The 72089-nt window shown below is 37.3% G+C and overlaps 1 protein-coding gene and 1 long non-coding RNA gene across 2 annotated transcripts; both read right to left on the bottom strand.

Annotated features, from left to right (window-relative positions):
• Positions 1-23694: 23694 nt before the first annotated feature.
• On the bottom strand, positions 23695-24335 carry LOC129780216 (uncharacterized). The gene is made up of 3 exons (XR_008743869.1): positions 24298-24335; positions 23974-24232; positions 23695-23909 (listed from the first exon to the last, which is right to left on the bottom strand). It is a non-coding gene; the product is annotated as an uncharacterized LOC129780216 (long non-coding RNA).
• Positions 24336-59320: 34985 nt separating this feature from the next.
• Positions 59321-61554, bottom strand: LOC129776383 (protein PTCD3 homolog, mitochondrial). Its single transcript, XM_055781983.1, has 2 exons — positions 61087-61554; positions 59321-61025 (listed from the first exon to the last, which is right to left on the bottom strand). Exons 1-2 carry the CDS (start codon positions 61441-61443, stop codon positions 59367-59369), a joined length of 2016 nt encoding a protein of 671 aa, XP_055637958.1. The 5' UTR covers positions 61444-61554; the 3' UTR covers positions 59321-59366.
• Between the last annotated feature and the right edge of the window lie 10535 nt (positions 61555-72089).

Raw genomic sequence — 72089 nt, 5'->3', positions numbered from 1 at the left:
ATGTCGATCATCTGAATCGGTCTAGTAGTTCAAAAGTTATGGATTTTTGAAAAAAGTCATTTTTGGAATAAAGAGGAAAAAGTAGACTTTTCGGACAACCCTAAAATGGAAATTGGTCACCCTACTGAGAAAAAAAAAACAATACGGGTCTAAAGTTTTGCGATAAAGAACAAAACTACCACTTTAAACCAAAATCTGAGAACCACTATACCGGTTTGGCATGAAATGGCTGTATAATTACTACTCAAAGCTCCGAAGGGATTCTATTTCTCAAGCATTAAAATGAGTTGGAAAATAATTTTAGATAAATCAAAGCCGATTATCTTAAAATAAAGCGATTTTAGAAGATCCAGTTGTCTTCCAGTTTTCAAAGGCATTTTCCGAGTTTATTGAAAAATATTATTGGTAACCCAGTTTGTGGCCATCTAATGCTTCAAAACTTTGTGATCATATACTCCAGTAGCCGTTTGGCAAGATGCTACAGACTCCAAATATTTCAACTTTTAGTTTTCCAATACTTTGCTCACTTCGTCTGCCCGCGAAACATCACCTTTCTGGCCTTTTTTTCATTGACCAGAATGAAACAACGGTAAAAAAAATAAGAGAAGTCTATAAAAAACTACTATCGAATTCCGAATCCTTATTCTCAAACTTAAAATAATGTGACTTCTCACCATTCGCCATGATCGATCATTGATTCGGAATGAATTTATGCTGTATCGCATGCTATTTGAAACATTTACAAAGTCTGATAACTATAGCTGGCCGTATTTTTTTTCAAATTTGATCCATAATCCGCTCTTACTAAAATCTTTCATTCTCTATTATTATCAGCCATTCCATGCGCCAAACCGGTATAGTGGTTCTCAGTTTTTAGTGAAAAGTGGTAATTTTCTTCTCATTAAAAAAAAACACTTGCATAAAAAATATATTTCACATGTTTCTATTTTCTGTTAATGGGGCTATTGACGAATTTCATGCCAACTCGTCTTAGGAGTTGGCAGCACCATCTCAGATAGTAATGAAACATTGTGGGTGCAAATACATGGGTCATTTAAGCAACTTTGCATACTTGAAATATTCGAAAAACAATAAGACTACTTTTTGGAAAAAGCCAAATTTTTTTTCTTGATTTTTCACAAAAATTTATAACTTCAAAACTATGATACCTACAAAATTGTTGTCAAATGATGAAATGTAGGGTAATTGTTTAAAGTTTCACAAAAAATTACCAAAAAAATTTCGCTGCCGAAAAAGTTATTTTAAAAATTTAAATTCATTTTTCTCAAAAACTTTTTTTTTTAAGGGGGGTCTCTTAGCCACATTGGTTGCGCGTTCGCTTAGTAAGCGATCGATCATGAGTTCAAAACTCAGGGCCCTCATTGACCATCTTCGTGTTGTTGCAGAATAGCTACGTCCACGCAACAATCATCAGCGATGGAGATCGATCCACGGTCGAAATAAGATCGATTCATCCATACAACTGCTCTGCTCTGCCAGACACATACTGTTCTATAAATAACTCAACAATGATCAAACAACTGTCTCCGCTGTCCGGTGGTCCAACTGTTTTTTTGAGTTCCCAATATATATATATATACGCATCGGAAGATAGGCACTTTTAAGGGAAAAAGTTTTTCAAACAACTTTTTCATGTTTTCTTTGAAAAAAATACAACTTATCCTAATTTTGTTTAAAGTCAATATAGCGATGTAGTGTATTCGACAAAGTTTCAGATCTTGTTGAAATATAAACTTTTGTCGAATACATCAACTTTCTATCTTTTATAGTTTTTGGAATATATGTAATTTTTGTATGAAGAATCGCTCGTTTGCTCGTAACATTTTTGTGTGTAAACTCTCACGTTTGACATGTTTCTAAATAGAGAAAAGTTATCAGAGCATTTGAAATGCGATAATTTATACAAAAAAATGTTACGAATTGAACATTAATGGCATTTTTTCAAAGGAAAACATGAAAAAGTTGTTCTTCGAAAAACTTTTTTTATGTAAATTTGCCCATCGTCCGATGTATGGAAAACTTGTTGGAAATTTTAAGGGCTATTTATATCTATTTCTTTCAGAATTTTGAAAGCATATGTTTTCGAGAAAAATGAATTTTAATTCTCAAAATATTTTTTTTCAATGATTTTTTATTCCAAAAAATGTTTTGAAAATTTTTAATGAAAACCAAAATAATTTCCTACATTCAATTCTTTGACTAAAATTTTGTAGGCCTAATATTTTTTTTCAATTTTTTTTTTTAAATTTGAGTTTTTTCAACTTTTTTTTGAAAAATCTTTATTAAAAAACTATAACATCTACAAAAAGATGGTCAGAGAAAGAAAAGTAGGAAATTACTTAGATTTTCACGGAAACATATGCCTTTAAAATTTTGAAAAAAAAATTATATAAATAGCCCTTAGAATTTCCAACAAGTTTACGTTACATCGGACGAGGGCACATTTATATGGAAAAAAAATTCTAACAACGACATTTTCATTTTTTTTTCTTTGAAAAAATACTGGTTATGTTTAATTCGTAACATTTTTATGTATAAACTAGCTGAACCGGCAAACTTCGTCCCGCCCAAAATTTTATCAATACCTTCAAACATTCACGTTTTCTTGCTATGAGCAAGTTCATGGGTCCAATCGCAGAACTGCTCATTGATTGATCTTCTATTCGACCCTGTTGTAATTTACCTTTTACTATAAAATTACTAGTATTTCTAACAAAACTCAACATTATAATATCAGACTATTTTCAGACACAATTCTCGTTCAAGATTTTTCAAACACTTGCAAATAACATGTTTCTCCGTTACATGGAATAAATGTTTTATACAGAAAATATGATAGAATAAAGACAGCCCTAAATCGGACAATTTCTTCCTCAAGTTCTGGTATAGATAGTAGAAGATAATAGGAGTGCGTTTCATCACATTAAAATCCATTTCCAGTTTCGAACAAAGATCAATTTCGCAAGCGCGAATATCAAATGGACTAATAGCACTTGTCACTATGTAATTGTAGAACATATGGGAATTTAATTTTCTAAATTTTCCCTTTTTCCTTCATAGTTTTCCGAAAATTTCCAATTTTCATGTTTGGTTGGAATATTTTTGGTTGAAATATGTGTAATATTTTTATGGGAATACCATTATAGAAACTTTTCTCATACCCAAAAACCCTTACATCCCAAATTGTGCTTGATTAGTTCTCGAGTTATGCAGAACTTGTGTTTCATTTCTATACCTAATTTGGTTTCATTTACTTGATTAATTCTCGAATAATGCAGAAATTTATGTTTCATTTGGCATGGAATGGCTGTATATTCTTTAAGTGCCCAATCAAGGTCACGAATTCATACAATAGGTAAATAAGGTCCCAATCACATCCCAAATGTTCGCCAACTCAACTCAAATGTTCGCAAACGTTGGTTGAATAAACAGATTTAAACAAATATAGCGTTGAAATCAATCGAAACAAACAATCAATCTGACACATTTTCCAAAAGCTTATTTGAAAGTGACGTCGACTACATTTATTGGATCTGCTGCCGATATTCGAAGGTTCGGGATAGTTCCAGCATCATCGGTCGTAGCGCTAAAAGGTACTGGAATTGATTGGCGATCTAACGCAAAACGTAAACGATCGGTGAGACATTTGGATTTTGTTTTTGAACTAAGAAAATGATGCTAATGTAACCTAAAACTCAAAAAACAAATCACGTATATTTTACTTCCGAGCTTTCCAAGGTAGTTCTCACATGCAGGAATCGTGCATTTTTCTACTTGTATTTGATTGTGCTCTCGAATTTCCTTCTTTAATTCAACCATTGTCAACATTTTTATAGTTTTCACTAATGAAAGAGGTAAATAAATAACATGTTATATATAAAATTGCGCAGAATTAAGTTTCTTACAAACTCATCGCAATCAAATAATCTTTTATGATTATAACATTGTAATTTATGGAAAGAACAACAAACCTTCCATAAGCTCAGATGGCAAAATTTAAATACATCATCACTTTCACCGCAGCGCCGCCTAGTTGTTGATTTGTACGTTAGATCGCCAATCCCCTTCCACAGGTTCACAGGTAGTACTTTGTATAGTTCTAACGTATCTATAACACAAATAGCCGAACTGATCGTAATGACATATTGGGAGGCTACCTGCCATTGTTCTGGTTAACACCAGTCATAAAGGTACAGTGTGAAGAATATCTAATTCCTGTTTCATAACTCTTAGAATTCATAAACAAAAGATTATATCTTCGTGTGAAAGTAATGAAAATTATTCGATAGTGTTATGCAACAAGATAGCATATAGCCTTGTTCAACCATAAGTGTTTTTTTTTTCTTGAATATAATTTATTGATTTTTCTTATTATCATTTATTATAAGATAAAATCATTGTTAGACACAATTTTCGTACAAGATATTTAACATGAGCAGATCGCTTAATATTCTTTTACATGGAGTATTCATTTCATGCGGAAAATTCATATTTTTATTCTTGGAATGCATTTATTTTCCCTGCAAATCTATCGCCATATTCGCTTCATGTATTCTGGCTATTTTGACACAGTAAGGTAATTTTCATTGATGATTTTTATGTTAAAGGTGTGTTAATTCCACTTGAAAATCGATTATATTATACGCTTCACATCACAAAACATGAAGCTCAGTGTCGTCAACGTGAATGATTCAGGAGAATCAACGTCAACAACTCACATCAAGGGTGGATGTTTACTTCAAGTATTGAACTGGTGTGCATTGCAGTGATAGGAACAGTTTTTGACGTCAGCGATTAGGTCTCGAGGGGAGGACAGGTCATGTTGGTTCTTGTGACGGTGCTCAAATAGATGCAACAAACGAATAATTTTTCATAATTGTTTCTATTATGATATTTATTTTTTTATTAAAGAACAAATAATATTTCTATCAATACTTCTTCATTTCATTTTGAACCACTATTCTCCTACACAAATTGGCTATATATATAGCTATATAGCTATTCTCTTGCCAAATACAAGTTTGAACAATACTACAAGGGCTACGATAAAATTACGAACAAGCTTCATTGGGTTTTGCAATACCGGAGAACAGTTCTAAACTTTTGAAAACAAACCCAAGAGCTGAATCAATTAAATTGATACATTCCACTTTGTTTTATTTTCTTCTAACATAAATTCGTTCACAACATCGAATAATGAACTGTAATGTACAATCCCTTGTGTATATTTGACCTATAAGATACATCCGAAAAAAAAGTGCCAAAAAATCACTATCTCTTGCTTATCCGTTAGAGTGTTAACATAAAACACAGTTCGTTAAACTCAATTGAAACTAAGTTATTCCTTCAGGATGGCATTGATAAAACCAAACGGTTGCTTCGCAGAATCGACTGATGCATTTCGATTTTCCTGCTCTCTCGTTTCTGTTGCTGCCTGTACAGTTGATAAGGAGACAGTTTAGCTACCGGTTTTTCTGCCATTTTGTAAGCTTTGCTAAATAGCATAATCGGTAGCAAAAACATTTTGAAATGTATCTGTGGACCACGCCAATTTTGCTCAGCGATCCTCTTATCGATGTCTTCCTTCTTGCCCAGCGTTTGCGCTGGAAACCAGCTTGGAGTTATGCCACCAGACACAGCTTCCGGAACTCCTGGGAAGTGCCCCTTTCGAACATCGTCGTTCTCCAAATGGTACTTCCACTGGGCGTAATTGTTCATATCAGCTACACTATCTCCGATGTATAAACAGCACCGTTTTGCATGTCCATGCATACAGTGAAAGCAGGCGCTTCTGATCGGGCTTGAACTCCGTCCCATCGGAACTTCCATGTTTTTCGTGTACAAAAACATTTCAACTTTCAGGTCTTCCGCTAGCTGCTCAATAACACCCAGTTCACCGTCAGTAATTTTGGAGAGATCCTCACAAGAATTATGAAGTTTGTTGCTGTCGCTGCCCGATTTTTTTGAACCACGTGAACTTCGTCTTGAGGGCCGCGAGAAATGCTGCCGCGGGAATTGGCACTGATCGTCAACGTCGCCATCCGCAGAGACATTGCTGATTGGCATAACACTTGCGATCGTCTTCTGCTGTTGTCTAATATCACTTCCTAATGGACACATGATTATTCCGAAATAGACTTTGACTATTTAGTACGAATTACTTCTAACTGCTTTGAAAGCACTGTGTGTTTGACCGGCGTAGAAAGCCTTTTATATGGTGTTAATGTTGCCTGGCTCAGGCTCAGGCATACCCATGGCTGAAACGATCGTAAATATAGATTCTGCTACCCACTGCCCTTCGTCGTACAAATACTGCTTCACGACAAACATTCTAATCGTGCGCTCTGTACACAAATATTTTTCTGTGAATCATTAATTTACTTGGAAGAGCCTGCGTATCATCCATGCGGGGTATCACTTTGTACAGCTCCTATAATTAGGTAGCGTAACGAGCATCAAGGTGCAAAGGGCCGGTCGATGTAAAGCAAACATATGTGATCATTGAATGAGCCCCAAACCAACTTCAATTGACAAGACATCATTATAAACATAAAGGCACATCATGATATAATAATAAAATATATTATTATCATCACAAATCCAATTTATTAGACGTGCATATGCCTTTATTGTGTCGTTGAATTACAAAAACGCAACGATTAAAAAATCAACAAATGCCTGTGTCATGAGTGTATCAAAATAATGTCATAAATCAAACACATTTATAGATAGTCGTAAAGATGCATATTGAAATTCGTTTGCAAACAACTGTACTGTTTGAGAAACTACCTGCGCGCTACAGAAGCGTTGAACTCGCAGCCCTGCCTCTTACCAGCCCTGTTGAAGTCTGTAGCCGGACTGTCAAGATGGCGTTTGAGTCCAGTATTTATATTGGATCACATCCCTAACTGTTTTCCGCTAGAGGGCGGACGGCAGGGAAATGCTTACCCAAATCACGAATCAAAACGAGTAGAGACAACACTCTTTAGCTTGCCACCTAGCGGCATTTGTGGAAAATGTAATAATGAGATTCAATTTTATTTTGTCTCCCTGTTTGTTCAACTCAGGTTTAACCCCTGAAATAACAGTTTACAATACGTGTAGACATTATCAAATTCTATAACAAAATCAAATTTGAGGAGAGATAAGAATCAATGAATTTCTATATTATTCCTCTTCAGTTCGTGCATTGGAAGCTCTCCTTTGATACATATTAATACTACACTCAGAAAAAATAATTAGTTAATTAATTAGGGTATTCTAGGGTATAGACACGAATTTCGGACGGTTTTTTCGAGCTCCGTAGAAATAAAACAAAGAATATCTTTACTATCTGTTATATCATTATTTGTTCATCTATCTTTTAACAATAAAACAAAAAATGAACAGGGAAAAAACGTTCATAACTAGAATAATTAAGAGCTGATAAAGTGAGAGGGTTCAAAAAAAAGTTGTGTCATGGGGTACACGATTCCAGTCCTTCAGGTTATCCGAAACAAAACAAAAATCGAACAGATTCTGAATCAGTAAAGATGCCGCTATCGCATGAACCTCGGACAAGTCAAAAACATATTTTTTTACAAAATGGTGGCGGTGTTAAACTTTTTTCATACGTTTCCCGATTATTTAAAAATAGTAAAATTTGAAAAATATCGTTTTTTAGAGATTCATGCAGATTTTACTCATATAAATTTGAAATGAATCGGTTCAGTAGAACTTGAGATATCGTGTACGCCAGTTTGAAAAATTATGAGTTTCGAGAAAAACGCGTTCGAAGTTCTTTGTTATGGCCGTACCAGGTTAAATACCTCATCACTAAAATGGCTCTAACTCGATAATATAATAGAATTTCCTATAAGCCCTTTCTAAGATATATTCTTGTATGTTTAAACTTCAGAAATATGAAGGAAAAATGTTTTAATTTTTTTCAAATTTCTAGACTAGAATACTTCCTTAAACAAAACACAATTTAATTTAAGTCAAATGAATTCAAAATATATTCAGGGTCTGTTCGTCAAACCTGTCGACACAAGATTAGATAACCTTGAATATTTCAGTCAATTTTTTTCCATGTTAGATATTTGACATTGTTTGCCAATGATGATAATTGAAGATTGACAAACAAAATTGTGTTTGTACAAATTCAAATAATTTCAAATACTTAACACTTTTTGAATTCAAAAGAGAATTATAGAATTGTCTTTGTGCTTATTAAAAATGCAACACTCATGATCATAATTTTGCCTTTCTTCGAATTTTAATTCTTGATCGTAATTTTTGAGATATGATTTCCAGCATATTCAGCCTGATGAAATAGTTCATGATTGAAAACGATAAACGTTAGCCAAAAAAAAAAATATACTAATTGATCCGGCGAACTTCGTCCCGTCTAAACTTGTTTTTTTTTCATATGAAAACATTTGAACGTTGAACATTTCTTACTAAACGACCGTTCGTCGGTTTGTTCCCAGAACTATTCAATGATTGATCATCTAACTGATCTTTTTCAAGGCTAGAGGAGAATGAACTTCGTAGTTTGAAGTCTCTATAATAATAAATGCAAATAAAGGTGTTATTCCACTTAAGGATGCATTACTATTTTCGATTCATAGCAACGGAACACGAATTAAAATTCTGCCAACGCGAATTTCAATTGAACTGAAAACATCACTGTATAACATGAGAATTATTTTTTCAAAATTTTCCTTCAATATATTCTAATCTTCTCGCCTTAGCATCTACGGGCAGAGACGAACACGACAAAATGAAGAAAATAGATCGTTACTTTTTTATTGAATCGTTACTTTTTCGAAAAAATGTTCACATAGTGTTCATCATAGAAAAATTTCTTTCGACTGGTGCGGAATTACCATGCAGACACAAAATATAATTAATCATCTTCACGAATTCTTTACACTCTAGAAATTTGTTTTCCATTTCTGAAAATATTTACGTCTGATGACTCATAATAGCCACGGAATCTTTGCTCCAGCTGTTCATCTAATTAGTTTCAATTCCTTTAATCATTTTTCACTCACCAAACGAAATGTTTTCCTTTAAAAAATTGAAAAAAAAATAGTTTGCATCTCACTGGTCCAAAATACTTCATCCTCTCTATGTTTAGAATACTGATAAATCAATTAAAATTAACAGCCACTCCAGCAACATTGTCTCTCTCAACAAGGCTAATAAATATTCAAATGGTGACTAATCGGTTTTTTTTCAATCAAATCGATTCTTCCGCCCGGGTCCAAAAGCTTTACTAGACGCCACTGAGTATACTGCTGATGATCAGTATTAACTACAAAAACAGACTCGCGAATAAATCCCAGGTTTCCTGAATAAAAAGCATTGTATTCATCAAAAGAAACAGTGATTAATCCTATAGCTGCATTTGTCTTGAACTAAGTGTGAATATCGACAAGTATCAGAAAGAATGCATTTTTTTACCATTACTAAAAAAAATCCTATAGTTAAAAAAACACCAATAATATATTCCGAACATCCCAACAAATTGCTTTGCGATCAAACCAATTTTTACCTGTTTTACTCTCTATTTGATCGAAAAACTACAGGTAATTATCACCATTAGGATCTCCGTTACAGAATTTACCTGTAACTATTTCCATTTGATCGAAACAATTAGAAGAGTGGTGTTCACTACAGGACCGCATTTTTAACGTAGACGAAATACGAAATTATTGCCCTTGAGAACAAACATTAAGGAGATTTAGGAATAGGCCTTTATAGAAAATATTTAATAGTACTGAAAAGAGCTGATGATATCGACATTTTCAAATTAACACATTAAAAGAAATATTCGGTGGCCCTGAAAAGACACCCCACTTTCGCGATCTTGTAGATTTTGTAGATTTAGGAATAGGCCTTTATAGAAAATATTTAATAGTACTGAAAAGAGCTGATGATATCGACATTTTCAAATTAACACATTAAAAGAAATATTCGGTGTGTTACGGACAGCTGAGGCTTATCGCGGATCGAGTTACAGATCCATAAGATAAGCAATATTTGAGATTATATTTAGAAAAGACCTCCAAGCGAGGTATAGAAACGTTTAGAAAGGACCAATGTAAGGCAATTAAAAGATGTAAGAGCTCAAGTGTTTTGTTAGGCTAGAAAACGCTTGTAGTTCGAAATTATTGCCGGTCATAAATTCAGAATGGACGAATATTTAAATAGCGTCCGGTAAACAATTTAATGCATGCATCATTTAGGATGCATTTTTATTACCCTTTTCCATCCCTAGCTGCGCTCAGCCAGATACACCAGCAGGGTGTAATAAAATAAAAGGATGTTATTTAGAGCGAAGGATGGAAAGGGGAAATCCAAGAATAAGATAGGCGCACCGACGAGGTGCTATAAACTTAAGGTATTTTCTTAGGGTAGTGCAGCCGTCTCAGACTGCACGTTACCATACGCTAGAAGAAGGGACAAGGAAGGTAGATGATCTAAACGAAACCGATATGTTATCGGTTTTCAAGAGAGAGAGAGGAGATGTTCCTCGTCAATCTTAGTTTAAGGAACCATGTATATATTGTGAAACTTTTGAATAAATTTTTTAGTATTGTAACAGAACTCACGCGAAAGCGTTAAAATTTTTCTTTCAATAGAGAAATTTTTCATGGTGGCTCCAGAGAGGAGCAGTGAAGATTTCCAAAGTGGAAAAAAGTGAAACTCGCGAACTCTTCTCGACAGTGGATGCGAGAAGTGATAATTCGCGAAAATTTATCGGCAGTGGATGCCAACAGTGTTAATCGCGAATAAAAAGTCTTTTTCAAAGTTAACTCGCGAACTCTTCTCAGCAGTGGATGCGAGAAGTGATAATTCGCGAATATTCATCGGCAGTGGATGCCAACAGTGTTAATCGCGAATAAAAAGTCTTTTTCAAAGTTAATTCGCGAACTCTTCAAATAGCAGTGGATGCCAAAAGTGAAACTCTTCTCGGCAGTGGATGCGAGAAGTGATAATTCGCGAAAATTTATCGGCAGTGGATGCCAACAGTGTTAATCGCGAATAAAAAGTCTTTTTCAAAGTTAACTCGCGAACTCTTCTCAGCAGTGGATGCGAGAAGTGATAATTCGCGAAAATTTATCGGCAGTGGATGCCAACAGTGTTAATCGCGAATAAAAAGTCTTTTTCAAAGATAATTTGCGAACTTTTCAATCGGCAGTGGATGCCAAAAGTGTTTCTTTCAACCGAAATAAACATTGTGAATTGATTAAGAAACCGGCAGTGGATGCCAAAAGTGTTCCTTTCAAACGGAGACAAATATAAGTGAATTAACCAGCAAAAACCTTAAGCAGCAGTAGACGCAGCAGCACCAGCAGTAGCACCACCAGAGGTGACAACAACATCCGAGCCAGAAGGCCTCCCAGGACAAGGAGAGAATCGCCCAAGCACCAACACGGAAAGACGGAGATAGGACCGGATCAACAAAAAAGGTGTGATTTTTCCATTTTAGTTTAGTCATGTCTTATCAATTCATTAGGAATAAGAATGGCAATTGCCGCTTGTGCAATGAGCCTGATTCTAGGGACGATTTAGTCGCGTGCGATGAATGTGACCGATGGTTCCATTTGACATGCGCAGGCCTAAATAAAAAACCTAAACAAACAGAAAGATGGATATGCCCCAAATGCAAGACCATAGAGAACGAATTGTTAAGACTTCAAAAAACACAACCAACACCAATAGAAGAGATGATGAATATCCATAGAGAATCTATGCGGGCTCTAGTAGAAACTCTTAAAATTAAGAACGAGGGTAGAGAAGAAACCCCTGATTCAAATAGACTGTTACACCGGCAATCTCTCTTAGACCTCCCCTATTTTGATGGGTCATATAAGATATGGCCTAGATTTAAAATAACGTTCGAAGAAACTACCCTTCAAGGAAACTTTTCCGATTTAGAAAATATAAATCGTTTACAGAAATATCTCAAAGGAGACGCGCTGAAATTAGTGAGCGCTCTTTTAATCGATAAAGCTAATGTTCCAAAAATAATGGAAAAACTAAATCTACGGTTCGGAAATCCCGAAACCATTTATTCGAATTTATTGAAGGAAATGCTAAATGCGAGGAATCCACATTTTGGATCACCCCAAACAATGATTGATTTTGTAACATCGCTTGATTGTTTCGTGACAAATATAAAAATACTAAAACACGATGAATATCTCAATGATCCTAGATTGATTCGTGATTTAGTTTTAAAACTTCCAAACGACTTGCATCATCAATGGATCAAGTTTGTAGCTGATACAAAGAAAACAAGAGATATAATTGATCCATTTATACCGACGCTAGAGGACCTTTATAATTGGTTAAAACCTCAAGAAGAGTTGGCCACGATGCTACAGTCGGAGAGGAAAGAAAAACCTCATAAGAGCGGATATTTGAATACACATGCTGTAAAGGAACAAAAATATAGGCCGAAGCGCCTACCAAAGTGTTTCGCATGCCGAAACGAGCATAAGACATCAGAATGTTCAATTTTTAAAAATATGAACGTTCAACAAAGGAGTGATTTTATTTTTAAACACAGGCTATGTTTAGCATGTTGTAATTATACAAACCACATGGCAAAAGATTGCAGGATCGCAAAGCCTTGTGGAATCGATGGATGCAAACTTAGACACCACGCATTACTGCATAGAGCAACTCAGAGAGATGCTAACCTTAATAATACAGAAAGCGTTAATTGTCATGTAAATAAAGAGAACAAAATACTGTATCAAATCCTTCCAGTTACATTGGGCTGCGGAAAAAAGGAAATTAAAACTTTCGCATTTTTAGACCCTGGGTCATCAGTAAGTTTGATTCACGCTGATATTAAAAATAAACTTGGAACACAAGGGCGTAACAACCCCTTAACGCTGGTTTGGACTAATGGCGAAACTCAGCAAGAACTAGATAGTGAAGAAATTTCCCTAAGTATACAAGGATGCAATAATCAACGTTATAACATACATAATTTGAGGACTGTGTCGGAATTATCTCTTCCCTCACAGTCAATGAATATTCATGAATTACGACGAGAATACAATCACTTAGAAGATATAACTCTCGAAGGATATGAAAATGCTATGCCAAAAATACTGTTAGGTTTACCGCATTCGTTTTTGATAAGCGGTAGGGAGACGCGATCAGGTAAATTTAATGAACCAGTCGCACAGAACACTAAACTCGGATGGGTTTTGTTCGGGCAAACTAACGAACATAAAAAATTGAAAGGACACGTGCTGATGAACGACGAAATTGATTCATCAGATTATTTCAATAAAATGATGGAAAATTATTTTAGCCTAGAAGATTTCGGGATAAAAGTACCTGTAAAAACCTTGATGTCTAACGATGAAAAAAGATCGATTGATATCATGAATTCCACTTTGAAATATGAAGAAGGAAGTTATGAAATTGGGCTGCTTTGGAAACAGGAGGATGTACAATTTCCGCATAGCTATCAATCAGCCATGAACAGACTACGTGGTCAAGAATCAAAAATGCGTAAAAATCAATGTCTACGTAAATGGTATGTTGAGAAAATAAAGGAATATGAAACCAAGGGATACGCTAGAAAACTCACTCCCACAGAACAGCAGCAACGTGATCCAAAAATATTTTACTTACCGCACTTTACAGTTGTGAACCTAAATAAACAGCCCATAAAGCCACGGCTTGTTTTTGATGCCGCTGCTAAGGTTAAGGGAGAGTCCCTAAACACGAATTTATTACAAGGCCCGGATGCAACGACGTCGCTATTTGGAGTGTTAATACGATTTAGAGAAGGAAAATTTGCGATAACTGGAGACATCAAAGAAATGTTTCATCAAGTTAAAATAAGAAAGGAAGATCAAAATGCCCAAAGGTTTTTATTTAGGGAAAACTTTGACGAAGATCCCGACGTGTATGTGATGCAAGTGATGACCTTTGGAGCTACCTGCTCGCCCGCATGCGCACAGTTTGTTAAAAACACAAATGCTGAGAAATTCAGAGAAAGTCATCTTCAGGCAGTAGAGGCCATTCAAAACAACCATTACGTGGATGACTACCTAGATAGTTTCGACGATTTAGAAAATGCCTCAAAAATTGTGAACGAAGTTATTACCATTCACAAATATGGGCACTTCAATATCAGAAATTTTATATCCAACAGTAATGAGCTATTGGGACAAATCCCGGAAGAAAATAGAACGGAAGTTAAAGAAGACTTATTAGGAAAATTTGAGGAATCATATGAAAAAGTACTCGGAGTGTATTGGGATACAAAAAAGGATTTTATTCGCTACAAGGTGGATATTCCTGTTACACAGGAGTTTACGAAACGAAAACTGCTTTCACAAAGCATGAGTGTTTACGATCCACTTGGTTTATTATCACATATAACAATTCAATCTCGAATTCTAATGCAGGAGCTCTGGAAAAGTGGAATAACATGGGATGAACAATTAAACCCAGCACTAAAGAAAAAATGGGAGAACTGGCACACAAAACTGGAAGAAGCAAGAGCAATAAGAATACCACGTTCATATGCCAATTCTTCTCACCCAAAAGAACGAGAACTACATGTCTTCGTTGATGCATCTGAGAATGCTTATGCAGCAGCAGTATACTTAAGGAGTGTATATGAGTCACACATTGATGTCAATATCGTGGCTGCCAAGGCAAGAGTCGCACCAACTAAAATGCTTTCCATACCACGACTCGAATTACAAGCCGCTGTATTAGGAAGCAGATTGGCTAAGACAGTAAAAAACGAGCTACGTCTATCAATAGATAGAGTAGTATTTTGGTCAGATTCCAAAACTGTATTAGCATGGATTCGTTCAGAACCACGCAAGTACAAACAGTTTGTTGCCTTACGGATAGGAGAAATATTAGAAACCACATACGTAAACCAGTGGAAATGGGTGAATAGTAGGAATAATCCAGCGGATGAAGCTACGAAATTATCAAATAGTAATTCAATCTGGTTTACAGGCCCACAGTTCTTATATGATAATGAAGAAAACTGGCCAAATGAAGTTCAGAGAAGCGACACTGACGAAGAATTAAGACCACTGCACAAGATATGAGCTCAGACTCTTTTATTATATGTTTCCGAAATTTACAATATCGTAGAGGTAAAGTGCAAGAGTTGTTCAGCGACAATGGAACTAATTTCATTGGAGCAAGAAACGAATTTGAGAAAATTCTTAGAAGGCTATCAGACGACGGAGTCAAATGGCATTTTAATCCTCCCGCTTCACCGCATTTCGGTGGAGTATGGGAAAGAATGGTGAGAGAAGTTAAAAGCCTTTTACCTCAAAAACAAGAAACCATACCAGAGTATGAACTTAGAACCATACTAACCGAAGTTGAATTCCTCATTAACAATCGCCCGTTAACGCATATTCCTTTAGATACAGAAGACGATGAGGTTTTAACTCCTAATCACTTTCTGTTAGGTTGCGCTGGTGAAGCTGTCATTACGATCGACGACGTTTCCAAAGCAGAAGCAACTCGTCAACACTGGAAAAGAGCGCAATCAATTGTTAAGGGATATTGGAATCGGTGGATAAAAGAATACCTCCCAACCCTAACTAAAAGAAATAAATGGTTGGAGAAGACTAAACCTATAAAGGTAGGGGATATCGTGGTTTTTGCCGATGAAGAAAAGAAAGGTAAATGGCATAAGGGCAAGGTGATAAGAACAACAACTAATATGGATGGGCAAGTTAGATCCGCTACCGTGGAAACAATTAAAGGTAAAATAAGACCATATACCGGCACGATACAAAAGGCTATCGTAACCGCAATGGCAATTCTAGTACTGGTAAATTTGACAAATGCCGTCAACATCCAGCCTATTGAGGAAGGGGGTTTAATGTTTGATCATGTTGGGTCATGTATAGTAAAGCGAGGAATTCGGAGGACAAATATTGTATCCAACTTAATTCCTAACGACGATATTTCTATGCTAGACTCTATTCATTCGAACTTAGAAAGAACCTTGAAGTTCATGGGGAATGTAACTCAAGACAGCGCTTTGACAGAACTTGTAATGTCGATAGAACGACAATGTAACAATGCAAAACAAGAAATAAATTTTTTATCACGATCAAAAAGGAGTCGTGGAATACTTGGGTTTTTGAAAGACCTGTTATTTGGGAGTAATGATGTGGAAGACGAAGTACAGTCTTTGCGTATTCACGAAGAGCAAAAACTTCATGATATCTCACAAACCATGAGACTATTGAATCAAAGAAGCAAAAATATGGGAGATGAATTAAGCGTAAGAATTCGTAGACTAAATGAAGGAATGTTATCTTTGAAGGGAAAGTATTCCGAAGAAAGAACTAATATATTCGCAAGAAAATGTTTTGAGACCACAACGTTAGCTTTGCAATTGATTGATGGCATAACTCGAAAATACAGGATAATTAAGACTCACCCTTTAGCCGAAAATGAAATGCAAAAGGCAATTCAAAATATAAAGAAGCAATTACCAGAAGGATACTCAATCCTTAGAGACCCACTTGCAGTTAAATACAACATTAAAATTGAAAATGGAACAGTAAATATAATAATGGAAAATGTAATTATTAATAAGGAAAACTTCGAAGTATTCAATGTAATCCCTATTCCTGAAAATGGAAGTGTTATAAAAATAGATCACCATGTAATAGCAATTAATAATAAACATGAATTTTTTTACCCAGATGGAAATTTAATAAAGCTTAATGAAAGTCATTATGTGGTAAATCAGCCAGAATTAACCAGAGTTCCAGATTGCATAGCTGGAGCATTACTTCATGAAACGATAAAACAAAAATGCTCAACAAAGATGATGGAAGAACCATACACCATGTTAACAAAATTGAATAAGATCAACTCTATATTGTACACAACGAGCGACCCTAGCAAGATAATAATCCATTGTAATAATGTAGCCATGTCACCGCCTTATAAGAACGCGATCATAGAACTGTTCCCAGATTGTAAGATCCTAACAGAAAAAACTATTCGTTATGCCCAAATATCTGGACATAACGGGGAAGCTAGAATATTTTTTAAACCTATTCAGAAACTACCATATGTACTAGAAAAACCAAACATAAATGAAAATTTGAATACAACTATCTCGAGTAGAAATCCATATGAAAAGGTAGATATAAAGGATACAGTAATACCTGAAGACGATTTTATAAAAAAGAAACACGTATATACATTTGGAGGTACCATAACTGTTATTTCAATGATTATAATAGTAGGAATTTACGTATACATAAAATTAAAGAGAAGAAGTAATAGACAAAATAATAGAAGAAATGATGATCCGCCTTCGTTATTAGACATGATACGGCTAAATAGAGTTCAGGAAGAATCAAGAAATATTCCTATTATTTTAAACCGTGATAGTTGTCTATAATTGAGTAAATCTATGTAGTAGATTTACGGAGTCCGGAATGTTACGGACAGCTGAGGCTTATCGCGGATCGAGTTACAGATCCATAAGATAAGCAATATTTGAGATTATATTTAGAAAAGACCTCCAAGCGAGGTATAGAAACGTTTAGAAAGGACCAATGTAAGGCAATTAAAAGATGTAAGAGCTCAAGTGTTTTGTTAGGCTAGAAAACGCTTGTAGTTCGAAATTATTGCCGGTCATAAATTCAGAATGGACGAATATTTAAATAGCGTCCGGTAAACAATTTAATGCATGCATCATTTAGGATGCATTTTTATTACCCTTTTCCATCCCTAGCTGCGCTCAGCCAGATACACCAGCAGGGTGTAATAAAATAAAAGGATGTTATTTAGAGCGAAGGATGGAAAGGGGAAATCCAAGAATAAGATAGGCGCACCGACGAGGTGCTATAAACTTAAGGTATTTTCTTAGGGTAGTGCAGCCGTCTCAGACTGCACGTTACCATACGCTAGAAGAAGGGACAAGGAAGGTAGATGATCTAAACGAAACCGATATGTTATCGGTTTTCAAGAGAGAGAGAGGAGATGTTCCTCGTCAATCTTAGTTTAAGGAACCATGTATATATTGTGAAACTTTTGAATAAATTTTTTAGTATTGTAACAGAACTCACGCGAAAGCGTTAAAATTTTTCTTTCAATAGAGAAATTTTTCACGGTGGCCCTGAAAAGACACCCCACTTTCGCGATCTTGTAGAAACAGCAGGTTGATTCATAGTTCATTGTTGTCCTCTCGTAAACAATACACTAAATCTTCAATATTGGTCACTATACATTTTTCTCTTTCTATAAATTTTTTAATACTTCTAGCCAATCTGGTCATTATAATATCTGATTATTATCAGATACAATTCTCGTTCAAGATTCATTAATCATTTGCAAAGAAAACATGTTCGTTCAATACATGGAATACATATACAAAGTGCATTATTCCACCTCAGAATTCATGACCATTCACGCTTCACACAAACGTAGCACGAAGATCGATTTCGTTAGCGCAAACATCGAATGGACTGACAACCCTTATCAAGATGTACCGTTTTGACTCATATTTGGAACAGACTCAAATTCCGAACACTTCACTTTAAGAATTACATTTTCTGAACATCAATGTTATAAATAATTGAATAATGAAAACCCCGATATACTTGAGGGGATACCCATCCGCATAACAACATTTATAGGAATCAAACAATATAGATGTTTCAATTTTCCGAATTTGTCTGACCTTCCTGCGAGGTTTTCCAATTTTTTTCCCCGATTTTTCTCTCCGCAATATTGATCTACGGGCAGAGACGAATATAACAAAATAAAGATGACTCAAATCGGACGATTCCTTCCTCGGGTTTCGCGCATAGCAACAGATTTGGCTTTCATTTTTATGTATATAGATGTAAAAGAAAAATATTATTCTTCTTTCTGCAGAGCAAAATCAACAACTATCGCAGCGGTCTCTTTCACTACTGCACACCCTGTGACGACAGGCGATAATACATTTGTCCCATTACCACCAACCAAAACACAGTGGGCTGTCGCCTGCTCGCTGGCTAAAGCGGGAAAATAATACAAATCGCGAGTGAAATTACTTTTAAACTACACAGTGCAAAGGCGGAACTTACGCTGTTATATTTTCCTTCTCCTGCATTGCATTTGCAATTCGAGCGACAGATTTGAACTGCGGGCTTCGTAATGGTAGTGGATAGTGGAAACGACAGCAGCACAACAATCTATTCGATATTGTTGGCGCTCAAAAATATCGTAACAACCGTTATCATAATTTTAAGTAATATTGTTGTTTTTTGGTTCGACGACGAAATAAGTGTTACGAAATTACATTATAGAAATGAAAGAATCTTGAGTATCTTAAGAACTCTTTAAGTATGTGGTAGCCCAGTCTGAAAATATATATGTACAAAAAAAAATTACATTCTACTAATGTATGCATTACCAAATGTATTTTGTAGTTTTCAACCGAGGATTTTCTAAGTTATATCTGTCAAATATTTCTCCGATCAAAGGAACACACGTTTTCGTGACTTTGTTTATTCACGTTTTGGCCGAAGAATTTCATTTATGAAAGATTATCCTTCTGCGGAAATCTTGAATTACTTTGTGAAGTTAAATGAGAGATGAAGGTAACGAAAATTCAGGGAACGTTTATTAGAAATAGACGAATTTCATGCCAACTCGGCTGGCCATTGGTAGCAATATCTCAGATTACAGTAAAACTATGTGGGTGTGAAGACATTGGTCTTTAACAACTTTACAACTTTGTATACCTGAAATATTCGAAAAAGAATTAGACCAACGTTTTTTTTTCCTAATTTTTTACAAAAATATAATACCTACAAAATGTTGGTCAAACAATTAAATGTAAGAAATTGTTTAAATTACCATCAAAAATACTAAATCAACTTGACAAAATACTTTTAAAATTGGAATTCATTTTTCTCAAAAACATTAATACAAATTCTCAAAAAATATATGGGCTTTCTCACAGGGAAAAAGGTTTTTTAACAGCAACTTTTATGTAAATTCTCGCATTCGACATGTTCACATGACGTGTGGCTGAATAGAAGAAAGTTTGCAGAATATGTCAATTGCGATAACTTACAGACTAAAATGTTACGAGTTTGATATAAAAAGTAATTTAAAAAAAAAAATTTTTTGTCAGGAAAACTTTTTCCCTGTAACAATTTCCTTCTTATGATGTATGGGCGACATGTTTTTTTGTCTGGACTATTCATGTGTATTTTACTCAGAGCTTAAATAACACATTTTTAAGAAAAATTGATATTAACATTCAAAATGTATTTTTTTTCAATGTATTTATTTTTAAATGGTTTGTTATGTTTTAATGAAAACATGAATAATATCCTACATTTCATTCTTTAACCAACATTTTGTAGTTATTTGTTTTAAGTAGGAAATTTTCTAAATGTTGTGTTTTTTTAAAAAATTTTCGAAAAACCTAAACTTAAATACTGTAAGACCTGATAAAGACCCTGTCAAAACAGAGCTCTGCAAAGTCATATTCAATTGAGGATAGTCAGCAAACAATGAACAAATTCGCCTTCGTATTCAATTGGAAATGAGTTTCGGGTTCTTTCAGCAGTTTCTTCGTTAACATGACTCAACAGTAATTCTGGCGCTTAGTTGCTGTCTCACTCTACGACTCGACTATCAATTCATTCAAATAGACTTCAATGCATATTATGCAATGCAGATTCCCCCCAAAATGAATTCGTTTCTCATGTATCACGTATGCATGTATCGATGTTTGAGTTCAACGTAGTTTGACATATGCTACATACTCGAACATATAAAATAGTGTGCAGTGTTGTGTTCAGAAACTCGTTTTTCTGTATGTTTTTTCACAAAATTGAACTCGGAGACCAAGGGGCTAAAAATTTCGGCCTCTCAAATGCCTCCCAAACTGCACGCCATTTACTAATACTTACGCGAGGACCTTTATAGAATACTTGGTAACTGTCTAAGTTCGTTGGTTTGCGTTCACGGTGGGTAAACAATTAATGATGTAACTACTTTTTTACATCAGAAATCAAGTTTTCGTTTCACTTTATATGGACGTTAAAATAAAATTATGTATGCGAGTAACAAGATTCGTCTCAGGGGGAGTAGAAGTGTGGATTGAAGCCAGGTTGAATTAAGAGACAGATTTTTAATCAATAGTCGCGTCAATTAGAATAACCATTTGCCTACATTTCATTGTTTGATCAATATCATAGTTTATGAGTAATGATTCTTAAAAGTTGTAAAAAATAAATAAAAAAAACTTTGGTCCTTTTCTTATTCTATTTTGAATATTTCAAGTAAGCAAAGTTGCTTAAATGACCAATGTAACATACCCCCATAACGTTGCACTGCTATCAGAGATGATGCTACCAACTCCTATGATGAGTTGACATGAATTTCGTTTATATTGAAATTCTTTGCCGGTTTCAATATACGTAACTGTCACGATTTGAAGCGTTATTTCTATTAAAATATTGATCCAGCACAGATTGAATAGGAAAAAAAAACTTTGGAGAATGAGAAAAACAAAGTCTGGGGTATTGTTTAGTTGTTTTGATGGAAGAAAAAAGTTCGAAAAATATAATTCAGCGTTCAAGTTCATAGGAACTTAGCAATTGGTGAAAAATAAAATTGGACTGTTATTAAATTTAGAACATATCAACAATACTGAAATTTTAGTTCTTGCCAAAAACTCAATTGGACCCTTAGACTTTTGAACATTAGCATTAATTGATAAAAAAAAGTAGTTCGTTCACTTTTATTGATTCGATTATTTTTGTCTTTAATAACAACCCACTCTACATTGTTGTGTCGAATTGGTCCCAACAAACGGTATCGACAACGAAACCGATATCGTGCCATTTTGCAACGATTTTGTCGACCTACCCTTCGTATTCGACAACCAATTTCGAGCCAAACCTGTGCCAATCTGGCACCGCGTCGACCGATTGCAGTACTGCTCAACCGTTTTAATGGCTGTGTGTTTTCAAAAAGTTTAATGTTAAGCAAAAAACAGGAAGTGGGTTATATCTATGGTATAACCGCAAGGGTGACGTAGGACTATCGTTGATTTAGAGATCATTCGTTTGAAGTTGAATCTGAATTCATTCTGAATGAATGAATATTTGGGGGACTTCGAAAACGTTCGAGCGTTACGTTGGAGGCACAAGGTTTTATGCATCCAATATTGGATACGGAAATATCCTACTGATGGGGAAGAATAATCTTCAGAAGCTATTCTGTTAATTACGATTGATTGAAAAATCACAAAATCAAATGTATTTGGTCACAGTGTTACATGGATAGAAAACATTCAAATAAACTCTTTCACATGAATGTATTTTTAAATTCCCAGAGGAACTGGCAGATTATTTTCGGGATCTTTCTCGATGCTGAATGGCATCCAAACGGAAAGAATTCCGTGCGTGTATATGTGTGTGTAGCGGCTGCTTCGATGGTCACCTTCTCTTCTCCTGAAGGATCGGCTTCTCTGTGCTCCCTCACAGGTTCAAACAAACTGCCTGCGTTTCAGGGCAGATTTCGATCCTTCGCCGTCCAGCACCCTCAGCAACGATGTTGTCTTGTCGATGTCCTCACGAAAAATGAATGCGTCTCACCACCAGAATATCGCTTAAGTATGCTTTTTGTGCGTGATTGAATCGAGAGAAGGTGTGGTTTACGATGGCAATTTGGAAGGCAAACTAGAGGGGAATGAACTCTCTGAGCTCAGAACTTTCGGCGACTGAGCAATAATCGATTGCGGGCGCATACAATATTGGATACGGAAATATCCTACTGATGGGGAAGAATAATCTTCAGAAGCTATTCTGTTAATTGCGATTGATTGAAAAATCACAAAATCAAATGTATTTGGTCACAGTGTTACATGGATAGAAAACATTAAGAGAAACTCTTTCACATGAATGTATTTTTAAATTCCCAGAGGAATTGGCAGATTATTTTCAGTAACGATTAGATATTTCCACATTTTCCTCGATACTGGAAGCCCACCAGTGGTTAATGCTAACTCGATAACCATCTGTTAATAGCACTTGATTGAAACATATTTGGTCACAGTGTTACATGGATAGAAAACATTAAAATAAACTCTTTCACGTGAATGTATTTTTAAATTCCCAGAGGAACTGGCAGATTATTTTCCGGATCTTTCTCGATGTTGAATGGCATCCAAACGGAAAAAATTCCGCGCGTGTATATGTGTGTGTGTGTGTAGTGGCTGCTTCGAGATCTTGCCGGGGAACCGTTCTGGCCTAAAGTGCACAAACAGGCTCTTGGTGACACCGTTCATTCGCACTTTCATGATAAACGAAGAGCTTCACCACAACAGCGGCAACATGCTCCAATCGCTGTTCAATTGGAACTGAGTAGATTTCCGAGCGGCGCTCGCTTATATACCGATTGGTGATTTCAATAGCCTGTTTTGAAAGCAATTTTAAGACTATTGAAACAAGCATTTTATCTTTCGAATGAAGTGTTTATCATACCATTTCGTTCAGTTGTTTAGGAGCTATTAACGCTCAAAATCTCGGTCTCCGGCGTAACGCTTTCGTTTTCGAAACTTTGATTTTACACCCCGGTATAGAAATGAAAGACGTAGTCCTACGTTAAAAAACAAAAAATTGCGTTGTTTACAAATATTTATTTATAATAAATTCATACAATTGTGTCCTGTTGATGTATACTATTCGCAGCGATTATACCGTCATCAGTAAACTCCCGTCAGCTACAAATTTCTTCATCGGAATCGCAGTCGGCTCAATTATTTTTGTCCCTTTCGTTCCCTCTAGCAGACACACCTAACTTCGTGGGCAATCATGACTGTTGAGATGGATGAATTTTTTATTCTGAAATGAAATAAAGAGAACAAAATTCATATCATAAGTACAAATTAAAACCAGTCATACTTACGGGTATTCAAATTGGTTACGTTCGTGTTGAAGTTGTTGTTGGTGATTATGGTGAGATGAGCGCTTTGGTCTGATCCCAAAAACAATACTTTACCGAAGCTGCAAACTCCGTTTTCATTCCATTCAGATCACCGCTATTCTTTCATTTTCATTTATACATTTCTGCTGTTGCTGCTACTTTCCTTCCTTTGACGCGATATATCAACAAAGACTAGCTGCGTTCACCACAAATTCGCCTGTATTTAGTCTTCGTGTTGTTACTGAAATTAATCAAGGAAACATCATTTATATTTTATAATTAAATATCAAAATTATCCTTACTTACAAAATTTAGTTCTCGAGTCATTCTCTGTTATGTTTTGAATGACAATTTAGAGAGAAAGAGAAAAAGCAATCTCTACAGTGATGCCGTTTCGCTCAGTACCAAAAAATTGCATACAATTATAGTTCAACTATAGTCAGTGCTGCCTGCGGGGGGTAAAGCGGAGGTAGATTCCAGCACTTTTGTAGCATGTTACTTCGTTTCGGTCGACATCGGGCCAATGACTACTCGATTATGTTTGGAACTGGGAATACATTATCTATGTAGTGGATTATTGTAAGAATATCAACACTTTTCCCCTCCTGATTATTGAAGATCTTTTTTGGCATTTCTATTGGACTGTTTTTGCTAACCAATTTGTATCTATCCAAATAACCCAGGTGTAAGGCAGGTGCTGTCAAAATTTACTGACTTTCGTTTTGTAGAATGACATTTTACAAATATTATCTCAATAGTGGTTCGCATACCGCATTTTGTGTCTGCAAGATTTGATTTAACGAAATTTAGTTCAAATATGCTCCACGACAACTGCCATTGACTATAAGTTATACCAAATTTTACCAATTCTCAACTAAAAATCTGTTTTTCCATTTGTACACTTGACAATCGAACAACGTGTAGACATGTTAAACTTCTTTTTTGACGTAGTACTACGTCTTTCATTAAGGGTGTCAAATCAGAAAACAGGTCACGTTTTTATGAAATAAAGTTAACGTTAATAACTATTTTTGCCGCGAACGGATTTTGGCGATTTACATACTAAACGAATCGGAAATTCCGTAAGATTAGTTTAATATGACATACATTAGAATCCCCTGGTTAGTAAATGGTTAAAATTCATAAAAACTTTAAGTGTTTCTATTTTCCCATACATTTGTTCTGTCCATTTGAGTGGTTTCCCGAACAGAGCCATCAATAACGAGCAACTTATCGACGACCAACGGAGGGGAAATCGTTGGATTTAAAGTCTCCGTGAACAAAGGAAAAGAAGAAGAATGAAGGGGAATACTTGCCTAGATTATAAACAGTGAATCTCGCTGAGGCAAACTTTCATTCGGCATCGGACTGTTGAGTAATTCAGTTCACTTTGCGTTCGCTGCGCTTCGTTCTGAGATTGGACCCGCTCCGGTGGTAATCCAACTTGGAAATCGTCGTTTGATTTTTCTGTTCGTTTTTCGCGTTATTCGTATCGTGTGTTCTTCTTTCCGCGTCATAAATTGGACGCTTCGCGTAGTGTGCGATAAGCAAAAAGAAGAGGAAGGCAGGCTCGAGCCCTGCAAAAAACGAACGCATTGCCAGGGGCAATAAAATTTCGAGGTAAGCGTCATCTAATGATGCACGCGATGTTGGTGCAGTGAAAAGCGCTCGCACTGAACCGAGCCTTCGCGAATGTGACACCGCATCGAACAACAGCGGAGTAGGCGATTTCGGCGCGTCGGTCGAAAATGTAAACGCCCAGGCAGCAACCAAAATCAAGCTCCCCCCGCTGGTGGTGAAGGCGGTCGCTCTTGACAAACTCATCAGCGAATTCGCATCGATGGGTGTTACAGCAGAGTACAAGTTGTGTGGCATAATTCAGTCTTTTTCCAAGCAGTTAACATTGTTTATTTTGACGTAGGACTACGTCTAACCGGAAGATATAGGGGGTGAAATGGAAATCTAGGCACTGAACAAGTAAGAAAAAATGCAAGATTTGGAACGCTTATAACTCGAGCATTTCTCAATAGACTGCAAAGATTTTTGCATCAATTGATAGGAAATATATCTACGCATCTATCATAACGAATAACATTTCATTTTTCATGAGATAAATAATTGAATAATTGTGAAATATCAAGCATTGTCAAAATGCCCTATGTGCCCATTTTTGATTGGTCCATTTTGTGCTCCTCAAATCGTACCGACCAAAACGGGCAACCAGAGCAGCAGCGAAATAGAATGAAGCACGATTGGAAAGGAAAAAGAAAAAAAATGAACGAAACATTGGTCGCAGTCTCACACATGCGTAATTCTCGAGCCAGCCAGTCAGCTTAAAAATCCCCGCTCCGCTGCCGTAACGATCATTCTCATCCGAACCGTACACCACATCGTTTCGCATCACCTCACATCAACAAACCAACACAAGCAGCCATGGTTGAATATGGCAAAGGAGGAAAAGTGAAGGGAACGGCAAAATCCCGCTCGAACCTTGATCTGGAGTTCCCGCTCGTGTTGATCTGGAGTTCCCCGCAAGGGTAGCTAGGCCGAGCGCGTTAGTACCAGTGCACCAGTCCACCTAGCCGGTTTTATATAGTTTCGGCCGCCGAAGTGATCGAGTTAGCTGGTAAAGCTGCTCGCGACTATAAGAAAACCCGCATTCGGAACAGAACACATTCGGTTCGGTGGACATGAAGACAACAGGCAGTTGCAGCGAGTGGCGAGTGGCAAACGCAATCGCAAAACGGCAGGTAGCAGAAGAAAAAAGTTTGTTCTTTATACAAACTGCTATGGTGGCAAATCCAGAACAAGGCGGCATCGAGGGCGTTCGAAATGGTTTTTTTCAAAACCACGAGTACAAAGTTTTCTAAATTGGAACCATTCCATAAAACAAGGCGCTTTTCAGGGCCATTAAACCTTCCAAAAAAGAGTTTAGGAAATACAGTTCAATGCTTTCTAAAACATTATCCAAAATAATAATAAAACACAAATTGATTTTTTCATAATTTGTTTGCCAGGATCTGATGAGTATGTGAATTTGGCAGCTGTTCTGAGCTTATTGATAGTTGGGGAATTTCCTGATTATTCAATTTTCACCAATTCTTAAATTGTTTCCAGATTGAAAGTACAGTAATTTACAATTAGTTCGACATTTAGCTAATTGGACGGACATGTAATGCGACTTATTTAGTTGGACATTTTTGTAAACATAGAGATCAAAATTATGACCCCACATTGAAAGTCGACACTGTACCACTGTCATCGCAAATGTTCAATTACAGGTTAAAATCGCCTCCAATGTGACACTGAGTGGCGCTTCGGCACGTCGCATTGAATGTAATTTACTGTACAACATGTCACAAAGCTGGATGGGAAGAAATTTTCCAACTGTGAAAGCTGTGGCGAGTGGCAAAAAACCGCTAAACAGGAAGGTTTAGCCGAACAAGATGGAGATATCGAGTGATAACAAAACAATAAACTCTTTAGATTAAAGATAATTTTGTGATCCTGAAAAGGACCCTTTTTAGCCTGCATGTAAATCCAACGAGCGAACAAATCGTAATGAATGTATTTTTTTGCCATCGCTCCCTTTTAACGCTCATTCGTTCGTCTCGTTGGACTCGCCCCTCTGGCTGAGTCTGCCGATTTGTCTCTATCCTGTGAGTGTGTACCGCTAGAGTATAAAACACGCGGACCCCAAAAAAATATCTTATTTTCTTTCAAACCGTAAACCCGTGTGGTTGGCATCGTGGACGTAACAAAGGAGGACAAGTTAAGGGAAAGGCAAAGTCTCACTCGAACCTTGCAGGTCTCCAGTTCCCTGTTGGTCGCATTCACTGATTGCTCCGCAAGGGTAACTAGGCCGAACGGATTGGTGCCGGAGCACCGGTATACCTAACAGCGATTATAGAGTTTCGGCCGTCGGAGTGCTCGAGTTGGCTTGCAAAGCTTCTCACGACAATCAGAAAACCCGCATCAAGAACAGAGCAGCTTCGGTTCGGCGCTCATCAAGGCAACAATTAGTTTCAGTGAGTGGCAAAGTGTTTCTCCGGCACGTTAAATGTAATTTACTGAACAACATGTCACAAGCTGGATGGGAAGAAATTTTCCAACTGTGAAAGCTGTGGCGAGTGGCAAACGCAATAGCTAAACAGGAAGGTTTAACCGAACAAGATGGGAATATCGAGTGATAACAAAAACACAACACCAAAGGTTCTTTTCAGAACCATCAACATATTCATGAAGAGTAAACAGTAAACTAATCCATTTTTAAGGTAGATAGTTAGGTATTCACGTAGGAGAAGAAAATAAAACAATATATTTAAAATATATATTTAACAAAAGCTGTCCCCTTTGTATAGTCCTACGTCACTCCGGTTATGTCCCCGACATTACCCACCCGTCTTTTCCGTCTTCATAAGGGCTTCGTTGGTGCCTTTGAGAATGCATCAATGCATTAAACTGACGTTATGGCGAAACAGACGTTAATGTTGTGCGCCAAAAAATTATTTGGGAATACCAAGCATCTTGAATGTCTTACTGGAATGTTATAAGTTATTTGGTTTCGCGTGCCAGTCGCAAAACTGCCTTCAACTAGGATTGCATTTGCGCTAATATTGATCATAATGAAGCATTGCTACTGTTTTCGAGGTTGTTATTAATAAAAGGAATTTATTTCTCTTGTTTAGTCATCAAGAAAGTAAATGTTCTGGAATTTTGTATGTGATTAGGTTTTGCTTGCCAGTAGCAAAACTTCCTCCACTAAGGGTGACGGCTGCGCTTCTCTCGAGCATGAGAAAGTAATGCAACTCTTTTCGAGGCCAGTAATATTAACAGAAGGGTTTCTTTTGAGAATAGCGCAAAATGATGAGAAATGTTTATATTGCTAGTAGTTTCAAGCCACCAATGTATGGCTCTGTATGCATGCTATGGTGAACGCTTGTTTGGCGCTTGGTTTACGCTTAGTTTGCCTTAGTTAGCCTTCGAGGTAAATTTTCAATGCATTGACATGAAATAAATTGCGACATACGTTTGTTTTGCGAGGGCAAAAATGAATCATCAATCAATTATCGTCAACTGATTCTACAATGAAAAAATCATTTCAGAAATTATTCTACTAAGCTGTTGTTTCTAAAATTTCACAGCATTATAGAATAATATCCGAAGGTATAAACAAGCGACTTATATAAAATAACAGCGTAGTTCTACGTCAACAATGCGGTCGTATCTTGGACACAACCTCCTATAATTTTTTAAAAATATATTTTGGTTCAATGGTTAATATTCGCACTCTATCTTCAGTTTAGTTTTATCATACCAACAATCCCCAAATCGCACAATTTCAAGGAAGGAAGGTATTGAATTAGAGAGACTTTAAACTCTGAGAGTTCATTCGTCTCTACAGCAATTTCAAGATTAATTGGAATCAATTAGCCGCCAAAATTGTGTGATTTTGGTGCTTCTGAACATTTTCTTGAGTAGTTACGCAATACAAGAATATAAAAATACAAAACAATACAAAAATACAAACAAATTACGGCACACAACTCATTTTTATTCAAATGTTTCTATATATAGGAAATAATTTAGCATTTTACATATATAATTACAGTTATAATGTTATACAATTTCACTCGTCAATTATGCAACAGCACACTGTGCTGTATCCTAACGAAAAGTATAGTACGGCCTTCGAACAGGCTGATTGTCCAACTCTCACAACTATTTGATCGCATCAATCTTTGCGCTGAGTTTTGGGTGGCATCCAAACTATCACTCGCGGTTGGTTATCATCTGTCTGCTGCTGCATATACAATTGATATGGTGTTGGTCGTTGTGATGGTTGAACCTCCAAGTCGTTATCCAATTCGTTCAACACTGTCAGATAGTAGAAAACTTGCGTATGTTTCCTATCCCGACTTCCCGAAGCTCGCTCCGATTCTGACGTCCGCTGCAATGTGGAGACCGGTAGTGTCAATAGGGATGGCGGTGGTTCGGTGGCAGTTGACGTGGGAAACCAGTTAGGTGTACTCCCCGCGGAAATGGCCTCCGGAATTAGTGGATGTTCCGCCGGTAGTATTGTCGAGCTTTCGAGGATCTCCTTCCACTTCGAGTACATGACCAGATCTGACTCACTATCGCCAGACAGCAGGCAACACTTCTCCTTGTGCTGATGTTCACAATGATAACATCCACTTCGCGTAGGACTTGAACTGCGACCGATGGGAACATTGTTGTTCTGCTTCAAAATCTTCTTCTCCATATGGAAACTCTCGTCTGACTGTTCAAATCGAGCCCTAATCATATGCACCACTTCCGAACTGTCGAGTTGCTGTTTCGATACACTGTAGGTTTGAAGGCAATTGATGGTATAATCAACCGGATTTCCTGAGAGACACGCTGCGATCAATTTGTATCCTGGTTCCTTCGCTTGTTCGTGACTGCTATTTACACCCATGTTTAGTTTTTTCGTGCTACAGATGCCGACTTCAATGAATGAATGAGTAATCCAGAGAAGCCTCAACAGCATTTTATTTGAATGAAGCAACTCTACCCTATGAATGGCTAGACTGGAAACAAAAGCACAAGCATCAATGAACAGGTATCCGAAATTTCTCAAGTGGCTGGGCGTGTCCACTATGATCTCATTCAATGGTCCGGACATAGTCTCTTCATGAATGGGGATTACCCGGACTATTTCATTCATAACTGTGTTGCCTCAACAAATTGCTACCCTTCGAGACGACCAGCGACAAATGGATATGTGGCTGGAATATCTATCACAATGGAAGTGCACATCCAGATGCATTAACCAGAGGGGATATCACCAATATTCTTGCAAATATTCAGCTCGAATTGATAGCGTACGAACGCGTATATCTGATTTCCAACGGCATTACTGGAAGTCCGTCCTGTTATCCTTATAAATATTATCCCAGACGGCAACACTCCGATGTCTGTCACTTATGAATTAATTTTGTCGGGGGACTTCCCATTCATAGATGCGGTTTATAACTCTCTGCCTGTAATGATGGGCTCACTTCCGTGGCCCGCAAAATCGGTTAATGTTTAGATAGTCAGTTTTTACCTGACAGGAAACTGACTCCAAAACCACCGATCCGGTGCATAGTCAAGAGGAATAGCATAAACGTTTTTGTTTTGACTACCCCGATTTTTCTAAACAAATTCTAATAATATTATCGTTGATCGTAACTATTGCAAAAACCTAAAAAAAGGTATCTACTGGGGCGAAACAGCTGCACAATGTTCAGAGAATTGGTGGTTTCCGTAGACGTGTGGTCAATGGCGCCCATGTTTATTCACAAATCGCGTGAGCCTAGGGGTTGTATTCGATGGGTTTTTGTGATCTTTCAGCCTTAGCACATTTCTGAACATATGCATTTTCGTTGAGTACCCTTAGAACTAAGTTTTTGTCGACAAAGCAAAATTTCGCAACAAAATATCATGCAGCTCAATATGAAAACCGGCTATTTCAACTATGTTGGTTCTTACAAAAATTTATTGATAGCGAAACATAACATTGTGAATCGGACTACTTCAGCGCTTAAACTCAATCGGTATTTTGTAGACCCACAGAATTATGGAATTCAAAGTAAGTTAGAGGTTTCCCGATACCCCTGGAATAAACCAATTGTATTTCACCGTGATGTTTTTTTATATTTTATAGATGTATAGCACATCAAGTTGGCAGCATTTTTTAAATATGTGCGTCATTTTGACTGCGGTCATTGTTTTTGTCATTTTAGGTTGTTATTCGTGCGATTATGCTTCTCGAATCATTCTGGAAACTTGTGTCTGACTGTTCCAATCCTGCCCTCATAATGCATATCAATTCCAGAAAAATGAGCTCTTCCATAATTCTATCGATAACAAATCTAATTTTCAACTGACTTGTTTCATTTACAATGACATTCCTTCGCTGGATTAAGTTTTAATTGGCTGCAAAACCGACTCTATTCAATGATTTTTTAAGATGAAACAACGTTACCCTATAAGTGGCTAGACAAAAAAACAAAGGTGCAACCATCCAGGTACATGTATCCAATATCTCTCAAGTGGTTGGGCGTGTCGTACATAATCTCACTCTATGGTCCGGTTGTTTCATGAATGGGGATTACCATAAATATTTCATTCATACTTTTTTTGCCTAAACAAATTACTACCCGGCGAAATCATCGACAACATATGTAACTGTAGGGGGTCTCCGTAGCCACATTGGTTGCGCGTTCGCTTAGTAAGCGATCGATCGTGGGTTCAAAACTCAGGACCCTCATTGACCATCTTTGTGTTGTTGCAGAATAGCTACGTCCACGCAACAATCATCAGCGATGGAGATCGATCCACGGTCGAAATAAGATCGATTAATCCATGCAACTGCTCTGCTCTGCAAGACACATCGGGCTGCTGTTCTATAAATAACTCAACAATGATCAATCAACTGTCTCCGCTGTCCGGTGGTCCAACTGGATAATGGAAGAACAGAAAGAATACTCTTACGCCTAAATGGCTACTGTGTGAATGTACCATATGTAATGGTATAGAAGGAATACTGGCGAACGGCAACTGTGTAATGTGCTAATTATAGATATGATAACCATGTGACATGTACACGATTAAAATTCGGCTCTGTTACAGCTGATATGCTAATGAGCCTTAAATAAATAAATGGGATAAAAAAAAATGTAACTGTGGTGAGTGCATATGTCACTGGGATAGTACACATCAAGTGTCGTCTGGGATATCTATAGAAAAATATTTTGAATATCTTCCGCGGAATAGCAAAACGCGTATATCTGGTTGGTAAGAGTATTTTACACATATTGGTCAGTGAGCAGCAACATTTCAGAGCATGATACTTACGAATTAATTTTTTCGGGGGCTCCCCATTCATGTTTATGTATTATTACTTTCTGATTATAATAATACGTTTGCTTCTTAGGATAACAGAGAGACAAAAGTTCGTCGCAAACGGCCAAATTTGGGGTAGGGTAACCCTTGGATTTTGCGCCACGATGCACCAGCTCATCGATCATTGTGAACGAATTTTCGACCGAAATGACACAAATGTGGTTGAGCAAGCACCATACTCTCCAGATCTGTGAGATCATTATAAAAGCTCAAATTACCGCTTCGTGGGCAATGTTGCCACATTGAAATCTGTATTTCCGAACCAATTTTTTTTTGTTATCTGTGGTGTAAATAGAAAATCTGTATAACGGATTTTGCACCTGATAAGACTTTTGCATTATTTTGCATTAGATTTAAGTACGAAGTAATAATTGCATACTTGTAGTGAAGTGTATATATTCTGCTTATCCATATTTTGAAGCTCGTGTTCACTGGTATAGCTTGCCTGTCGTTTTCTGAATAAGACTATTTTTCAACTTTCAGGCCTATGCAAAAACTTTACTGTGCAATTCTTTCTCGCACAGAGGTCTAATTTGATAAAAAAAATTGTAATATCTTAGATTTAGAGCTTTATATACATAGAAATTTATGCCAAATTAATAATAAAAAAACATTTTAAAATGTATTTTTAGAGAAAAACGTCGGAAAAAGTTTATGCACCAATTTATCCTCACTTTGCTCGTGATGTTTCGACATCATGCAGGATTTAACTTCGATGTCGTTTGAAAACTGTACTGAGGCACTTCCCCCTCGGATTTTAACAAATAAGTTTGATTTGACAATTGCGTTCACAGTTTCTGTAGCGAGAAGGTTTAAAACATTTGTTTCATTTGTTACAGGATCATGATACGCGGTCGCCATGATACATGCCTGTCCCTTTGGCATGCTCGGATTTCGGATTTAAAAAGACATGCACTAGTCGATGTCTGTCACAAGAGTGTATTTCTCTTACCAACTAACTTACGAGCTAAGTTCGCATATGATATTACATGTTTATTTATTATCATTATTGTTGTCTACAACAAGCGTCGAGCGGGGCGGTATGTTATTGTTGTTAGTTGTTGGAGGTCGTATACAGGGAAGTTTGGCGTGACATAATAGCGTTCAGCCGATGTTATGAAATTAGTTGGTTTGGGGGATTTCCGTAAGGAAATCAAAAGTTGCTGACGAATATAAATGTTGTTAGATATGGTATGCGGAAAAGTGGTTATGGGAAATAAGTAAAAATGCGGAATTGATGATGAGAAAGAATGAGGGTCAGGATGTTTTGTGTTTAATTGGAATTGAGGTTAGTTAGTATGCTACACATTCGCATTATATTGCGAAAAAAATACGATTTCTCTCTCATTTCTTGACACATTTGACAGTAGCAAAAATAGTTCAGTTCAGTACTGTTCGAATTGTCTGATTGAGTTTGTTAATTGTTGTGTAAACTGATCAAATATTTAAAAATTATTTTCGTATTTTTCGTATGTTTATAGCAGACACTTTAAGCTACCGAACGCACTATTTGTTTTCCCCCCCACCCCTCTAGGGCGCCATCCAGGTGCGCAGTCTCGTTATTAAATAGCCGTACCTCGTATACAGATTCTTGGTCAGAAAACATGGTGAAAATCTGTATCATTACAGAAAAATCTGTATATGTGGCAACACTGTTCGTGGGACCCGTTTTAACAGCATTGAAAACATAAAACCGAATTCGCATCGTGAATTGAAGGGTGGAAACAACTATGAAAAGTGTTTAGATGGCTGGATTGTTCGTTGTAAAAAATGTATCACTTCAGAAGGGCTCTATTTCGAAGGCGATAATATGAATTTAGATGATAAATAAAGCATTTTCTTTAAAAACTCAAATCCCCGACATATATTTGACAGAATGTATTTTATGTATATATATGTACACAGATTAGCTTCTAATTATACATACCGAGGCACCACTCAGTGTCACATTAGAGGCGATTGTGACAGTGATACAGTGTCGACGTCTGGTGGCGACTTTAAATTGGGGCTATGATTTTGGGCCCCAAACTCGAAACTATCAGATTGGAAGGCAAGAAGCCAGTTTTAAAATGTAAAAATTTGAATGAAAACTTATACATCATGTTATTTAATCACTTCAAACATGTATTCCTGACTGTTATCTAACCATCTGTCTATACATGTTCGACATTTTTACTGAAACTTTTCACCATAGACGAATTTCATGCCAACTCGACTGGCCGTTGGCAGCACCATCTCAGATAGCAGTGAAACGTTGTGTGTGTAAATACATGGGCCATTTAAGCAACTTTGCATACTTGAAATATTCGAAAAATTCAAAAAAAACTTTTGACGTAGGACTACGTCTAACCGGAAGATATAGGGGGTGAAATGGAAATCTAGGCACTGAACAAGTAGGAAAAAATGCAAGATTTGGAACGCTTATAACACGAGCATTTCTCAATAGATCGCAAAGGTTTTTGCATCAATTGATAGGAAATATATCTACGCATCTATCATAACGAATAACATTTCATTTTTCTTGAGATAAATAATTGAATAATTGTGAAATATCAAGCATTGTCCAATTGCACTATGTGCTCATTTTTGATTGGTCCATTTTGTGCTCCTCAAATCGTACCGACCAATACGGGCAACCAGAGCAGCAGCGAAATAGAATGAAGCACGATTGGAAAGGAAAAAGAAAAAAATGAACGAAACATTGGTCGCAGTCTCACACATGCGTAATTCTCAAGCCAGCCAGTCAGCTTAAAAATCCCCGCTCCGCTGCCGTAACGATCATTCTTTGTGTGGACACCGACTGGACAACATCGTTGCTGGACGAGCTGGACGGCGAGGGATCGAGTGCCTTTCTCAAGGCAAGAGGGTGGAGGTGGTAGCGCTGGAGTAGAGTAGAGTTTTCAAAGGGCCTTTCTCAAGGCTAGAGACGATTGAACCGCAAAAGTTTAAAGTCTCTATAATACAATACCTTCCTTCCTTCCGTAACGATCATTCTCATTCAAACCGTACACCACATCAGTTCGCATCACAACACATCAACGAACCAACCCAAGCAGCCATGTCTGGACATGGTAAAGGAGGAAAAGTGAAGGGAAAGGCAGAATCCCGCTCGAACCGTGTTGGTCTCGAGTTCCCCGCAAGGGTAGCTAGGCCGAGCGCGTTAGTACCAGTGCACCAGTCCACCTAGCCGGCGTTATATAGTTTCGGCCGCCGAAGTGATCGAGTTAGCTGGCAAAGCTGCTCGCGACGATAAGAAAAGCCGCATTCGGAACAGAACACATTCGGTTCGGTGGACATCAAGACAACAGGCAGTTGCAGCGAGCGGCGAGTGGCAAACGCAATCGCAAAACGGCAACTGGCAGCAGAAGAAAAAAGTTTGTTCTTTTTACAATCTGCTTTGGTGGCAAATCCAGAACAAGGCGGCATCGAGGGCGTTCGAAATGTTTTTTTTTTCAAAACCGCGAGTACAAAGTTTTCTAAATTGGAACCATTCCATAAAACACGGCGCTTATCAGGGCCATTAAACCTTTCAAAAAAGAGTTTACGAAATACAGTTCAATGCTTTCTAAAATAATACCCAAAATAATAATAAAACACAAATTGATTTTTTCATAATTTGTTTGCCAGGATCTGATGAGTATGTGAATTTGTCAGTTGTTCTGAGCTTATTGATAGTTGGGGACTTTCCTGATTATTCAATTTTCACCAATTCTTAAATTGTTTCCAGATTGAAAGTACAGTAATTTACAGTTAGTTCGACAGTTAGCTAATTGGAAGGACATGTAATGCGACATATTTAGTTGGACATTTTTGTAAACATAGAGATCCAAATTATGACCCCACATTGAAAGTCGACACTGTACCACTGTCATCGCAAATGTTCAATTACAGGTTAAAATCGCCTCCAATGCGACACTGAGTGGTGCTTCGGCACGTCGTGGGGTCTTTTAAATTGATCATTCAGTTTTCACAAACCCATGTATGGTGTCCGAATTAAAAGTGGCTTCAAATTACAACACATTGTATGCAGGATGGCATTAACGAATTTTCTCGGTAGCAAGAACTGCTTTCTTTGGTTGATAACTGATGTTGAAAATTGACTGACGTTACATCTGCATTGCATAGAGGAATAACTAAGGAGCAACACGATGAGCTATGTATTTCCTGCTGCTTTGTTCTTATTTTAAAGGACTTTAATCCGAAGGTCATTCGTCCCTGTATTTACTGTTGGTTTTTCAGAACGCTTATAGCTCGTTTATTTCTCGACAGATCGTAGAGTTCGTCTCCAAAACCTCAGTTCTTTTTCATTTTTATTTACTTTGTTTGCGGAGAACACATCTTACAATTCATTCGTCTCCGAAACCACAGCTTAAGGTACGGTAATGTGCTCAATAGTGAAATATATGATAGTGAACAGGCTGATGACTACCTATGCATTCCCTATCACAGTCATCATTTTGATTGTACGATATGTGTATACGCCGAAACATGCCCGACGTTGCACATTTAATAAGTACAAAGCCTTCAGAAAAAAAATCAAGAATCAAGTTTGTAAAAAAAAACACAAAAACACAACACCAAAGGTTCTTTTCAGAACCCCCAACATGTTCATAAAGAGTAAACAGTAAACTAATCCATTTTTCAGGTAGATAGGTAGGTATTCACGTAGGAGAAGAAAATAAAACAATATATTTAAAATATATATTTAGCAAAAGTTGTCCCCTTTGTATAGTCCTACGTCACTCCGGTTATGTCACCGACATTACCCACCCGTCTTTTTGGAAAAAAAGCCAATTTTTTTTTCTTACAAAAATTTACAAAAAATTATAACTTAAAAACTATGATACCTACAAAATTCTTGTCAAAGGATGAAGTGTAGGAAATTGTTTAAATTTTTACGAAAAAATACCAAAAATGTTTTGCTCGTAAAATTTTTGTGTGTAAATTCTCACGTTTGACATGTTCTTGACATGTTTCCAAATAGAGAAAAGTTAGCAGAGCGTGTAAATTGCGATAATTTATACATAAAAATGTTACGAATTAAACATTAATAGTATTTTTTCAAAGAAAAAAATGAAAAAGTTGTTGTTCGAACAACTTTTTTCATGTAAATGTGCCCATCGTCCTATATATGGATAACTTCTTGGAAATTCTGAGGGCTATTTTTATTATTTTTTTTCAGAATTTTGAAAGCATATGTTTTCAAAAAAAATGAATTTTAATTTTCAAAATATTATTTTTAATGAAAACCTAAGTAATTTCTTACATTTCATTCTCTGACAATTTTTTTGTAGATATTATAGTTTTTAAATTAAGATTTTTCGAAAAAAAGTTGAAAACCCCCAAATTAAAAAAAAAACCTACAAAAAATATCAGACCTACAAAATTTAGGTCAAATAGTGGAATGTAGGAAATTATATTGGTTTTCATTAAAAATTATCAAAAACATTTTTGGAAAAAAATTTCATTGAAAAAAAAATATTTTGAAAATTAAATTTCCTTTTTCTCGAAAACATATGCTTTCGAAATTCTGAAAGTAATAGATCTAAATAGCCCTTGAAATTTCCAACAAGTTTTCCATACATCGGACGATGGGCACATTTACATGGAAAAAGTTTTTCGGACAACAACTTTTTCATGTTTTTCTTTGAAAAAAATGCTATTATTGTTCAATTCGTAACATTTTTTTGGTATAAATTATCGCATTTTAAATCGTGTGCTAACTTTTCTCTATTTAGAAACATGTCAAACGTGAGAAATTTACACACAAAAATGTTACGAGCAAAATATTATTTTTTTCAAGAGTCTTCATACAAAAATGACATATATTCCAAAAACTATAAAAGATAGAAAGTTGATGTCTTCGACAAAAGTTTATATTTTACTAAAGAACTAAAACTTTGTCGAATACACTATATCGCTATATTGACTTTAAACAAAATTAAGATAAGTTGTATTTTTTTCAAAGAAAACATGAAAAAGTTGTTGTTCGAAAAACTTTTTCCCTGTAGAAGTGCCTATCTACCGATGTATGTGCAAATTGTTGGAAATTGTAAGGGCTATTCATATATATATATTTTTGGAAATTTTAAAAAAATACGTTTTTGAGAAAAATGAATTTTAATTTTTAAATAACTTTTTTGTCAGCGAAATATTTTTCCAAAATTTTGTTGGTAATTTTTTGTGAAAATTTAAACAATTTCCTACATTTCATCTTTCGACAAGAATTTTGTAGATATCATAGTTTTAAAGTTATAAATTTTTGTGAAAAATCAAGGAAAAAAATTTGACTTTTTCCAAAACGTAGTCTAATTGTTTTTCGAATATTTCAAGTATGCAAGGTTGCTGAAATAGCCCATGTCTTTACACCCAGAACGTTTCACTACTATCTGAGATGGTGCTGCCAACTTCTAAGTCGTGTTGGCATGAAATTCGTCCATAATATAAATGTGTGCACAAAAACAATTTTCGCATAAGATTTTTTTACAACCTGCAAAAAAATGTTTTTCATTTAAAAAGAATACTTATTTGATGGAAGTTATTGCGAAACAACAATTCATCACATTTATCTCTTCGACGTAGAGAAAAACTAAATGTGATGCATTATAACGAAATTCATTTCGAAATTCTTTCTATTTTAACGTACAATGTTCTCCATGTTTTCGTATCACGATAAACACCTGGTTTTAATCTCCTGCACCAAGCTTTTTCATCTTCTTATTTCATAACACTTGGTTCAGACCTGATGCTCCAAAGTCTGGTTCTTTTCCTACCATCCCTATATTCACTCTCCTTTTCCAAGTACTAATGATCTCTATCCCGGTTTTCCTTAGTATTCTGCAAAATGCAGGAACTCAGACTATTTCTGTCGTATCTTTGGAAATAAGTTCCGAATAATAAACTAGTGCTGGATCAGTTTCAACCTCGAGAACAACTGATTAGATTCCGCTCTTAGATGCGTTATCAGTAATGTGTTCCAGTTCTCCGAGGGAAAACTACTAATGATTATGTAATCGAGTTCGGAGTCCAATGAAAAAACAGGTGTGACTTGTTTGGAAGTCGAAGTCAGAAGAAGGATTTATTCCAACAACTACTTTGTCAGCAGCACAGTAATTTAATAATAATCATATTCACTCCTCTCCCTATTTTTGACATCTTTTCTCTCTTCGAACGCTATGGTAGGCTAGTTAGCACTACCATTTCAGGCAGATACTTTCTTTTTCTGTTTCCATTTACTGTTGATTGATTCTCGCTTCGAACCGGCGTTTGCCAAACATCATTCATCTCCACCACGGTTGGCATCTCGGTTTTAGAGGTAGTCGGTATTGGCCGACCAGTTTCGACCAATCTCAACGACGGCCTGGGATGACCCGATATTTCGTGTATATCCCTAACGACACTGACCTGCATTGGATGAACGACAGTCGTCGTCTCATCTACAACCGTGATCTGTAATAACTTTTTAGAGAATCGTTTTAAAAATGATGCGTTAATACATGTTCGTAAATGCGGAATGTTATACGGGTACCCCACGATATCTCCAGGCATCTGCGTATCTAAAGGATCATGATGATGATTGTTATTATTAGATTTAGAAGCATCATCAAGCGAATGTGGGACTAACATGTGCTTATAATTTTTCTTTGGGTTGATCAAATCGATCAACATCTTTGGTGTATAACTAAACATTCTTTCAGAAGGTAAACTACCCTCTAATGCCATGTCATTATTTCTATAATTGTATAAAAAAGGATTACCCTGATCTTCTAGGCTTATACTCAGCATATCAGACTCTAGCAAAAACTTTTTGAGCGCGTCTTTTACTGTCCTTTTACTCAAATCATTATTTATTCGTAGTGGGGATCCATATTAAAATAATGCTTTGTATTAGAACAGTGGTTTTCAATCGGTGGGGAATTCCCCCCTAGTGGGGAATTTTGTCATGAAAAGGGGGGAATTGTGCAAGGGAATATTGCACATATCCTTCACTTTGAAGATGACAATGATGAGCAAAAATTGCCACCAAAACTTCATTCACAAACACTCAAATTTGTGATCCTCGTCAAACATTTCCAAATCTGAAATGTAATGTTCAATTGAACTACAGGGTTTTCCATTTCGGGCTTCCGAAAGTATACAGCCCTGCGCTGACAACCGTTTGACATAGCTGTCAACCAAAGCGTCATATCGTTAGTTGAATGTCTGCCATTTTACAATATGGATCGTTTTAGCATCGCACAACGTTTTAATTTTGTTAAATTATACTATAAAAATGATGAAAAACCGGCAAATGTTTTTCGAGCATTACGGACGGATTTTGGTCGTTATGGACGGCCTACAGACCACACAATCGCTAATGTAGTGCGTAAATTCGAACAAACTGGATCCGTAGCGGATATTGTGAAACCTGTGCATCATCGTAATGTGCGTTCGTCCGAAAATATTGCTGCTGTTGCTGCCAGTGTGGAGGATGACCCGAATGTTTCGATTCCACGGCGTGCTCAGCAATTGGGCTCCATATCCATATAAACTCCAACTGGTACAAAAATTAGAGCGTGGTGACCATGGAATGCGTCGGGCATACGTCGATTGGGTGAACGAACAACAGCAGCAAAATGCTGAATTTTCGCATCAAATTTTCTTCAGCGATGAGGTACATTTCGAGCTCGGTGGCTATGTGAACACCCAAAATTTCCGTATATGGGGCTCAGAAAATTCACACGTGATTGTTCAGAGGCCATTGCATCCGCCAAAAGTCACTGTTTGGTGCGCATTATGGTCAGGTAGAGTCATCGGGCCGTATTTCTTTGAAAATGAGGACGGCGAGACGGTAAATGTGAATGGTGAGCGCTATTTGAAGATATGGAAAAGGATGACATGTGGTTTCAGCAGGACGGTGCCACGTGCCACACAACACGACCGAACATGGCCATATTGCGAACGAAATTTGAGGGACGCATAATTTTGCGTTTTGGTGATGCCAATTGGCCGTCCAGATCATGCGATTTGAACCCGCTAGACTTTTTTTTGTGAGGTTATGCGAAAGACCGTGTCTATGCCAACTCTCCGCAAACTCTTAAACATTTGAAAGACAACATTCGTGAAGTTATGACCGAGAAACCGCCCCATATGTGCCGAAAAGTCATCTAAAATTACCTGTTCCGGATCAAGGTGTGCGAGGAAGTCCATGGACATTTGAATGATGTTGTATTTCACACATAATGGCATAACCAAACTTTAATTTGAAATAAAAGTTTCATCGAAATTCGAATTCTAAGTGTGTTTTATTTCAATTTACTTTCGGAATTTAAAGTTGGAAAACCCTGTACTTCACAATATCTGAAAGACTTTCGTACAGAAGACCGTAAAAAGGTCAAGACTTTTTACAAAAAGTTAAACTTGAACGATCTATAAATGATCGCTTCTTATCCTGATATGCGGAATAAGCGTTACGAGTGTTGTTGTCTTTTGCGTAGAATTTATTTGAATCAGGATTTTATACAATGCTGTTGATGGGAACAAAATACTGTAACAGAGTGTGTATCGAAGACATGAAGTGTGCTTTTCGACAACGTTCTCCAGAATTGCGATTTTGGCGGAAATAGTTCAGGCACAGGTGCCATACTGACTTGCCAAACTTTAAACCTGTTTTGTAATCTGATACAAGAATAAAATAAAATTTGTTGCGAATATAAATTGAAAACCGTCTGTGTTCTTACATTACTTTACTGATATGCTACAGATTTTCTTACAAAATACTGATAGGGGTGAAACACTGGGATTAATTTTCGTAAAGGAAAGAATTGGGCAAAAAAGGTTGAAAACCACTGTTTTAGAACAATTGCCATACTTGCACAAACATCACAAGCAGCAACAAGAATTTCAATGTCATACAACACCTGATCCGTTACTTGCTGGAAGATAGATGTACTAAAGAAAGTGCCTTGTAGCAGTCTATTATATGTAAAAGGTCCTCGAATCATGTTAATCACTTTAAATTTCCGTGAGTGTTCAGACATTGATAGGTGTGTACGCTCTCTCTAAATCCAACGCACAAAAAACGCTACCTCCAGCTAATCTAGCAAAAAGATCTTGAGCAATTGGCAATGGATAGGCATTCGGTATAATTACCGTGTTAATAGAAACTTTGCAGTCAATTACTAATCTTTTATCATTGTTCTTCTTGGCAACTACAACCATGGATGATAATGAAGTTGCCTTCTAAATGGCAACTAGTTTGCGAACAAAACGGCGCATATTTGACTTAAAATGGATAATTTTAAGTATGTTATATAAAGCGTCAAATTTCGATCAGAAATACGACCCTATAATAAGAATAAGACAATGCACAATGCTCAATGGTCCAGGAGATGCATTTAAGTGGAAATTAGCATTTAGAGCTCGACAGTTATTCTCTAGACAAAAACTGTCTTCGACAAAGTTGTTATATATGATAGAGCGCTCATCTTTATGTTAAGAAAAATAGGATGACCAACATTTTCGATGAAATAAAAAATCTAACTTTCTTATCTCTATAGATAGAGGTAAATATAGTTCGAAAATGTTGTAGTTCCAGTTATTTGAAACATCTTTGAAGAACTAAGTTTTTTCCTATTTCTTGAAATAACCGATATAGCTTTTTCCTAATTTGCGTTAGGGTCACCATTAGAAAAAACTGTTTTTTTGCTCTAACTTTTATATTTCAAATTCTACATACAAACTGTCTTCGAAAGACTTTTAGAACATACTGATACAAACATTTTGCGATGCAGACCCTGTCAATATCTCAACTTCACTCAAAGTTATTGATAGTTCTTCCCAAAAAATGCAATTGCTTGGGGCAAACATAAAAAATGTTTGTTGACGGAATTTGAAAGAACAAATTTCACTCTATATAATATGTGATTTTCAAAGATATGTTATTTTTTATATTTGAGTAAATTAAAATTGAAATCACGAGTTTTTGGGTGAAAACCCATCAATAACTTTGAGTAGGATTAGGATGTTGACAAATTCTGCATCGCAAAATGTTGGTATTGATAAGCTCTAAAAGTCGTATGAAGACAATTTTGATGTAGAATTTTAAAAAAATATAGGAGGTTGTGTCCAAGATACGACCGCATTGTTGACGTAGAACTACGCTGTTATTCTATATAAGTCGCTTATTCATACCTTCGGATATTATTCTATAATGCTGTGAAATTTTAGAAACAACTGCTTAGTAGAATAATCTCTGAAATGGTTTTTTCATTGTAGAATTTGTTGACGATAATTCATTGATGATTCATTCTTTCCCTCGCAAAACAATACACTAGCTGATCGTAAGTCGCAATTTATTTCATGTCAATGCAATGAAAAAAGACAATTATGCCACACAGCTTGTACTCTGCTGTAACACCCATCGATACGAATTCGCTGATGAGTTTGTCAAGAGCAACCGCCTTCACCACCAGCGGGGGGAGCTTGATTTTGGTTGCTGCCTGGGTAACGGCGTTTGCATTTTCGACCGACGCGCCGAAATCGCCTACTTCGCTGTTGTGCGATGCGGTGTCACACTCGCGAAGGCTCGGTTCAGTGCGAGCGCTTTTCACTGCACCAACATCGCGTGCAGCATTGGATGACGCTTGCCTCGAAATATTATTGCCCCTGGCAATGCGTTCATGTTTTGCAGGGCTCGAGCCTGCCTTCCACTTTTTCTTGCTCATCATACACTACGCGAAGCGTCCAATTTATGACGCGGAAAGAAAAACACACGATACGAATAACGCGAAAAACGAACAGAAAAACCAAACGACGATATCCAAGTTGGATTACCACTGGTGGGGTCCAATCTTAGATCGAAGCGCAGCGAAAGCAAAGTGAACTAGATTGCTCAACAGTCCGATGCCGAATGAAAGTTTGCCTCAGCGAGATCCACTGTTTATACTATAGGCAAGTATTCCCCTTCATTCTTCTACTTTTCCTTTGTTAATGGGGACTTTGAATCCTACGATTTCCCCTACGTTGGTCGTCGATAAGTTGCTCGTTATTGACAGGTCTGTTCAGGAAAGCACACAAATGGACAGAACAAATGTATGGGAAAATGGGAACGCCTCAAGTTTTCATGAATTTTAACCATTTACAAACCAGGGGATTCTAATGTATAGCATATTAAACAAATCTTACGGAATTTCCGATTCGTTTAGTATGTGAATCGCCAAAATCCGTTCGCGGCAAAAATAGTTATTAACGTTAACTTTATTTCATAAAAACGTGACCTGTTTTCTGATTTGGCACCCTTAATGAAAGACGTAGTTCTACGTCAAAAAAAGGTTAGAGTGAAAACCCCGGTTTTTCATGGTTACCCTAATGCACCTTAGTTAGAAAACAACTTTGTGGGAGATATTTATTGTTTAGACAAAAACTGTCTTCGACAAAGTTGTTACATATGATAGAGCGCTCATTTTTATGTTATCAAAATAGGGTGACCAAAATCTTTACAGATAGATATAAACATAGTTCGACAATATTATAGCCCCAATCATTTTAATTAACTTTGTTGAACAAAGCTTTTTCAATTTTGACGTAGGATTACGTCTTTCGGGAACATATTGGGGTACAAATTGAAAATCGAAAATCGTGCACATCGTGAAAATTGTCCAATTTCAAACGCTTATTGCTCACTCATTTCATGATGGATTGATGAGATTTTTGCGTCAATCAATTTCGGCACTCCATAACATTTTTTTACATTGAATCAAATAATATATGTCATGAAACTAACTATCGAATAATTGGAAAATCTCAACCCCTATCCTAACGGAAATAGCCACTTCTGATTGGTCGAAATTGACAACACATTTTTTTTTATCTGTATTATAGTGATTTTCAACTCATTTGGCTGGTTCGTCACTTTTTACTTCCATTCTTGGAAGAATGTCGGGAGTGAGAATTGAACTCGTGACCTTTAGCGTGAGAGGCATGGATGTTACCACTACGCCAGATCGCCTCCATTGACAACACATGCGGGGAACGATGAATGAGTGTTTTTTATTTTCGTTCCAATAAGAATCTTTCGATGGATTAATTAAAGAATGGTATTTCAATGAATAGAACTTATGTTCGATAAAATTTAAATTTGGAACTTTTATGTTGGTTGCTTCGTGAAATTTCATATCAATGTCCGATATAAATTTCCAATTGGAATTCGCATTGAGGTATGTAGCATCGTGTTCCGTTGGATTCAAAGCGAAAATGGAAATGGGTTGAGTAAACACTCAGAAAGTAAAAATTATAAGTGAAATTGCCTTTTCCAATTCATATATAATTTTTCTATAATAAAATAACACTTTTTATTCTGGTGAGAAAACTTGATAATTGTGTTCGATAATGATAATTGTCTTATATTACATTGATGAGTTTTTTTCTTTATTTCATCCATAAATAACACAGGAGCCAGCTCGTCCAGAGCCACAGAGGGCGGCTTTCATCATATCTCATTCCACTTAGGCGCATCTTCTATCGTGATACGCACCATCAAATGACTAATCACTATCTTTCTATCATTATCAATCGGTTATGGACATTGGTGGAGTAAACAAACAATTCCTAAAAACCAGACAAAACTTTCCAAATCACTATCGAAGAGTTTAACAATGTAATTCTTCAAACATATCCAAAATCAACATGTAACAGATAACTTGACGGAATCCTACGTCAACTATGCGGTCGTGTCTCGGACACAACCCTTCAGTGACTTTTTTTTTATATAATCGATTTAGCGCTTTTTTCCTAAGTTGCTTTAGGGTGACCATAAAAAAACGGTTTTTTTTGCTCTAACATTTATATTTCAAATTTTACATTGCATGTTTGATGATGGCGTCAGTTTGATGGATCGTAATGTATATCATATCGAACAAATCTTAGGGAATTTTCGATTCGTTTGCTATGTAAATTGCCAAAATCCGTTCGTGGCAAAAATAGTTATCAACGTTAACTTTATTTCATAAAAACCTGACCAGTTTTCTAATTTGACACCTTTAATAAAAGACGTAGTTCTACGTCAAAATATAGAAAAATATAGCGCCCTTGGTCCCGAAACCATGTAATCTATAAAAAACAGGAAGTGGGTTATATTTATGGTATAACCGCAAGGGTGACGTAGGACTATCGTTGATTTAGAGATCATTTGTTTGAAGTTGAATCTAAATCCATCCTGAATGAATAAATAAATAAATATTTGGGTGACTTCAAAAACGAGAGTGTTACGTTGGAGACTCAAGGTTTTATGCATCCAATATTGGATACAAAAAACCTTGTTCTGAAGAATAATCTTCAGAAGCTTTCCTGCTAACTGCACTTGATTGACAAATCACAAAACCAAATGTATGTGGTCGCAGTATTATATGGATAGAAAACATTAAAATAAACTCGCTTGAATATAATTTTCAATTCCAAGGGGAACTGGCAGATTATTTTTCAGCAACGATCATTTCTTTCCAGGTTTCCTCTCGATAACCAGCAAACGAAAAGAGTTGCGCGCGTGTATGTGTGTGTGTGTGGCGGCTGCTTCTATGTCTTCCCGAGGAACCGTATTTCGATGCTGATACTCTCTTGGTCACGAGAGTATCACGGCTTTTCTGCGCTCCCTCACAGTTAAAACAAACTGATTGCATTTCAGGTCAGGTTATTTTTCAGCAACGATTAGATCTTTCCGGAATTTTCTCGATGCTGTATGGCATCCAAACGAAAATTCTCGTTTCAGTTTGGCCTGCAAAAAACTTTTCTAAACTCTAATCCATCAAATATGGAGCCCTGAAAAGGGCCGTTGATTATATGCTAAGCTAATATAGCACCCTCTCCTTGGATTCGATGGGCCAGCTGAATGTCCTTGGGCATGATGTGACGCGTTTTGCGTGGATAGCACACAAATTTGTATCTTCGAATAAGCCTCCTGCAGCGTCATAACCGCGGAACTTTGGAAGCGCAAGTCGGTTTTGAAGTCCTGAGCAATTCCACGATCCAAAAGCTGCAAAGGTAGCTTGCGGATCAGCAATTCGGTCGACTTCTGATAGCGATGAATTTCACGCAAAGTTCCCGGTCGATAGCGATGTGGCTTCTTCACCTATCCTGCGGCTGGTGCGCTTATCCGAGCTGCTTTCGTGTGCCTTACCACTGAAAGACTAACTAGCTATCTGCTTGGTCCCAAACAAACGAGTCGTCACGGTGCGAGAGTAGAATAAGAAATGAACGAAAGCAAAGGAAGCGTCATTTTATAAACCATAAAATATAGAATCTAAACCCCACCCTTATTATATTCGTTGCTTACCCTGAGCGAGAAACGAATAACATCGAAGTAAGTATACAGTAATGTATTTGAATCCGGACACTTTGCGTTACATTTAATACCATACCGCAGCCACAACATTTTTTGCATGTTGAATTAATGCGATTGATTAGTAACTATCAAGAAACTATCAGTAACTATATTAGCAACTATTAATCGCATAAATTCAACATGAAAAAAATGTTATGGCTGTGGTATGATATTGAATGTAATGCAAAGTGTCCGGATTCAAAAGCATTACTGTAAAAAAGAGTTAACTCGACTGAAATTTTTTCGGTTCGGCCTGCAAAAACGAAATTAAGAGCCCCCGCCGACTGCAGACTGACTTGTCGACCGATAGTTCGGTCGGCTTCTTAATCAGTACGGAGAAAAAAAGTCTGTAGTGTACAGCATAATGCATAGACGTAAGTATGAGCTTCCCCATCTCACATTCCAATAAGATTAATGGGTTTCCAAGTGGGCGCGCTACACACTGATACGAATGATTTCAATAACCTGTTTTCGAAGCTATCATTAAGCTATTGAAACAATTTTTCGACTCAATAAATAGCAATCATATAACTCTTGGACATTTTATCTTTTGTATGAAATGATTATCATACTGTTCCATTGATCCGAAGCAGAATGAATCACGCTTAAAGAAGGAATGGATTTTTTCTTGGAATTTAGTCAGCAGAAATAATGCCCTTTCCCAACAATTAAAAACGACAAACGGTAAACAGTTTCATCAAAGTGATTTCTTCGATATGGGGATATATTCACTACATCATGTCATATATTTCATATTTTTCATTATGAAATCCATATCCATGGCACCTATCGGTATCGAATTATCATCGACACCACGATTTTCGCTAAATGCTCCTTTCAGTTCGGCCTGTAAAAAACTTTTCTGAACTCTAATCCATCAAATTTGGAGCCCTGAAAAGGGCTGTTGATTATATGCTAAGCTTATATAGCACGCTCTCCTCGGATAAGATGGGCCAGCTGAATGTCCTTGGGCATGATGTGACGCGTTTTGCATGGATAGCACACAAATTGGTATCTTCGAATAAGCCTCCTGCAGCGTCATAACCGCGGAACTTTGGAAGCGCAAGTCGGTTTTGAAGTCCTGAGCAATTCCACGAACCAAATGCTGCAAAGGTAGCTTGCGGATCAGCAATTCGGTCGACTTCCGATAGCGATGAATTTCACGCAAAGTTCCCGGTCGATAGCGATGTGGCTTCTCCACCTATCCTGCTACTGGTGCGCTTATCCGAGCTGACTTCGTGTGCCTTACAACCGAATGACTAACGAGCTGTCTGCGAAAGACTAACGAGCTCGAGTCCTCACGGTGCGAGAGTAGAATAAGAAATGAACGAAAGCAAGGGAAGTGTCATTATATAAAACATAAAAGAATCGAATGTAAACCCCACCCTCTTTATTGTATAAGCTTACTGTATACTCACGAATATAATAAGGGTGGGATTTAGATTCTATACTTTTATGGTTTATAAAATGACGCTTCCTTTGCTTTCGTTCATTTCTTACTCTACTCTCGCACCGTGAGGACTCGAGCTCGTTAGTCTTTCGCAGACAGCTCGTTAGTCATTCGGTGGTAAGGCACACGAAGTCAGCTCGGATAAGCGCACCAGTAGCAGGATAGGTGGAGAAGCCACATCGCTATCGACCGGGAACTTTGCGTGAAATTCATCGCTATCGGAAGTCGACCGAATTGCTGATCCGCAAGCTACCTTTGCAGCATTTGGTTCGTGGAATTGCTCAGGACTTCAAAACCGACTTGCGCTTCCAAAGTTCCGCGGCTATGACGCTGCAGGAGGCTTATTCGAAGATACAAATTTGTGTGTTATCCATGCAAAACGCGTCACATCATGCCCAAGGACATTCAGCTGGCCCATCGTATCCGAGGAGAGCGTGCTATATTAGCTTAGCATATAATCAACAGCCCTTTTCAGGGCTCCAAATTTGATGGATCAGAGTACAGAAAAGTTTTTTACAGGCCGAACTGAAAGGAGCATTTAGCGAAAATCGTGGTTTCGATAATAATTCGTTACCGTTAGGTGCCATGGATATGGATTTCATAATGAAGAATATGAAATATATGACATGATGTAGTGAATATATCCGAAGAAATCACTTTGGTGAAACTGCATTATAAAATTATATGTGTACGAATGCCGCAATCGATAGTCGACTCTAATTTGCGCTGGGTAATTTCCTCGGAGGACTCGATTCCTCCTTTGAGCATTAATAATCTCTTTCTGGCAAAATGATGTGGTATGAATCACATTATTTGAATGATAGAATGAAGAAGTTTTCTGCCAATTTCCTTCAACCTCCAAAATCTTTCTCCCGTTTGTCGTTTTCGCGTTCGCTAATCCTTTCTCACAACACCCATTTCTAGTTTGAGAAATTGTTGAGTAAACATTGTTTGCCAGTGCGCGTAGAGCGGGAATTCCTAAAGATTCATTGCACCTCTAATAAATTGCCGAAAGACGTGGTCTTACGTTGATCGCACTTGATTGAAAAAATCCAAAACGAAATGTGTTTGATCGCAGCATTATATGAGTAGAAAGCAAATAATCGCTCGAAAATGACTTGATTTTCGCGATGTGAAACATTTTCCGTTTTTCATGTTATGCATGCAATATTGGATACGAAAATTTCCACTGATGGGGAAAAAATATTCAGAAGCTTTCCTGTTAATTGCGAATGATTGAAAAATAACAAAACCAAATGTATTTGGTTGCAGTGTTATATGGATAGAAAACATTAAAATAAACTATTTCGCATGAATGTATTTTTCAATTCCCAGGGGAACTGGCAGATTATTTTTCAGCAACGATGATAGCAACGAGAATTCCGCGCGTGTATGTGTGTGTGTGTGTGTGGCGGCTGCTCCGATGTTTCAAGCGGAACCGTGGCATCACTCTCCTCCTGACGGATTCGCTTTTGGCCTTAGGTGCACAAACAGGCTCTTGGTGACACCGTTCATCAGCGCTTTCATGATAAACGAAATTAGCTACACAACAACAGCGTCAACATGCTCCAATCGCTGTTCAATCATAACTGAGTGGGTTTACGAGCGGCGCTCGCTAATATACCGATTGGTGATTTCAATAGCCTGTTTTGAAAGCAATTTTAAGACTATTGAAACAAGTTTTTGGATGAAAAAGTAACAAGTATATGACGCGTAGACATTTTATCTTTCAAATGAAGTGTTTATCATACCATTTCGTTCAGTTGTTTAAGAGCTATTAACGCTCAAAATCTCGGTCTCCGGCGTAACGCTTTCGTTCTCGAAACATTGGTTTTACACCCCGGTATAGAAATGAAAGACGTAGTCCTACGTCAAAAGAAGGGTGGGTAATGTCGGGGACATAACCGTAGTGACGTAGGACTATACAAAGGGGACAGCTTTTGTTAAATATATATTTTAAATATATTGTTTCATTTTCATCTCCTACGTGAATATCTACCTATCTACCTGGAAAATGGATTAGTTCACTGTTTACTCTTTATGAATATGTTGATGGTTCTGAAAAGAACCTTTGGTGTTGTGTTTTTGTTATCACTCGATATTCCCATCTTGTTCTGTTAAACCTTCCTGTTTAGCTATTGCGTTTGCCACTCGCCACAGCTTTCACAGTTGGAAAATTTCTTCCCATCCAGCTTGTGACATGTTGTTCAGTAAATTACATTTAATGCGACGTGCCGGAGAAACACTTTGCCACTCACTGAAACTAATTGTTGCCTTGATGAGCGCCGAGCCGAAGCTGCTCTGTTCTTGATGCGGGTTTTCTGATTGTCGTGAGCAGCTTTGCAAGCCAACTCGAGCACTCCGACGGCCGAAACTCTATCATCGCTGTTAGGTATACTGGTGCTCCGGCACCAATCCGTTCGGCCTAGTTACCCTTGCGGAGCAATTAGTGAATGCGACCAACAGGGAACTGGAGACCTGCACGGTTCGATTGAGACTTTGCCTTTCCCTTAACTTGTCCTCCTTTGTTACGTCCACGATGCCGATGCCGTACCACCACACGGGTTTACGGTTTGAAAGAAAATAAGATATTTTCTTACTCACAGGATAGAGACAAATCGGCAGACTCAGCCAGAGGGGCGAGTCCAACGAGACGAACGAATGAGCGTTAAAAGGGAGCGATGGCAAAAAAATACATTCATTACGATTTGTTCGCCCGTTGAATGTATTTTTTTGGTCGATTTTGGTCGCCACAGCTTTCACGGTTGGAAAATTTCTTCCCATCCAGCTTTGTGACATGTTGTACAGTAAATTACATTCAATGCGACGTGCCGAAGCGCCACTCAGTGTCGCATTGGAGGCGATTTTAACCTGTAATTGAACATTTGCGATGACAGTGGTACAGTGTCGACTTTCAATGTGGGGTCATAATTTGGATCTCTATGTTTACAAAAATGTCCAACTAAATAAGTCGCATTACATGTCCGTCCAATTAGCTAAATGTCGAACTAATTGTAAATTACTGTACTTTCAATCTGGAAACAATTTAAGAATTGGTGAAAATTGATTAATCAGGAAAGTCCCCAACTATCAATAAGCTCAGAACAACTGCCAAATTCACATACTCATCAGAACCTGGCAAACAAATTATGAAAAAATCAATTTGTGTTTTATTATTATTTTGGATAATGTTTAAGAAAGCATTGAACTGTATTTCCTAAACTCTTTTTTGGAAGGTTTAATGGCCCTGAAAAGCGCCTTGTTTTATGGAATGGTTCCAATTTAGAAAACTTAGTACTCGTGGTTTTGAAAAAAACCATTTCGAACGCCCTCGATGCCGCCTTGTTCTGGATTTGCCACCAAAGCAGTTTGTATAAAGAACAAACATTTTTCTTCTGCTACCTGATGCCGTTTTGTGATTGCGTTTGCCACTCGCCACTCGCTGCAACTGCTTGTTGTCTTGATGTCCACCGAACCGAATGTGTTCTGTTCCGAATGCGGGTTTTCTTATCGTCGCGAGCAGCTTTGCCAGCTAACTCGATCACTTCGGCGACCGAAACTATATAACGCCGGCTAGGTGGACTGGTGCACTGGTACTAACGTGCTCGGCCTAGCTACCCTTGCGGGGAACTCCAGATCAACACGGTTCGAGCGGGATTTTGCCTTTCCCTTCACTTTTCCTCCTTTACCATGTCCAGACATGGCTGCTTGGGTTGGTTTGTTGATGTGTTGTGATGCGAGCCGATGTGGTGTACGGTTTGAATGAGAATGATCGTTACGGCAGCGGAGCGGGGATTTTTAAGCTGACTGGCTGGCTCGAAAATTACGCATGTGGTAGACTGCGACCAATGTTTCGTTAATTTTTTGACGTAGGACTACGTCTTTCATTTCTATACCGGGGTGTAAAATCAAAGTTTCGAAAACGAAAGCGTTACGCCGGAGACCGAGATTTTGAGCGTTAATAGCTCCTAAACAACTGAACGAAATGGTATGATAAACACTTCATTCGAAAGATAAAATGTCTACGCGTTATATACTTGTTACTTTTTGATCCAAAAACTTGTTTCAATAGTCTTAAAATTGCTTTCAAAACAGGCTATTGAAATCACCAATCGGTATATAAGCGAGCGGCGCTCGGAAATCCACTCAGTTCTAATTGAACAGCGATTGGAGCATGTTGTCGTTGTTGCGGTGAAGCTCTTTATTTATCATGAAAGTGCGGATGAACGGTGTCACCAAGAGCCTGTTTGTGCACCCTAGGCCAGAAGGGAATCTATCAGGAGGAGAGTGATGCCACAAACGGTTCCCTGGGAAGACATCGCTACACACACATACACGCGCGGCTATTAACAGGTGGTTACCGAGTTGGCATTAACCACTGGTGGGCTTCCAGTATCGAGGAAAATGTGGAAATATCTAATCGTTACTGAAAATAATCTGCCAGTTCCTTTGGGAATTTTCAAAATATATTCATGTGAAAGAGTTTAATTGAATGTTTTCTATCCATGTAACACTGTGACCAAATACATTAGGTTTTGTGATTTTTCAATCAATCGCAATTAACAGGATAGCTTCAGAAGATTATTCTTCCCCATCAGTAGGATATTTCCGTATCCAATATTGTATGCGCCCGCAATCGATTATTGCTCAGTCGCCGAAAGTTCCGAGCTCAGAGAGTTCATTCCCCTCTAGTTTGCCTTCCAAATTGCCATCGTAAACCACACCTTCTCTCGATTCAATCACACACAAAAAAGCATACTTAAGCGATATTCTGGTGGTGAGACACATTCATTTTTCGTGAGGACATCGACAAGACAACATCGTTGCCTAACGTGCTGGAGGAGGTGGACGGCGAAGGATCGACACATACACGCGCAGAACTCTTTCCGTTAGGATGCCATTCAGCATCGAGAAAGTTCCGGAAAGATCTAATCATTGCTGGAAAATAATCTGCCAGTTCCTTTGGGAATTTTCAAAATATATTCATGTGAAAGAGTTTAATTGAATGTTTTCTATCCATGTAACACTGTGACCAAATATGTTTCAATCAAGTGCTATTAACAGATGGTTATCGAGTTAGCATTAACCACTGGTGGGCTTCCAGTATCGAGGAAAATGTGGAAATATCTAATCGTTACTGAAAATAATCTGCCAGTTCCTCTGGGAATTTAAAATTACATTCATATGAAAGAGTTTATTTTAATGTTTTCTATCCATGTAACACTGTGACCAAATACATTAGGTTTTGTGATTTTTCAATCAATCGCAATCAACAGGATAGCTTCTGAAGATTATTCTTCCCCATCAGTAGGATATTTCCGTATCCAATATTGGATGCATAGAACCTTGTGCCTCCAACGTAACGCTCTCGTTTTCGAAGTTCTCCAAATATTCATTCATTCAGAATGAATTCAGATTCAACTTCATACAAATGATCTCTAAATCAACGATAGTCCTACGTCACCCTTGCGGTTATACCATAGATATAACCCACTTCCTGTTTTTCTTTTTCCTTTCCAATCGTGCTTCATTCTATTTCGCTGCTGCTCTGGTTGCCCGTTTTGGTCGGTACGATTTGAGGAGCACAAAATGGACCAATCAAAAATGGGCACATAGTGTATTTTGACAATGCTTGATATTTCACAATTATTCAATTATATATTCAATTATCTCAAGAAAAATTAAATGTTATTCGTTATGATAGATGCGTAGATATATTTCCTATCAATTGATGCAAAAACCTTTGCGATCTATTGAGAAATGCTCGAATTATAAGCGTTCCAAATCTTGCATTTTTTCCTACTTGTTCAGTGCCTAGATTTCCATTTCACCCCCTATATCTTCCGGTTAGACGTAGTCCTACGTCAAAAAACAAGTATAATAAATAATTGCAAAAACAAGATCGATTTATTTGCAAGTGTAGCGTTGTTTCAAAGGAGACTAGCTACAGGGAAACTTCGATATAACGTACCCTCGATATAACGTCACTCGATATAACGTACATTTTACCTCGATATAACGTACACATTTCCAAAGTGTAGAGGAAAAAAAATTTCAATATTTTTTTCTGATAGAAAAATGAATTATCTGTATTGTGATGCTAAATCAAGTTTTGTACCTTCAATCAATCCCGAAATACAGCTGGTTTTGTAATTCCGGATTCTAAATGAATCATGCTTTAATCAACAGTACGAAGGGAAACATCATGAGAAAGACTGGCTCCGTCTTCTGATTGAAGTTATTCATTGACTTTACTAAAACAGCAACACAATAATGTGTTATTGACTACGTTTGTGAGTACTTTATTATGCTTCGATATAAGGTACAATTCGATACAACGTACAATTTTGAAAGTGAAATGTACGTTATATCGAAGTTTACCTGTAGTTGGTTTTCGCAATATGTCGATAATATGTATCGGTCCTGTAGTTCAAAAGTTACGATTTTTTTAAATGCATTTTTGCTGTTCGGAATTTGAGACAAATAAAATTAAACATATTTTTAGTTTTTCACCATGAACATGTATTTGTCAAAAAAAGGCTCTATTGTATCCAAAAATCAAATTAATTTCGAAAAAAAGTACTATTTTGAGTAATGAGACACTGTTTAATGGCCAACAATGCTTAAGTGTTCGTAATTCGAGACAAAACGGTATGACTCTATCTTAATAGAATGTTCTGAAAGCTTTTCGACTTTAAAAGAAAAGAAAAGAGATCTGAATGGTGGCGTATGGATCGAATGTTATTTATGTTCAACGCTGCACTTTCTTATCTTTCTTATAATCAATTAGCTGGTCCGGTAAGCTTCGTCCCGACCAAAATTTGTTTTTTGTTACCGATACCTTCAAACATTCACATTTTCTTATTAAGCGCAAGTTCATGAGTCCAATCGCAGAACTGTTCCTTGATTGATCTTCTAATCGACCCCGTTGAATTTACCTTTTACTAAAAAATTCCTAGTACTTCTACCAAAACTCAACATTATAATATCAGATTATTTTCAGACACAATTCTCGTTCAAGATTTTTCAACCACTTGCAAATAACATGTTTCTCCGTTACATGGAATAAATGTTTGATACAGAAAATATGATAGAATAAAGGCAGACCCCTCCCCCCTTCTCCCCTTAGAGAGGGGGAGGAGTGTCTATTCACCATAGAAATGTTTCGTGCCCCCTAAAATCTTCACATGCAAAATTTGGATCCATTTGCTTGATTAGTTTTCGAGTTATGCAGAAATTTGTTTTTCATTTGTATGACTTGTATGATTTGTATGATTTGTATGTATGAGTGTCGAACCACCATAGAAACATTCATGGCATCCTCCAATTGCACACATCCACTCTCCAAATTTGGTTTAGTTTGCTTGATTAGTTCTCGTGAAATGCGGAAATTTGTGTTCCATTTGTATGGCAGCACACGACACCAAAGAGAAATGGGGGAAGAGTGTCTAACCACCATAGAATTTTCACCCTAAAACCTCCACATGCCAAATTTGTTTTCGTTTGATTGATTATGTCTCGAGTAATGCAGAAATTTGTGTTCCTTTTGTATGGCAGCTCCCTCTATAGAAGGGGGAGGAGTATCTAACCACCATAGAAGAATTTATTGCACCCTAAAACCTCCGGATGCCTATTTTGGTTTAATTTGCTTGATTAATTCTCGAATAATGTAGACATTTGTGTTTCATTTGTATGGCAGCCCCCCCTTAGAGAGGGGGGAGGGGTCTCAAACTACCATGAAAACCTTCCCCTACCCCAAAAACCCCCTACATACCAACTTTCGTGTTGATCGGTTCAGTAGTTTCCGAGTCCATAAGAATCAGAAAGACAGACAGACAGAAATCCATTTTTATATACAGTCGAACCCCGATTATCCGCGGCATAGTCTGGCTAGGTCACCGCGGATCACGAAAATCGCGGATAATGCAATAAATGACTAAAAAAGAGATGCAAACGCAAAAAAAAAAGATATTTCAGCGTGATAACTATGTTTTATCAATACAGGAATCATTAAACTATCCATCATATCGTGTACACCAGAAGTCATATAATGTGAAAGCCATGACCAAAACATAAAAGCAAAATCTTACACTCACTGATAAACTCCGGGAAAATCCATAGCATTACTAAAGTCTGCTTCATTTAATATTAGAACAAATTCTTTTGCTCATTGTGGCGCTCCTAGTGGACGGATTTGGAAACTTTTTTCACCCACGTGTCGGGAAATTCATTACCTTTCACCAATGTCCTGGAAAAAAGGTAATGAAGATGGTTGAGTTTCGAGCGACATAGCATGCGCTGCTATAACTATTTCGCAAATAGTGACGTCAGTCGTTGTGTTTATCTTTGATCGCCCACCGCATCCATGTAAAAATGCTATTTTCAGGAAGTAATTTATCGTACATTTTTGTAGAGCTCCCGCTGAATATGAGACTAAAGTGGTAGCGTGGAGTGAATATTTGTGAAATCTCGTCGAAAAAGACGGATAAAAGTGATATTTCCTTGCGGCATTTTCACTCCCCCGCGTTCATAGAAACAAATGAAGTTTCATTATTTTACCGTTATGAAGTTGATTTTTCGAAGGCTCTCAGTGTCGGTGTGTATGTTGTGAGATAATAATCGCCAACTAATCAAAATTTCACCGAAAATGTTACTGTTTTCCAGAACTAAGTATACGACTGCTTTCTGGACCTTTTACCACATGAATAATCGAAATAAGCTACGATATAATTGTCATCTGTTAAAAAATAACCAGTTGAATGATTTCATGAGAATTTTGGCTCAAATTATCATGCAACCGTGAGTACTTTCAACATTGTTTTGTTTCTTCCATACACATTCCATATTGAATGCAAATAATTACGACACGATATTTTATTTGCCAATACAGATACACTTCGCCTACTGCTCCATCTCTATATGTACCTCATTGACCTTTCACCATGTATTTATGTCATAACACCAAACGATAGCATTTTGTAAACAACCGCCATGGAAGCCGAACGGAGAGATAAAATTGTGCACAGTTTTCTTGAAAATCCATTGTTGTCGGCATCTAAGCTAGCTAAACAGCTTAAAATGCCCAGAAATACCGTATGGCGTGTTATCAAGCAGTACAAGGAAACATTGACGACGGCTCGGAAGCCGCATTCGAAGCGTCGGAGTGGAACTGTCGACCGGAAACTGCGTGGGAAAGTCATCAAGGCCGTCAAGAGGAATCCCAATCTTTCAGACCGCGATTTGGCCAATAAGTTCCAGGCCGCTCACAGTACGGTGCGACGAATTCGTCTCCGGGAAGGAATAAGGTCATTCCGAGCCAGCAAACAGCCAAATCGGACGCTGAAGCAGAACAATGTGGCCAGAATCCGTGCTCGAAAGAGTAAAGAAAATGCTACATTTGTATGAAAAACAAATTATGAATTCGTTAATAAATGACTGAACTACACGCAATTGTTTGTGTTCCAATATTAAATGAAGCAGACTTTATGGAACTCGCTTTCGCGGATAAACCGCACCGCGGATCATCCGCTCGTGGATAATCGAGGTTCCACTGTATATAGATATCCTTAAATGCTATGAATGAAAGAAACCAAACATTTATATATCAAGCAGATTTTATTTCCAACTGCCAACCCAACGAATTTACATACTTTCTTGTGTGCTAACTTCTTTCGGATTCACGGCTTCAACCCCAGCAAAACGGCGAATCTTATCAACATGTACCTCGCTCAGCGTGAGTGACTTATAAATGTGACTACCAAACTCGGCACATTCCGGATATCCATTTTCTGAACAGTACTGCAAACACCCAATAGCCAAGCTTGGCTTTTTCTCATCAATGCACAGTTGGACAAATGCTCGCAAAGATTCCGCCGCCGGATCGCCAACTATCGAATTCTGCTCCTTACTCAGTTTTTCGAACAGTGCCTGTGCCTTCTCCAAATCTTTCCCCCGGCAGCAGACAAGCAGAATATTTCCAAGCATCGCGCCAGACAGTCCGGTCTGTTGAGAGCGTCTGTCGGATGCAGCCAACTCTTGTACACGAACGAACATATCCCAGCCGATAGCGGTGAACTTTTCGCCCAGTTCCTGCTCTTGTGATTGCGGATTTGCGAGAATCGTTTGCAGGACAAGATTGAGCAAACCTTCCTTGCCTATGTGATCAAACTGGATCATGTGGGACCAAATCAGGGGAAGTTGTTCGACGGCGCCATTCATTTCGATAGATCGCAGTATTCCCTCCATCACGGATGGTTCCGGAATGTAAACGTTCGGAACTAACAGGTTGTAGGTTTCCATGAAAACTTCCAGCGGTTCCGAACTACAAAGAACGCTGAAATAGTGTCTGTAGTAAATGGACTCCTTATACGAATCTCCAATCAAATCGTAGTTGTCTTTGAAATGCAACAGTTTATCGACTCTCTTCGCCAAGTCCTTATCATGCAAATGGTTCTGGCAAACATCCATAGCTGTCACGAAGAAAAATGTATCCTTGGGATCTTGGATTTGGAACTCTTTGTTCTCGATTTCATTCATAATATCATGCAGAATGTGACTGGTTGGACCACGTTCACGGCAAAATATCAGCAGCATATAATACCAACTGGCCAAAGATGGCTCAATGCCTAATTTTTTAAACTCCGCCAATGTTTTCAAGGCATAATTCCTCGGGTGATTATGTCCTCTGATGGTTGAAATCGTATGCAGAATGACATTTAGCGTTCCGACATTTGGCTTCAGCCCTTGGGTCTTCATCGTTGTCAACAGATCGCAAACCGCTGACCAGCGCTCATCATACTTTTCCTTCAAAAATGAGACAATTTGAAGAATGCTATTAAATGTAGTCGTATCAAGAAGTATCTGTTTCTCGATAGTCTCCTGATACAGAGCCCACACTTTTTCAATTTGGTAATATTTAGCCATGCCTCGAATCAACGCCGCATAGTGTTCCGGTTTCTTCTCTTCGATGTCGTGAAAAATCTGTTCGGCCAGATTGAGATCCTTCCAGGTTCTCCGCTGACGATTCTTCTCAGTCACGCCCTGCTGAAACCAGCGTTCTTCAATGTATTCCTCCTCCAAAGTTTCTTCGTGATTGAAGAAACACAACAATTCCATCAACGATTGCCGCAGCTCCTCACTCACTTCAATGTTATTTTTCTTGAGCAGCTTGTAAACCAGAATAGCATCTTGAACGTCAACGTTTTCGATGAGTTTCCGCAAATCTGTTTCCTCCACCTGACTCTCCTCAGTGTAGATCATCGTTGGCACAAACGCTGCGACCGGCGGATCTGCTTCTTTGTGCTGAAAATCAGTACAAATTTAATCACGTGCCGAATGCTGCTATCAAGCGACAAGCGTTTACCTGAAACAATTTAGCATTTTCCTGACGAATCCAGGCGGCTGCCTTTCGGCCCGCCTCCTGAGCCATGGCATACATCCGTTTGTTTACGTTGGTCAACGGGAACAGAAACGGATCGTCATGATACTTGTAGTGGGCCGCTGTTGGATCGGAACCAACTGTGCTGGAGAGGGCGTTCAGAATATCCGTGGGACCACGTTCTATTCGCCGGGGTATAACGATTTTTTCCGGCTTCGCTTCCGCCGAAGGCGTGTTGCTCTGATACAGAACCTTGGTTGCGGAATGTAGCCGACTCAACGAGATTATTTGACTTGCCCGATATAGGGGCAGTTTCCTGATTGGTGTGTATAACGAATTCATCTTTCAGCAGATTATGTATACACCGACTTTATTGAAAATTATCTTAATACAATTCACTGTAGAAAAAGTTGCATGTTTTCGCTTTTCTCACTGAGCCGGAGTTATGTCACACTTGTCAAAATTTGAGAATCAAAACAAAACAAATGATGGTGAGTGATGCTGAACCAAGATGGTGAAATTGATTGTGCTGAACGTTGAAATACACACAGAAAAATAATTTAAAATGTGATTCACTTGAAAGTAAATATATGAAAAATGAGAATGGATTCAAAATGGTTGGCAAAAGAATACAAAGAGAGACGTTAAAAAAGTAGGAACAAAAAGTGTTACTTTTCTTATAACAATCCACTACAAGAGAAAGTGTTGCTATCGAAGGCAAAACAAATCAATTGGGATGAAGATGAAGAATATAATTTTTGCATCATTTATCATATTTCATGCTGTATCAACGACTTTGTAGGAAAATGCTACAAATCATTGCAGTAAAAATACTGGAACCGGCAATAAATTTAAATATTTTGAACGAACGTTTCCTGAATTTTCAACTATTACAGGTAAACTTCGATATAACGTACATTTCACTTTCAAAATTGTACGTTGTATCGAATTGTACGTTATATCGAAGCATAAGAAAGTACTCACAAACGTAGTCTATAATACTTTATTGTGTTGCTTTTTTAGTAGAGTTAATGAATAACTTCAATCAGAAAACGAAGCCAGCCTTTCTCATAATGTTTCCCTTCGTACTGTTGATTTAAACTTGATTCATTGAGAATCCGGAATCACAAAATCAGCTGTATTTCGGGATTGATTGAAGGTACAAAACTTGTTTTAGCATCACAATACAGATAATTCATTGTTCTATCAGAAAAAAAATATTGAAACAAATTTTCCTTTACACTTTGGAAATGTGTACGTTATATCGAGGTAATATGTACGTTATATCGAGTGATGTTATATCGAGGGTACTTTCTATCGAAGTTTCCCTGTATAGCGACAGTTAAAGCTCAATTTTCGCGTTAAACAAACGTGTTTTGATAACGCTTACACTGGGGCCATAATTTGTGTCCCAAACACGATGTTCACAAAAATGTCCAATTAGAGGCGAAAATGTCCAATTATTCGTGTCGCGTTACAGGTCTGTCCAATTAGCTAGATGTCAAATTAGCGGTAACTTACTGTACGAGTTTTTCCCAAAATTGCAACGGAGAACCGTTATCCGTATATCCAAAATTATATCAAATGCGGAATACTCGATTCTATTTATCACTACAGATTAAGTCATAACTCGGTATAACAATCATCAATTTTCAGACCCAGGTAACCGGTAAGCACTAAGAAATGGCCTTAAATTAGCACTGTACCATATACAGAATACTGAACAAATAAAGAGCGGATTAAATGCTAAAAAGAAGAAATATAGGGTTAAAGAGCCCTATATTTCTTCTTTTTAGCATTTTTAGCTTCAGTTACCATTTTAAACAAGCATTACCAAAGCTTACTTAGGGCCAGTGGTGTCAACTGGGTGGTGCGGAGGGTGCACGATTTTAGGGGAGCAGAGTAAACCGAATTTATATGAAGAAATTGTATAAATATTATTTCTGATGGGGGAGGTTGGGGGTGAAAATCGACTCTTCCGCCCCGGGTACAAAAGCTTCACTCGACGCCACTGCTTAGGGTTAACTAAAAACATCACTTGTGATGGCAGCCTTTAATAAGCATCATCATGCTTATACAGGGTGCGGCAGCATAACTTCCTTTTTTCAAAACTCAATAAAAACTATTGTATGCATCGGAAAATATTTGTTTATTTTTTATAATGTAGGTACATGTCTTCAGTTTTTATTTACATTATTTTGAAGATCAAATCTGTTAGGTGACGTCCCCCATTCTCCATACATTGCGTTAACCGATTTTTTGGCGATTTTGGAGGAAAATGAGGTTACAGTGACAGTGAATTCGGACCGGTATGTAAACATGCTACAATTTTTTTTCCCACGGCTAGAAAAATTGGATTTGGGGGACACTTGATTCCAACAAGACGGTGCAACAGCACACATTTCAAGAGCATCGATGGCTGTTTTGAGGGAACACTTTCCAGAGCGCCTTATCTCAATTAGAGGCGATTTGGAATGGCCGGCACGCTCTTCCGATCTGTCCCCTCGTGATTTTTTCTATGGTGTTTTTTGAAATCCCGTGTTTATGTGAACCGTGCTAGAACCCTAAAAGAATTGGAGACCAACATCCAAGGAGAAATTGCCAACATAACACCTGCTATGCTAACAAGAGTCATGACAAACGCCAAAAATCGGTTTACGCAATGTATGGAGAATGGGGGACGTCACCTAACAGATTTGATCTTTAAAACAATATAAATAAAAAATTTAGACATGTACCTACATTATAAAAAATAAATAAATATTTTCCTATGCATATGAATAGTTTTTATTGAGTTTTGAAAAGAGGAAGTTACGTTGCCGCACCCTGTATAAGATTTCATAGAAAAGTCTTTTTCTAGGAAAAATCTATGGAATCAATCGGGCTTCGAGAGAAAACAAAAAAAAATTCATACACATTTCATGGGCCCAACTCTTTCATGGATGTTATTGAGATTACAACAGGTTTCTTCATTATTCAGAAGATTTACGGCACACTGTTTGGAATGAGAGTTATTTATTATACGAAAATTACCTTATGAGATACGAATCGGGGTACTTCTTCGCTTTATATGTACGGGTTTTAACTGCTTTAGAATAACATTCTAGATACCCGTGCGAGATAACTGCTTATCGAAACAACCGGAGTTCAAATCCCATCGGAACAATTTTCTTGACAATCACCACCACTAATTTTAAATATTTATATCCCCTCCCATTAAAAGTCGATTGAATCATTCCTTAGAGGCGAATGAACTGCAAAGTTTAAAGCCTCTCAAAAACAAAGTATAGAATAATCATTCCTATTTCTACAAACATAAATGTTCTCATATATACAAATGGCAATTCGTGAGTTTATAAAAATAATTATAACCTCACGAACATTTTCCGCTATTGGATCTACACTCTGTCCAACTTCTATGAGACCAGGTTATGATCTTGCTGCTTATGTCATTGTAAACAGACAATGCTTCAATTTATATTCTAGTGTGTAGGTATTGGTGACTACCATACACTGTATAATTTTCATATGAGTGTGTGCAAGCGCTGAGCGTAAACGAATGTTTTTGTATTTTTCAAGTGTCAAATTTCTTTAAGACCAACTACATTTTCCGTTGTTTTAGTTGTTTTGATCAATAAATCTGGAAAATGCCGAAGGGAGAAGTGCTCACGGAGAGAGAAGAAAGACAAATCGATACATTTCACCAAGAAAATGTTGGTGTCAGAAAAAATTCTCGTAGGATTGGACGATCCCATCACGTAGTGCTCAATTAGTTGGCGAATCTTCAAGGATACGGTAAGAAGGAGAGAGCTCCACGCAAATAGAAGCTCTCTGACCGAGATAAGCGAGAAATAGCTAGAACAGCTTCGAATACTTCAAAATCGTTTATGCAAATAAAGCAATATTTAAATTTAAATGTTACTCGGTTGACAATTCGTCAAGTTTTGGTAAAACATCCTCACATAAAGAGGGTTTGAAAGGTTAAACCTCCTCATCATACACCATCTCACATCGGTAAACGTCTGAGTTTTGCCAAAGCTCACAAGAATCGACAGTGGGACATGGTATGTTATGACAATGAATGTTTCCAAAAGAATACATTTTGCTATATACCATAACAAAAAGTTTTTCAATGTATAGGTATCCTCACTGACGATAAAAAGTTCAATTTGGATGGTCCTGATGGTTTTAACGGGTACTAGCGTGATTTACGAAAGGAGGAACATAATTTTTCAACCGGGAATTTTGGCGGAGGCTCGTGCATGGTTTGGGCGGGATTCTGTGCAACCGGAAAGCTCAAGATAGCTTTCACATCATTCAAGGATTACATGCATGTTCTGGGATCCTCTCTCCTACAGTTTTTACGTGGATATCATCACAAAAACGCACATTCCAGCAAAACAATGCTACTGTTCATACCAGCAAGGAAACTAAGCAATGGATTAAGGACCAAAAACTTTTTTTTTAACTGGCCGGCTGGCTCTCCAGACTTGAATCCTGTTGAAAATCTTAGGGGGATCCTTGTACGCAGAATCTACACTGAGGGAAAGCGGTACACCACGATTGAAGAGCTCAAGTTCGCAATTTCGAAAACATGTAAAAATATCGAAATATCCGTTCAGCAAAATTTGGTAAATAGTATTATAACACGAATTTTCCAGGTTATTAGCCGAAATGGCAAGGTTGCCAATTATTGACATGTAAATCAGCCGATCGTTTTAAATTTTTCATTGATAATACTTATGAATTTTGAAGTTGTCTTATAGAAACTGAACAGCTGAATTTATCATATTTAAGCACAATAAATAAACAAACAACTATTGCGAACGAAATTGACGTTAAATATACATTCAACAGCATTAAGCATTCAACAATGTATGAATGTATCTTGTTGAAATTCTAACGGATTGTGTTGCAACGAAATAGAATCAGGGTGGTCTTATAGAAGTTGGACAGAGTGTATAGTGAAAAACGTTCTTTTCAATCTTTTGCACGTCATTCTCAATAGCTTCGAGATGAAAATGTGAAAAAAAAATTGTTGTATTGAGATATATTATAAAAAAATTTAGCTTGTTTTCGGAGGATTTAAATATGAACTACTACTCTAGTTCATATTTAAATGTATTCCTACGCTTTTTCAAGATAAATGTGATTTTTTTCAGAATTTTCACAGTGTTGTGGGTTGTGTCCCGTTCACCCGAATACCATTAACCCGAAACTCGTTTACCTGAAGCACCTTTAGCCGAATGTAACATATATCCGAATGACATTCACCCGAATGTAACAAATACCCGAATGCTACAAATACCCGATTGGACATTTGTCCGAATGCGACGTTTGCCCGAATTAACATTTACCCGAATGGAATGTTTACCCGAATGAAGAAGAAAAAATTTCGACAAATCAGATTATGAGTTTTGTCGAATCTCCTGTTACGAAGAAACGAAGTGAAATGAGAAATTATAATGAGGAAATTCGAAAAAGATGTTGAAGACTTTGCTGTGTTATTTTTATAAATTATGAATTTTTATAAATGAGAAATTATAATGAGGAAATTCGAAAAAGATGTTGAAGACTTTGCTGTGTTATTTTTATAAATTAGTATAGGCACAATTGACATGCTGTCTTCTTTCCTTTCCGTATCGCTTTTCAAGGCCAAGAGATCATTCAGAAATGAGCATTGTGTGCAATATTCCGAAAATTAAGCAGCTAACTTAAACATAAATAAAATTAAATGAAAATGTGAAAAGAATAGATGAGAAAAAAATAGTACTTACGTATTTACCACCGCAGCGCAGTATTTATCATGAATTTATTATTTCGTGATGAAATTAATTCTTAGATCAATGTAATGGGGGCGAAGGTCCCATTTAACGAGGAAAAACTAACCGAACAATCGGTGGAACATAAGTTTACTTGCGAGAGGCCACCGCTTCCGACGGCGGGTCGGCGGCCAACTTGGATTGCGTCACCTCGGCGGCTTGAGACCGCCTCGGTTCCTTGTCCTCGTTAGATGGAGACTTCGCCCCCATTACAGTGATTTCAGAATTAATTACATTGCGAAAAAATAAATTCATTATCAAAATTGCGCTTCAGTACCATAATACGTATGTACCAAAATTGTCAGCTTTGTTTTAAGTAAACGGGCTGCGCCATCCATATGAATGGATAAACTTCATAATACGGTTTTATTTATATTTAAATATGTTCGTATGTGTGTTTTTGACAATTGATATTTTTTTCAGAAAATTTCGAGAACTGCGCGGTACGAATATTTAATATTTTTTAATGTATTTTTTTATTAATTTTTTTTTTATTTTCGCAAAGTCTATTATTGTATTATATTCGTGTATTGGTAAAAAAGCCCTAAACCTCATCATAAGCGCAATGGAAAACATATTATAGGGTACCAAATAACAAAATGAAGTAATTTTTCTGAAACCCTATAGGATTCACTATAAGAGCTATGGTTAAAAACGTAGTTTTTCTGTTTTCTTCAATAGCATGGAAATAAAAACAAGGAAAAAATACTCAAAATATATCTTACCATAATGTACCTCGAAATATCGTCCAATAGAATTACCAGTAAAAATTCAATTTTTGTTTCATTTTGCTATTTTGTTTTTTATGTGAAATTGTGTGTGAAATTACAATAGAATATATATATATATATATATATATATATATATATATATATATATATATATATATATATATATATATATATATATATATATATATATATATAATCATCGATTTCATGAAGATAAAAAAGAAATGCAAATGGTGAAAATAAGGAAAAAAAAAAGTACGTTCAATCCTCAAAACATAAATGTAAAAAAAACACGTACGCACAGATTTCAAAGGAGTACTGTGCCTTAAAACTTTATTTTAAAATTCTGAAATTTCAAATCACCAAATTTTACCGCACAACGTTCTACAAGTCTAAAAAAATCACATATAAGAAACAGGTACATTTGAATGAAAAATGTTGATTGAAATATCTCCTTCTTTCTATAAAAATAAAAATGGATCGCCGAATGTGTTGATAAGAGCAAAACTCGAGGAAGGAATTGTCCGATTTAGGGTTGTCTTTGTTCTATCACTTTGAATTGTGTCTGAAAATAATTTTATATTATAATGAGATTTGGTAGAAGTAGGGTAGGGCGCACAGTGGTCCCTCAGAAATTCTAGGTGGAATTAAATAGAAAAATGAATAACAATGCCTGACCGAATGAATGGTCTAGGTTCGTTCTATAACCTTTACGGCATCTAGTATCACATATGGCAACAGTGTCCGTGTCGATTTGCAATAACGACGTGGCAAGGTAGTGTTTGATGTAGTGAACCAGTATAGCGATAAACACACATGTTTTTCAAATTTTGCACATGTGCTACAAAATACGTTAAAAAATAATGTGATGGTGTTATGGATAAAGAATTTTAGGCTGATTTCGGTTTGTATTCCGTTTTTAGTTTAAAAAATGTTGAAGCTGTGAAATGAGTGTTTGAAAGTAAATACATTTTCTACATTGAATTTATACAAAAGTAGACATACAAAAAAATCTCCAAATACCTCCAAAGTTTTTTATAACAAAATGTCTTCTCTAGGGTCCCCTCTACACTTTCCCTTCATGACTTCTGGCCACTTTCGACCACTTTGCGAAAAAATGCCATAAATATTTTGATAGCCCACACGTGTTTTTCGATTTTTTTTTTTAAATTTTATCTCCTCCTCCTGCACTCCTTTTTGGGTTTTGGATGAAAAATAATATTGAAAACGTTTTCAGGAAGTTTGTAAACATATATTTAGACACCCCACACGTGTTTTTTCCGAAAAATTCAAATTTTACTCCCTCCCCCAGCCCTTGCTTTGAAGTTCTAAACCAAAATGACTCAAAAATAGATCCTTTGAAAACCCCCATACACCAAATTTCAAGGCATTTCCATTCATTTTTTCTATTTAATGCCACCTAGAATTTCTGAGGGACCACTGTAGGGCGGTGCTAGTTGGTCATAGGGGTAAGTTGGTCGGTGACGATATCTTGGAATCTAAGCGTCCAAAAAATTAGCGATCTATGGATGAAAAATAGTGAATTGCTGATGCAATAAAATAAGCAAATTGGAAAAACTTTTTATTAAGTATGTTAAAAAATACGAACATGATACCGATTTTTCCAAAAATCATTCACTGTTTGCGCATTATAAAATTGGTTTTGAAAATGGTACATAATCATGAAAAAAATCGGTTCTAACGTAAAACAAAAGTTTATTGTATGTATTAGTTTTAAATGTTGATGGAAATCGCTTTGAAAATTATTTTTATTGAATTTTCATGAATATTCTTTTTCGTATATAGGGGGGCTAGTTGGTCACACAAATTGTTCATTTGAGAGCAACGCATATACAATTTTCAGGTATGCCGCGTTTCATTACGCAACCTATAAACAAATATAGAAAACATATGTTTTACTGCTAGACCCAGTGCATTTGAAACGAGACAACCTGATACCAACCACCGCAAAAACCACTTGCAATATAATTGTCATATTTGTATTTTTTGCTGTCAAATTTTCATTAAATATAATAAACGCTTTAGTGCACCAGTGACCGAGTGGTTAGCGTCTCACATTATCATGCCGGGTGTTCGGGTTCGATTCCCGTTCTGGCCGGGGGATTTTTCGTCAAAGAAATTTTCTTCGACTTGCACTGTGGTCACGCGTATTCAAGAGCTTGCCCCTCGGAATACATTCAAGGCGTGTTATTTGGCTTAAGAAATCTCAACTAAGTATTAATAAATGATGCTTGTTAATGCATACGTTGAGACGGCAAAAGTTCCACAGGGAACGTTAACGCCATTCAAGAATAAACGCTAACATTGAATATCAGAACTCACAATAATGCATCGAATAATGTAGCATACCTGGAGGATATTTTAATAAAGGGTGTGTCACATCAAATTGCATCACAGAAAAAACGCTGTAGAAATTCGCCCAGTAGACCGATCCTTTTGAAAATTTTAGACAGTAAAATAAAAACTATTCAACAACTTTTGGCATTTTCTTTTTATTCATACTTCGAGCCCAAGCCCGTATGCTCGCACCTTCCTCTTTACCCCGTCCATAAGGTTCTGTACAACGTCAGGTTGTAGTTTTTTTTGAACAGAAATCCATTTTCTCTTGAAGTCCGTCTCCGATTTGACAACTTTTGGGTTCTTCCGGAGGGCCTGCTTCATAATCGCCCAATATTTCTCTATTGGGCGAAGCTCCGGCGCGTTGGGCGGGTTCATTTCCTTTGGCACGAAGGTGACCCCGTTGGCTTCGTACCACTCCAACACGTCCTTTGAATAGTGGCACGAAGCGAGATCCGGCCAGAAGATGGTCGGGCCCTCGTGCTGTTTCAATATTGGTAGTAAGCGCTTCTGTAGGCACTCCTTAAGGTAAACCTGCCCGTTTACCGTGCCGGTCATCACGAAGGGGGCGCTCCGCTTTCCGCAAGAGCAGATCGCTTGCCACACCATGTACTTTTTGGCAAACTTGGATAGTTTCTGCTTGCGAATCTCCTCCGGAACGCTGAATTTGTCCTCTGCGGAGAAGAACAACAGGCCCGGCAGCTGACGAAAGTCCGCTTTGACATAGGTTTCGTCGTCCATTACCAGGCAATGCGGCTTCGTCAGCATTTCGGTGTACAGCGTCCGGGCTCGCGTCTTCCCCACCATGTTTTGCCTTTCGTTTTGCCTTGTATGTAGGCAGGCCCTCCCGCTGCTTGGTCCGCTGGACGAATGAACTTGACAAATTCAGCTTATTGGCGACATCCCGGACCGAACTTCTCGGATCACGTCTAAACTGCTTAACTACGCGCTTGTGATCTTTTTCACTGACGGAGCATCCATTTTTGCCGTTCTTCACCTTCCGGTCGATGGTTAGGTTCTCGAAGTATCGTTTTAGTACTCTGCTGACCGTGGATTGGACGATTCCCAGCATCTTACCGATGTCCCGATGTGACAACTCCGGATTCTCGAAATAAGTGCACAGGATTAATTCACGACGCTCTTTTTCGTTCGACGACATTTTGACGTGGGACTACGTCTAACCGGAATATATGGAGGGTAAAATGAAAACCTAAACACAGAACATGCAGGAAAAAATGAAAGATTTCGAATGCTTATAGCTCGAACATTTCGTACTGGATAGGAGAGATGTTTGCATCACTTGATAGGGAATATTTCTACGCATCTATCGCAACTAACAAAATGTTGTTTTTCATTAGATAAACAATTGAATAACTGTAAAATATTAGGCGTTATCTAAACGCCCTAACTGCATCGTTTTGATTGGCCCGATTTACGGTTTCCCTAACACAGCCATCAAAACCAAGCAGCCTTGGGGAAATCGGCATTGCAAATACATGAAAGTAGGGGGACTTTTGTTCTCATCGAAAAATGTTCCCTAACACAGACTTAAAAACCAAGCAGCGAAATCGGCATTGCAAACACACGAAAGAGCCTAGAGGCGAGTGAACTGAAAAGTTTAAACCCTCTTAAAGCCAAAAAGAAGAAAAAGAACACACGAAAGTAGGGGGAGCTTTTGCTCCCACCGAAATGTGTTCCCTAATAGAGATTTCTAAACCAAGGTGCCTGGAGAAATCGGTATTTCAAATTCATGCAAGTCGGGGGTATTTTTGTTCCGACTGGAATGTGTTTCCCTAACACGGACTTCAAATCCATGAAGCGTGGGGAAATCGGCATTGCGAATTCATACAAATCGGGGGTATTTTTGTTCCGATTGAAATGTGTTTCCCTAACACAGACTTCAAAGCCGTGGTTTCTGGGGAAATCGGCTCTGCAAATAAATGCAAACTGCGAGTACTTTTGTCCTCGCTTGCCTTTGTGCAGAGTGGAATATGTCTGTCCTAACATGATCTTCTAAACTTAGGAACCTGGGAAAATCGTGCAGCCACTAGAAGCGAATGAACTTCCCAGTTTCAAG

This window comes from Toxorhynchites rutilus, chromosome 3 (assembly GCF_029784135.1).
Source record: "Toxorhynchites rutilus septentrionalis strain SRP chromosome 3, ASM2978413v1, whole genome shotgun sequence".
Taxonomy (NCBI): domain Eukaryota; kingdom Metazoa; phylum Arthropoda; class Insecta; order Diptera; family Culicidae; genus Toxorhynchites; species Toxorhynchites rutilus.
This window is presented reverse-complemented; position numbering and strand designations above follow the sequence as displayed.

What these genes read in the sequence shown, in the direction of transcription:
- LOC129776383 (XM_055781983.1), bottom strand. Translation starts at nt 61,443, where the DNA reads ATGAATTCGTTATACACACCAATCAGGAAACTGCCCCTATATCGGGCA. An exon ending in AAAATGCTAAATTGTTTCAG is followed by an intron (nt 61,026 to 61,086) that starts GTAAACGCTTGT and finishes ACTGATTTTCAG; the next exon opens with CACAAAGAAGCAGATCCGCC.